The following is a 72,089-nucleotide window of genomic DNA, read 5'->3' as shown; positions in this document are numbered from 1 at the left end:
TATGGAACCAAAAAAGAGCCCACATAGCTGAAGCAAGACTAAGCAAAAAGAACAAATCTGGAGGCATTACATTATCTGACTTCAAACTATACTATAAAGCCATGGTCACCAAAACAACATTGTACTGGTATAAAAATAGGCACATAGACCAATGGAAAATAATAGAAAGCCCAGAAATGAAGCCAAATACTCACATCCAACTGATCTCTGACAAAGCAAACCAAAACATAAAGTGGGGAAGGGACATCCTATTCAACAAATGGTGCTGGGATAATTGGCAAGCCACATGTAGAAGAATGAAATGGCATCCTCATCTCTCACCTTGGAGTGTTTGGTTCACTGTTGTATCCTGCCACATGGGAGAATGCCTAGCACATTCCCCCATGTGCTAGGCAACAATAAATGGTTGCTAAATTAAGAAGTGGGCTTTTATTGTCACTCCAGAATAGTCATGTCTACCCAGGTTTCCATCCTCCAAAAAAAGTCACTGTCAGTTAAACCTTGGAAACTTGATTGTAAGCTTTTGAAGACCCACAAAAACCACCAGATTATTGCCACTGTAATGGCAATAATGCAGAAACAAAGTAATAGTAGAAAAAAATAACTACTGAGCATTGATTATAAGGCTGATATTGCACTAGAATCTAAGTTCCATAATTCAGGCTTTGCAAACATCCTTACTGATGAAGAATCTGAAGCTCTAAGAAGTTACATAACTTCCTCAAGGTCATCTATTGTTAAATGATGTGGTTTAAATTCAAAACTACTTTATTTTTCCTTATACCCTCCTCTTTGTATAGTACTGATAGTCTGAATGGCAGTGATAAGAAGAATAAGCAAGATTACACTTTATTATGGCAAAACTACTTTGAATTGCAGTCATTGGTCACCTTCCCCAACTTTGTGTGCTACAGTAACTGAAAGATCAGAAAACTACTAACGTCAAACAATGGTATACATCACATGCATAATAAAAACACAATCAACACAGCTGCCTCGATGATATTTTGACCTGAAAGAATGCATGCATGAAACTTTTTTCTGTACCATGCCCAACAGATCACTTATATTTCCAAGCTAATCAGAGGGGCAATGTGGGAAGATTCAGACCCCTGAAAAGCCTTAGCAATATCCACTGTTTTTCCATATAATGTACTAAATCCTGCCTTTCAATTTCTTGACAACTTTTTATTTGAAAATCTTTCTCATCTTCAAATACTTTACTATTTAGTTTTTTATCCATTAATTCAAAAAATATTGATTGTGATTTCTCTTACATGCCATGCACCACTGTACTAAGTGAGAAAAAAATGTTCAGATTCTCTGCATTTCAGGGGCTTGCAGTATGGTTTGGTAAAGAAATCTAAGCAAGCAAATAAACAATGATCTAATTTTAACTTGCACTAAACATCGTGAAGGCCTCAAGATGTTATGATAGAGAATAATGGGTGAGGGGTAACCCTTAAATAGGGTGGAAAATTAAAAGATGCTTTAAGTGGGAAAGGCTACATCGAGGACTGAAGGACAGGAAGAAGCCAGGCACATGAATGCCATGAAGAAACTTTCAGATAGAGGAAGCAGTAAGTGTGTAAGTCCTAACACTGGCTAGCTCAGCGATGTGAAGACCTGAATGGAAATTGAGTAGCTGACATAGGGCAGGCGAATGGAAGAGTAGAATGAGCAGAGATTTGAAAAGTCTACAAGGGTCAGACTCTACAGTATGTAAGAGCTTTGAGTTTCATTTGAAATGTGATTAGATCCTTAATGCTGACCCTAGAAGAAGTTTTAAGCAGAAGAGTAAAATAGTATGCAGTATACATTTTAAATGCTCACTGTGTCTCCCATGCAGAGAGCAGATTTGTGTGGAGCAGGAATTAGGAGGCTGTGAGTCAGTTTGGTGGCCATGGATGTGGTAGAGGAGAAATGAAGACAACAGGACTGCAAGCCTATCAGCTTAAAATTTGAGACAGATGGATTCAAGGTGTGTGATGGACTTCAACAAATTTCTTTTTCTTCCAGACTAGGTCATTCAAGCTTTCTCCTCTTAGACATGAGTTGAGTTTGGGAATAATGAGATATCATCTTGCCAAAGAGAGAAACACATTGATTTTTCTTATAGTGCTAGTCACAAAATATAAAGGAGAAATGAGTGGATTATCAAATTTGCTCAAAATGACAATAATAATAATAAAAATAATCTGAACAGTTGAGGAAAATGCAGAACTTTGCCCCACTAGATCCTGTTGCTTCTTCTTCCTGCCATTCCATTTTGCAACGTGTTCGTGCAGCAGTACAGGGCTAATGGTACTCCCAGAAAGGCAAAAGAATGTGGAATAGCAAAGCATTCCCTAAATAATTTCCACAAAGAAAATGAAGAGAAGATTTGTATGTATGAATTAATTTCTGTCTACCATAAACAGTGAAACACATTTCATATGTGTTCTCTTATGTATTTGTGGTCCCATCTTTCAAATGAAGAAATAGATCTTTCTTCCACAGTCCTCAGCCAAGAAATGGGAAATTATAGGTACAACCTTCCCTTCAAGACAACAAATAGCAAGCCTTTATTGCCTTACCACATAGTTTCTTATTTGAAAATAATAGAAGTATAAACAAAATGTTTTGGCTTTCTACGTTTTTATTACCATTGACATTGTAACCTTGAAAACTATAAAGGCTCACAGCTATATAAGATAATTTTAAAACACTGTCTCAATTCATAGCATTTACATCTCCTCCAGACCTACAACGTTAAGTCAAAGACAAATCATAGCTATGTTTTATTACCTGGAGAGGGTTACTGTAGTATTTTAACTATGAGCACCTGAATTTCCTTCTTTTTCTGCATAGATTTGGTTTGGACAGTACTGTATAGTGGAGGTTGGCCCAGGAAAGACCGAGAGAAGAGTAGGGAACCGAGATCAGGAAGAAAGAAAAACTAATACATTTTGTATTTTCAACCAAGATATCACTGTGAGCAGCTGCAGCTGAGGTGAAACTTGCTGGGGAATACTGGAGAACAGTGTAGAATCTCAAAATTATTCTATCCAAGGGGGAGAAAGCTAGAGTATTTATATAACCATTCCCATCAATTATTGGTTGTGGGTTGCCCTTGGGGTGGTAAGGAGCATTAATTCCCTGACATTTCTTACCTGCTATGCACACTGAAAGAATGGTTCCAATGTCCAGAGATGCTGACAAAGAGATGAAGGTTCTGGGAGTAGGAGGGCAAGTAGGTGCACAATCGGGCACATAAGGGCAAAAAGGCATCAAAATGTTAACAGTGTTGTTTATTAATGGTGAGATAATGGACAATTAATACATGTATTCTATTTATGTATTGATATTATATAAATATTTTATCATAAATATGTACTACATATGAAAAGAGAATAAAATGATAGCCGAGGGATATTTTTTCCTGACACTTCAGCATTATTCTCTAGGTACCATGCTATTAAGAATAGACACTTACATACTTTTTAAAAATGCCTTCTAAAGATGCCATTGCTGAAAATCTGGTGTCACATTAATTAATTGCTTTTTATTTAGTTCTTCCTTTTTAGAGGGTTCATATAAGAATTGGGTTTGCTTTCATTATTATTATCATTTTTCAGTTCACCATTTTACATCAGAGGACACACACACTGAGCCAAGACCCTAATTTATACCATCACTGTAAGACATCGCAACTGAACTTTATGTTGTAAAATGGTGGTGGTGGGAGAAGGGCTTCCTGCAGAGGAGGGAATAGGTTTCTGTCCTATCTGAAGATTTCTGCCTGTAAATGTAACAATAATCCCTTTGCGCCAAGGGAACTATTGCCCAGATTAATATTTAGGTGTAAATTGGAAACAATTTTAATCTAATAGGAGGAAATCAGAAAGTTTTCATTATTGCATATTTTATATAGTCAGATTCACAGATATATTACCCAGTGTTGGGTATGTTACTGGTTTTGACCTAATTTCAATACCAAAAAAATCATACTAATGTATGTTCTTCTTTTATTCTTTAATTATTGTCAGAATGTGACACTTAAAAGGTGAAAAGTTTTAATAGAAGAATAATCATTTATTATTTAATTACACCATGATAAATACTTTATGTTAAAACACAAAGAAATAAAGTTTGAAGTTCTTTTCCTATTTTATTCCAAATAAGAGATATTAATTAATTACTTCAACATTCTGTACCCATGATCCTTTTTGCCTCCTATTTATCTATCTATCATCTATATCTATCTGTCTGTCTGCCATAAAATGCTTAAAATTAATGACTTAAGTTTCTGCTATAAGAAGTTAGAGGAGGAGGTATTTAAAATCAAGGAAAATAATATAGCAGAAATATGAAAAAAATAGAACAGAAATCTAAGGTAAACAACATTAAAAAATCAACAAAGCCAAAAGTTGGTGCTTTGAAAATGTTAATAAAATTATGAACACGTCTCTAGTCTGAACCAGTCAGAGAGCTAGAGATGGCACAAGAGTGAGAACAGGCAAGCAGGTGACCAGCAGGAGAGAGAACGTGTAAAACACGACCAAAATTGAAGAGGAGATTCCAATGTAAACTTTAGTCATCTTCAAGGGACAGTAAGGCAATATTGGAAATTAAATTGGATAACTTAGATGAAATGTACAAATTTCCTTGAAAATCCTAACTTAGCCTAAACTGAAACACAGAAATAGTAACTTTTGTTGTTGTTGTTTTGAGATGCAGTCTCACTCTGTCACCCAGGCAGGAGTGCAGTGGCATGATCTCAGCTCACTGCAACCTCTTCCTCCTAGGTTCAAATGATTCTCCTGCCTCAGTCTCCTAAGTAGCTGGGATTACAGGTGTGTGCCACCACGTCCAGCTAACTTCTTTTTGTAAGAAATGGTAACTTTGAAGGGCTGTATAACTACTAAAGAAATTAAATTTTTAAAGTATGATTTTATTATATAAAAATAAAAATAGAACAAACTAATATATTCTTTAAGGATATATGATAAAACTATAGAATAAAGTGAAGGCATAGTCATTATGAAAGTCAAGATTAAGGTTACCTATAAAAATGAGCTGGAGCAATGGGGAGGGCTTTTAAAGTCCTGGGAATACATTATGTCTTTAATTGGCAGGAGATTTATATGGGTATTTCCTTTATGATTATTAAATACTCATACTTTAGTGTGTGTATGTGTGTGTGTGTGTGTGTGTGTTTCAAATAATCACTCCTCTTTAGGTAGATGTTCATGAGAAATAATCAGGAAAGCTGTTTTCATTGATATTTCCCAAGGTCAGCCTCATTATCTTCCCAGGGACTTCCCACCACTCCCCTGGTAAACTTACTATATCTCTTCCCAAAATATCTCTTCACCCATAAATCCATCATCATGACTGATGGGCCCATGCTCTGATAACCCAAGATCTGAAATCAAGCCATGCCAGAGTGAACATAGTATCTTTTATTCCTGATCTCACTCAGAAGCCATTCAAAGGCAAAGCCAAATCCTGGAGGACAGAAGATAGTAATGCAGTCTCATTACCCTTTTGAGATCTGTTTCCTCAATCACAGCTTCCCTCAACACGCCCAACTTATAGCATCCTTGCCTCCTTCAATTCTGCTGTGCCAAGCTCTCCCCGTGGGCACTCAATCCCCATCACTTGTCTTAAAGCAGATGCCTGAAGGCCATAAACCTTTCTCATCTATCCCTTTCTAGGACCTGAGCCTTAGTGATTTTTCAGTACTAAGAAACCTTCTTGAAACGGGCAAAATATAGCAAGATATTTTTGGCTTTTCTTTTTGATTATGTCCCAAGCCCTTAACAGTGAGCATTGTAATGGGCACTTTATAGATGTTCACTCATCAACTTTTAATTAATTAACTAACCCCTGTGAAGCATTCCACTCTAAACTTGTGGTTCTGGTAGAACATGGGATTGCTTTAGACACCCAGCTATCAAATTATGAATAATTTAAAACATTCTCATACAGAAGCACCAATTCTAAATGGCTTCACTAGCTTTCAAGTAACAGAAAATTAATGACTAATATTATACTTAAAGAAAGACAAATGGAAAACAACAACCAAAACTTTAACAACATATTTTAAAAATTGAATTTACCAAAATATAAGATAGGTAATACATTCTGACCAAGACAGATTGATTACAAGAATGTTAGAGTTGATCAATATTTTATGCAATTTACACATTGGTGAAGAAAAAAAGTCAAAATTTAGCATCTATTATTGATAAATACTCTCAGAAATCTAGACATAGAAAGGAATGTTCTCAATGTAATAATATGCATCTATAAAAAGCCTTAACTTAATAACATACCTACTGGTTGGCCCTTTGGGAAATCAGAAAAAAATAAGAATATCACCTCAAGCATTTCTCTTCAACATTATACTAATGATCCTAAACAAGGCAATAAGGAAAGAAAAATAAATGAAAGATAGAATTTAGTAATTATGAAGTAAAAAATCTTTCGACTTGCAGATGATATGATTATTTATATAATCGAAAGGATCTCAAAATAATAAACAGATATAATAAGTAAAGTTAGCAAAGAAGAGTGACATCAGCAAGATGGCAGCATTGGTGATGTAGGCCTTTTTCCTCCAATAAATAACAACAAATAACCACAAATGATGTGAACCTAGTGAGAGCTCCAGGGTCCATTTAAAAATCTGCAGCAATGCAGCAGAACAAAACAAACAAACAAACACAAAACAAAAAGCAGGAGACTAACCACACAGAAAGAATAGCTGGGGACATTGGCATAACTGAGAAGTCTGGTCATGGCTAGAAACAAAGAAGGTTGGAGGCTATCAGTATCATTAATGCAGCAGGTCCCACCATGGTCTGCAGCAGACTGCTCTGCAAAGGACATTGACATTTTTTTTGACACTGAGGTAACTAAGAGCCACCTCTGCCACAAATCCCATGGCGAGGGAGAAATGGCTGTGTCCACCTCCAAGGAGTTGCTATGGTGCCACACTAGGACTGAAGCTGCCACTCCACCCAACCCTATGTGTACCCCTGACCCCAGAGCTACAGTCACTCCATACATGCCTACACTCCAGAATCCTGCTCTGTGGCCTCAATGCATTTGTGCCTCAAACACTAGAACCACTGCTGCTGTGACCTAGCCTCTATGTGAACCTTGGAGCCCTGATCACTCTGTGCATACCTGTACTTCAGACCTTGGCTTGACAGCTGCAGCAGTTTCTATAAATCTATGCCTGTTCACCCTCCAGATACCAGGTCCCTGACTGATCAAGAAGACCATAATCTTACAAACCATTATGAATGTGATAGTAAGATATTTGTGCCTCAGACGTTGATGACACTGCTGCCCCAGATCCTGGAGCCCCAGTCACTCCACAAATACTCATGCTTTAGACCTTTGATCTGTGGCTGCTCCAAAGGTGCCTCACATCAGACACCAGTGCCACCACCATTGTAAGCATATCTGCAATCCATGTCTGGTACCAAGAGTCCTTGTACATGACTTCCTCAACAGGAGAAAAATAGATCAGGAGGATCCCAGAAGCCTTTGACACCAAAGACCTCAACATCCCTGCAGACACCCATAGCCTTGGCAAATGGACACCTTTGGAATCTTTATCAACATTGATGTCAGCTAACGGAGACATCTGGAGACTACACTGTTGTGTCCTCATGAGAGGCAGAACTGCTGTAGCCCACCAAGCTGGTGCCCTACACCCACACCCACAGGGGAAAATCTTTTCCCACTAAAACCTATCCATAAAGTCTGGAAGAGGTGACTGCTGCACCCAATGCACAGATAACAATGCAAGGCAGCAAGAAACAAGAAAATCCAAGGAAATACCACCAAAGAACACAATCATTTAAAATAACTGCAAGCCCCCATGGAAATCTACAGGTTACCTGACAACTCAAAATAATTGCTTTAAGGAAGCTCAGTAAACTTCAAGAGAGCACAAAAAGTTAATTCAACGAAGTTTGATTATTTGAAAATCAAATTCAATAGAAATAATAGATGAACAAAATGAGATGTTTAACAGAAATATTGAAATCATAAAAAGAGCCAAAAAAGTCTACACATGAAGAATACAATGAATAAAATAGAAAATTCAATAGAGAGCATCCACGGCAGCATTGATCAAGCAGAAGAGAGTCCATTAAAAACACCAAAAGCAGTGGCAACAAAAGCCAAAATTGACAAATGGGATCGAATTAAACTAAAGAGCTTCTGCACAGCAAAAGAAACTACCATCAGAGTGAACAGGCAACCTACAGAATGGGAGAAAATTTTTGCAACCTACTCATCTGACAAAGGGCTAATATCCAGAATCTACAATAAACTCAAATTTACAAGAAAAACAGAATCCCATCAAAAAGTGGGTGAAGGATATGAACAGACACTTCTCAAAAGAAGACATTTATGTAGCCAACAGACACATGAAAAAAGGCTCATCATCACTGGCCATCAGAGAAATGCAAATCAAAAGCACAATGAGATACCATCTCACACCAGTTAGAATGGCCATCATTCAAAAGTCAGGAAACAACAGGTGCTGGAGAGGATGTGGAGAAATAGGAACACTTCTACACTGTTGGTGGGACTGTAAACTAGTTCAACCATTGTGGAAGTCAGTGTGACCATTCCTCAGGGATCTAGAACTAGAAATAGCATTTGACCCAGCCATCCCATTACTGGGTATATACACAAAGGATTATAAATCATGCTGCTGTAAAGACACATGCACACGTATGTTTATTGATGCAGTATTCACAATATCAAAGACTTGGAACCAACCCAAATGTCCAACAAAGATAGACTGGATTAAGAAAATGTGGTACATATACAGCATGGAATACTATGCAGCCATAAAAAATGATGAGTTCATGTCCTTTGTAGGGACATGGATGAAACTGGAAACCATCATTCTCAGCAAACTATCGCAAGGACAAAAAACCAAACACCGCATGTTCTCACTTTTAGGTGGGAATTGAACAATGAGAACACAAGGACACAGGAAGGGGAACATCACACACTGGGGCCTGTCATGGGGTGGGGGTAGGGGGGAGGGATAGCATTAGGAGATATACCTAATGCTAAATGACAAGTTAATGAGTGCAGCACACCAACATGGCACATGTATACATATGTAACAAACCTGCACATTGTGCACATGTGCCCTAAAACTTAAAGTATAATATAATAAAATTTTTAAAAAAAAGTCCATTAAGTCAAAGACAAGATATTTAAAACTATTCAGTTAGAGGAGAAAACATAAAAAAAGAATTAAAAAACCCCTACAAGATTTCTGGAACAACATAAATAGATCTAACAGTTGCATTTTAGAATTAAAGAGGGATGAGAGAGAGAAAAAAAGCACAGAAGATTGTTTTAAAAAAAATACTGAGTGAAACCTGTCCAAATTTGGGAAAAGTTATAAACATTCAAGTACAGGAAGTTCAAAGGTCTCCTCAGATTCAACTTAAAGAAGACTACACCAAAACATATTATAATCAAACTATCAAAAATCAAAGATAGAGCAAGAATCCTGAAAGCAGCAAGAGCAAAAAAATCGTGTCTTCCCATACCAGGGAACACCCATAAAGCTATCAGTGAATCTCAGCAGAAAATTTGCAGGCCAGGAGAAAATGATAATATATTCAATTGGATGAAAGAAAAAAAACTTGCAAAATAAAGATATTTTACTTAGCAAAACTGTCCTTAAGAAAGGAAGGAAAATAACAACATTCTCAGACAAGCAAAAGCTGAGGGAGTTCATCACCACTAGATCTGCCTTACAAGAAATGCAAATATTCCGTTACAAGTTGGCCAAATGGGAACAGCTCCGGTCTGCATCTCCCAGTGTGACTGATGCAGAAGATGAGTGATTTCTGCATTTGCAACTGAGGTACCTGGTTCATCTCACTGGGACTGGTTGGACAGTGGATGCAGCCCATGGAGGGCAAGCCGAAGCAGGACAGGGCATCACCTCATCCAGGAAGCGCAAGGGGTCAGGGGATTTCCCTTTCCTAGCCAAGGGAAGCCATGACAGACTGTACCTGGAAAAATGGGACACTTACGCCCAAATATTGCACTTTTCCAGCGGTCTTAGTAAATGGCACACAATAGATTATATCCCACGCCTGGCTTGGCAGTTCCCACGCCCACGGAGCCTTGCTCACTACTAGCACAGCAGTCTGAGATAACCTGCCAGGCAGCAACCTGGCAGGGGGAGGGGCGTCCACCATTGCTGAGTCTTCAGTAGGTAAACAAAGCAGCGAGGGAGGCTCAAACTGGGTGGAGCCCACCGCAGCTCGACGAGGCCTGCTGCCTCTTTAGTCTCCACCTCTGTGGGCATGGCATAGGTGAACAAAAGGCAGCAGAAACTTCTGCAGACTTAAATGTCCCTGTCTGACAGCTCTGAAGAGAGCAGTGGTTCTCCCAGCACAGTGTTTGAGCTCTGAGAATGGACAGACTGCCTCCTCAAGTGGGTCCCTGACCCCCGTGTAGCCTAACTGAAAGACACCTCCCAGTAGGGGCCAACTGACACCCCATACAGGTGGGTGCCCCTCTGAGACGAAGCTTCCAGAGGAAGGATCAGGCAGCAATATTTGCTGTTCTGCAGCACAGCCTCCACTGGTGATACCCAGGCAGACAGGGTCTGGAGTGGACCTCCAGCAAACTCCAACAGATCTGCAACTGAGGGACCTGACTCTTAGAGGAAAACTAACAAACAGGAATAGCATCAACATCAACAAAAAGGACATCGACAACAAAATGTCATCTGTAGGTCACCAAGATCAAAGACCAAAGGTAGAAAAAAATCACAAAGATGGGGAGAAATCAGAGCAGAAAAGTTGAAAATTCTAAAAAACCAGAGAGCCTCTTCTCCTCCAAAGGATTGCAGCTCCTCGCCAGCAATGGAACAATGCTGGACGGAGAATGACTTTGAAGAGCTGACAGAAGTAGGCTTCAGAAGGTCAGTAATAACAAACTTCTCCGAGCTAAAGGAGGATGTTCAAACCCATTTCAAGGAAGCTAAAAACCTTGAAAAAAGATTAGACGAATGGCTAACTAGAATAAACAGTGTAGAGAAGACCTTAAATGACCCGATGGAGCTGAAAACCATGGCATGAGAGCTATGTGACACATGCACAAGCTTCAATAGCCATTTTGATCAAGTGGAAGAAAGGGTATCAGTGATTGAAGATCAAATTAATGAAATGGAGTGAGAAGAGAAGTTTAGAGAAAAAAGAGTAAAAAGAAAAAAACAAAGCCTCCAAGAAATATGGGACTATGTGGAAAGACCAAATCTATGTTTGATTGGTGTACCTGAAAGTGACGGGGAGAATGGAACACTCTTTAGGATATTATCCAGGAGAACTTCCCCAATCTAGCAACCTTCAAATTCAGGAAATACAGAGAACACCACAAAGATACACCTTGAGAAGAGCAACTCCAAGACACATAATTGTAAGATTCACCAAGATTGAAATGAAGGAAAAAATGTTAAGGGCGGCAAGAGAGAAAGGTCAAGTTGCCCACAAAGGGAAGCCAATCAGACTAAAAGCAGATCTCTCAGCAGAAACTCTACAAGCCAGAAGAGAGTGGGGGCCAATATTCAACATTCTTAAAGAAAAGAATTTTCAACCCAGAATTTCATGTCCAGCGAAACTAAGCTTCATAAGTGAAGGAGAAATAAAATCTGTTACAGACAAACAAATGCTGAGAGATTTTGTCACCACCAGGCCTGCCTTACAAGAGCTCCTGAAGGAAGCACTAAACATAGAAAGGAACAACTGGTACCAGCCACTGCAAAAACGTGCCAAATTGTAAGACCATCGATGCTAGGAAGAAACAGCATCAACTAAGCTCCCTAAGTGATAGTTTTTTTCTCTTACCCAATTCAAAAATTGAATATTTTTAATTAAATAATTTATAAACCTTGAATTGAATATGATTTCTGATTTTCTTAGGTTGCTTAATTTTTCCTGTATCTGACATATCTAAGGTGTTACTGGTCAACCCTTCAAAGAGTACTCAAAAAACGTTTAAGAGTTTAACCAATTCCTGATATTGGATTTCATAATCTGGGGCATGTGTGATTTTCTCTGTGTACTCCAGTGAAAGGGAGCTTATTGAATATAAACAAGTTAACCTGTAAGGGGAAAACAGTTGCGGAGTTGTTATGAATGGGTAAAGGGTTAGGTAGTCATTACTCTTGCTGTTACTACTATCGGGAAGTCAGGAAATTACCCCATTTACTGATTTATGAATTCACTCATTCAGTCAGTTATTCCTTTGGTCATTTATTTGTTCATCTGCATAATTTTTCAACAAATATTTTGTGAATGCCTAATGTACTATGTGCTAGGTGTATGTAAAACAGAAACATTACTCTAAATGTTTCTTTTATATTTTTAATAATTTTACACAAGGGAAAGGTGTACATAGATTCTTTGAGACAGCTTTAGCTGCAAAGGAGTCTACTGAAATTCCTCACGCTCACATGCTGTTTTCAGAATGTCAATGCCTAAGGTAGAAATTAAAGGCCTCTGGGAGTTCTGGAGGGTACAGCCATTGGACAGACCTTAAAACAAGGAGCCAGTATTGTCCCAAAGGTGAGAATATGACAATTGCTATGTCATGCCCATGAGTAATCACTGAGTTAATGCCTCCTTCAAAAATTCTGCCAGGGAACTTAGTTGTGTGCAGCACGTCTTGTTTGTTCTCAGGTTTGTAGTACTAACAAGGCTTCTTAACAATTAATTACACCTCTGTTTTACAAGTGTGAATGTTTTCATTTGTGAACTTTCTGGAGAACTTCAGGGAAATTTAAATTGCCCTCCAACAACTACCCAGTTCACTGCCCTGCACTATGCAAATTTGATATTAAATGATCAAGTATGAACCGAAGCCTCATGAGGTTGTGGAATTCCTTGATTTGGGACCAGGTGTATAGAGATGTTCAATTATTAAATAATTAGTTTGGAAACAATAACTAGTGTAGTTTAAGTCTCTTGCTGATTTCCTAGTGTTTGTTAATTTAAGCACCTGTGTCTTCCTGTAACAGTTTCCTACAGAATTCTTACCGGGATATGTCTAGCATGTAAATTAACAATGAATATAATTACCTTTTTGCAACTCACTCCAGGTGCCTAAGTGAGTAAAAATGAATTATGACTTTGTCAGAAAGAGTTCAATATTCTGAATCTAATGATTTACAAAATCATTTAAATGTTTGGCTAAGTAATAATGTTAGTGTTAATTAAAACACCAAAATATTATATTTTTAGGTTAACCAAAGTTTCCATTAAAAATTCAGATAAATAATTATATAGTAAAGAGAAGCAGTTATTTTAGCATACCTAATCTGTTCTCTGACTATTTCAAGGATGATTGAAGTTGTAGATGCATTTTCCAGCCTTCAGCAAAGTCCCTAATTCTTTCCTTTGACCTTCCCCATTTTTCTTGGAAGCGAAACAACATTTATCTTTGCAGAGAAATCATCCCATTGACACTTAAAATTCATGTTCAAAATTGCACTCATTATCTTCTTATAAAGTCATCTCGATAATATCATCACCATTCCTTCATGTAACTAAAAAAGAATGTGAAAATCATTTTAGATTTATCTGTCGCCCTTCAGCCCTACATCCATTAGTTAACAAGTTCTGGTCATTTTTCTTCAGACTCATCACCAAATTCCCAACAAAACTCTCATCTTATCTTGCTTACTTTATCCCGGTATTGTCTTCCTATTGAGTCATATTCTCCCATCTTTAGGACTCTTGTCTCTAGCCTGAGCTGTGACCTTCAGGCCATCTTCTGAATATAAGAGTTATTTTTCCAAAGTGCAATTAAAAATAAGAGAAGGAAGAAAATTCATGTCCCAAAGGTGCGGTTGCTAATGAATTGGAAATGGGAGGAGTTTGTTTTGAGAGATAAAAGGAACACATATTGTTATTTTGAAACTATTCTGGATGTCAGCTCTTTATGGAATCTTATTCATCAAAAATTATTCAACTAGTCATTTCACATTTACACATATTCCACATGTGTAAAATGGATATCTTTAATGGATATAAACACTAAAAATAAACAAGATAAAAAGTTTAAAAGTATAACATCTTCCTAGTATTGAAATACGCAGATAATGCCTTTAATTCTCAAATGAAATGCTCATACACAGATAGTAAAAGACATATACTCTTATGGCATAATTATAGGCAGATCATCCCTAATCATTATTTCCCAATTTCACCCTAAGTCTTAAGGTCAGGCAGTGGATTTATATGTAAGATGTTAAATTTGTAAAAGTGCCATGTTAGCACAAATTGATTTGATAAAGACTGGTAGAACTTTTCCTAGAATAGAAAGAAAATGGGTAAAATGATCTTTTAAAAAGTCTGTGACTTTCATGGCAGATCGGCAGGGGTACCCCATTATGTAGTGTAACATGTATTACTACACTCGTAACAGTGCATATTAAAATGCCAGGAAATAAACAGCAGGACTGAAGTAGGAATGAGGTTGCCTGCATAGAGCATTTCTTAGAAACATAATTACAGCATCATTGAAGCATGAAGGTAGCCACACATATTTGCAGCTGCTATAATCAGTGTTAATTGGCCTGCCATTTCCTCTGCACACCCTTCTTCGGTTAAGACTTTAGGAGTGTTTCTGCTGGAATGATATAGTTAATGCCCATTTGTTCTCTCCATGCATTAAATCGTGCTGTTCCTCTCTTCTACTCATATTGCTACTGTATCATATGGCATTGTTTGTGGAGTAGATTCAACTGTCAAATGGACTTTCAGATTTTCTATCAAAATGGAGTTTATAAAACAATTAAACATAAGACTTGTTTTCATTGTTGTTATTCTTCTTTGCATCATTTCTGGGTCCAGTTATGAATATCCACCTCATTAGCTCCTCTCTGCTTGGATACCTTGATTGTCACTGGCAGGGGAAGAAAGAGGAAAATTATTCACAAATTGCTAGAGTTAACCAGGGCAAATTCTAAGGCAGGATATCTCAAACTTACCTCCTAATGGTTATTCTACCAAAAAGGCAAATGTACTTAAACAAAATTAAATAATTTGTTTTTGCTGAAAAGATCATATGTAGTGGATTTACAAAGATTATATATAGATAGTTACCTTTAGCTTTGACAATAATCATATATTTATAGTCCAAGTAATTTTAGAACATGACCAATCTTTTCCCTAAATATTGAGAAGCAATGCTGATATCAAAAGTCATTTAAAGTTTAAGTAAGGAAAAAACATAGTAGTTAGAGAATACATTATTATTTTATATTAATTATGGTTGCAGTGGTAATTAATGGGCTCAGAACTGGGAGAAATAAGACAAATTATAAATGATTACTGATTCCTTCTGCATCTGGTCATGGTGAATTAACAGGGATTGGACTTACCCTCCTACAGTAAACACTGAACAAATGATATAAAATGACTTATTTTAGACAGTGGGAAGAAGCACATAAGATCGTGACCGCTGAGAAAAGGGAAATAAGCAGGGCGAGCCCCGTGATCATGTCGGTTTTCTTGCAGACACATTCCAATCCACAATGTTGGCAGAAAAATCCAGAGTATAGCACAGTGGTTTGATGAAATGAGGAGGTAGATATCTCACTGCAGAAAAATTGAGGCAATTATTGAAGAATGATTGAAATAATTTTACCTTAGTGTTCTAGTTCCTGTGGTATCTTTGAAACAGTGAGGAAAGTATAATGAGAATTGATCATGATACATAAGAAATAAGAAGGAAGGCAGGAAAGAAGAGAGAGAAAAGAGAGATGGAGACAGAAGGCAAGAGAAAGAGGGAGGAGAAGGTAGGGAAGGAGAAGTGGAGGGAGAGGAAGAGGGCCATGGGAAGAGGGGAGAGAGAAAAGAAAGAGGAAGAAAAGAGGGGAGAGGAGAAAAAAGGAAGAAGAAAAAAAGGAAAGGGGGAGGGAGGGACAGAGGATGAAAGGAAGGAAGGAAGGAAAGGGGGAAAGGAGAAAGGAAGGGAGAGAAAGAAAAATCACATTTGTAATATGCATGCTATTTAAGATTTCCATAGTCATCATGGATTTCCCAGCAATGAAAATATAAACATTTCATGTTTCATTTTTTCTCTTTGCTGTGTGCTTAGGATGATGAAGGTGAAGGCATAGTCAGAGGAGGGAAGCTGAAAATATGAAAGTTTATGTTCTCACTGTTTTGAAACCCTTTGTTAGTGTGGGTAATCTTAAACTGCCAATATGTAACAAGTACTGATGTTGCCAGATAATCGGATATATCATTTTTTAAGAAGCGCTGTTCCGATTTGATAAATCCATTTGCATATTTGCATTGCATTCAGTGGTATTTCAGGGGAGGAATATACTTGGGGCAGGATCTGGTTTCTTTGGATGGGCTGTTTGTTCTCCTTATAGCAAGCTCTGACGTGAATTCAGAGAGGCTGTACAGATAAATAGACCTTCAGATGAAGAATTTAAGTGTAAGAAGAAAAATAATCTTACTAAATAAAGTACCTTACTACATCTTGGCAAACATAACCATATGGCACTCTTATCTCCTAGAGGTATACAGATGTTATCTTTCAGGATATAGAATAATCCACCTTCATCTTCTTTATTTTACTGGTCTATCTTGATAGATTAAGGCCAATCTTATAAGTTCATTGGGATAGAGGTGGCAAATAAAACTGAAATTTTCCTCAATTTTTGTCTCCTTACACCAGTATGGTCTTAGTTCTGTAAAGAATTATCAATCGTAGTTTATAATGGAATCAATTGATAAAATAATTATTAACCATTATGGGTCATTAATACTTTATAAAGCATGCTCGCATATATATTGTTCCAAAATAACTTTTTTGTGAATTTATATTTCAGACTTGGTGCTCTACAAGTGAAATATGATTATGCTGAACTCATTTAGTCTTTGAAATTAATTATAGGTGATAATAACTATCCTCATTTTAGAGAGAAGACATAAGAGCTTTAGGAAGGAATCTAGCCCATGTTATACAACTGGAACTTGAGGGGCAATGTAAAGACCCAGACTTGCTCTGCTTCAAACCTCAAGCACCTAAATATCATGATGCCTCTTTAGTATCATGTTTTACATTTTATAAATGAAGAAATGAGGGGGTCAGAGAGGTGCTTCACCTAGGAACATGGAGTTACCTAAGGACATGCAGTTACCTAAAGAGGACAATTGAGATCTATATTCAGATTTTTCATAAAAAATCTTTGAGTATTTTTTCCTACTCTGTAGCAGCTTCTCAAGTTGTTGGTCATATATAAGTGTAAGAAATATTTCTCAGGTGCCTTTCCTTTGTAAAATGTACAAGTGTTCCTATGTCAGAAAGGTCTTCTTCAGGTTGCACATTCTATATAAGTTGTAACGAGATGCATGTGGGCATAAATATATTTCTGACTGTAAACTATAATTACTTAAAAAAGTAACTGTACTAATTTTTAGGGGGTCTAGGGTTGAAAAAAATATGAGAGTAACTGATGTAGATGTAATTTTAATCTAAGGCCAGGTGCTTCATCTGAGATAATTTAAGTGACAAATCCCTGGATAATTCAGGGGGAAAAGAAGCAAAAATTAACATTTTCTGAGCTTTATTAAAGTCAGCCTATATCTTTTTTTGGGAGATTTCTTTGTTCTTAAAAGGAGGGGTTGGCAGAGTGTGGATGAATCCCCAAAGCACCATTAAGAATGCCTTGGACTTGAAATAAGGATGACTGGAGGTTGAGGTTTTAAATTTGTCACTCATGTCATGTATGTTGCTTAACCTCTCCGATTTTCATTTTTCTCATCTGCAAATTTAAATCCTAAAACCCAGTCTAATGGGCTGTTTTGAAAATGGAATGTCATAATGTACATTAGAATAGAATGACTCTCTTAGTAGATGAAATTTCAATTATATGATGAATGGAAGAAAATGTGAACCAACATTTTCAGGAGCTTGGGAATGGGTGCACCAGCCCAAAAAAGTGAAGGTGAGGAAAGAGGAAACAATAGCATTTACTACATGACCCTGGGGTCTATAACATCATCATTTTCACCGAACTGTAGATAACATATAAATATTTTCTTGGGCCCTGATTCTTAACAGAACAATTTTACCAATCAGATACCTAAAAAATTAAATGAACTACATTAAACTATAATTCTACTGATCGTATATATCTTAACTCTTTCCAGCATTATATATTTTATGTAAATCAGTACAAAGGTATGCATAAAGGGAGAAAAATGAAGTAAGTTAATAATCATTACTTCTTCTCCCCAACCTCCTCCTTCTATCAAAGCAGTGAAAGTAGCTAACAGTAAGTGGTAACTATCATTCTTGTATATTAACTTAGTGAATACTCACAGCAACCCTGTGGATTAGCTACTATTATTATCCCCATTTTTCAGGGGAGAAAAACAAGACTAGAAAGATTAAATAACTAATTTATTCATATATCCGGATTTTAAAATCTAGCTTTAAATCTTCCAGCACTTGAGTCTTGGTATATTCTTTGTGTGTATTTTCCAAAGTCACACATCTGGTGTCTGAAGTAGATGGAATTTAAAACCAGAAATTCTCACTCTGGAGTTAGTGTTGTTAACCAAAGTCCTTACTGTGAGAAAGACATCATGCTACATCTTTTCATATATGTTGTCTCATTAAATTCTTACAATAATCTTATAGGAGATGAATATTAATACCTATATTTATAAATAAGGAAACAGGCACAGAAAATTTGAATTCATTTTCTAAACTGCATTGACAAAGCCTGTATTTGCCTGTTGTTGTTGTTTTTTCCTTTTTTTTGAGACACAGTTTCACTCTTGTTGCCCAGGCTGGAGTGCAATGGCACTATCTTGGCTCATTGCAACCTCTGCCTCCCGGGTTCAAGTGATTCTTCTGCCTTAGCCTCCCCAGTAGATGGGATTACAGGTGCCCACCACCACGCCTGGCTAAATTTTTTTTTTTTTGTATTTTTAGTAGAGATGGGGTTTCACCACGTTGGCCAGGGTGGTCTCGAACTCATGACCTGAGGTGATCCGCCTGCCTCAGCCTCCCAAAGTGCTGGGATTACAAGCGTAAGCCACCGCGCCTGGCGCCTGTAGTTTTTCAATATTTTGCTATCTTTGAGTCACCTGGCTATTTGATTTCTCTAGGGTGAATAGCCAAATAAGTGAAAAAAATGACAAAGTGAAATATGGGTGCTTACTGGATGGGATGAGAAAAAAATTAGAAAACACGTGAGAACCACTGGGATTGACACATAAAGGAGGAACCACAAGGCCAGGTAAAGCCAGGAGTGAATATGGCATAACCCTGAGACTATTGACAGAGGCTTCAACTGATTCAAAACTTCTGATCAGCAGTCAGGATGTGGGCTCAGGCGTGGAGTCAGGTGGAATCTGAATTTAGAGACATTAGTACTATCATCTATAAGAATATAAATATTAGCCCATTATTCTTGGCCCCCTGCTTTTGATTGTGTGTGTATCCTTTGGCTGTGAATAAATGCGTGCTTTTGCTCATCTACAAATTCAAGCTATGTCTATAGAAAATACCAGATCAATATTGAAAAGAATAGAGTCTAGAAGATAAAGTCTGCTGTGTTTGCGATGCCAGCAGTCTGGTTCAGGAATTTGACAGGCCGTGGCCTTCAGATAGCACATCCCTAGTCATCTTTCACTCAGTTCTATTTTGTACTCCACAAAAAATTCTGTCCATATCTCTCACATGGATATAATTTTTTGTGTATATTAAACTCAGTAAATGACTGTAATGTTACTCTACATCATACTTTACTGAATGCTAAAGTGTTGGAATCGCTCCCAAAGTAGTTACCAAACTCAAAGAAAATAGTTGAATATGCTGGGTGCTGTGGCTCACGCCTGTAATCCCAGCACTTTGGGAGGCCAAGGTGGGTGGCTCACTTGAGGTCTGGAGTTCGAGACCAGCCTGGCCAACATGGTGAAACCCTGTCTCTACTAAAACTTCAAAAATTAGCTGGGTGTGGTGGCGGGCGCCTGTAGTCCCAGCTACTCGGGTGGCTGAGGCAGGAAAATGGCTTGAACCCAAGAGGAAGAGGTTTCGGTGAGCCAAGATCCCAAGATCGTACCATTGCACTCCAGCCTGGGAGACAAGAGCAAAACTTTGTCTCAAAAAAATATAGTTGAATAAAACAACTTTACAGATATAGACAGTTCAAAACATTTTTTCTGTTGCTTAATTGTGTCCTCTGAGGGGTTATAAATACGTCTGAGAAGAATTACATGGTGAGATAAAATAGCAAAATTTTTTGTTCTTAGTATCTACCACAAAACACATATTATTATAACAAAATATGAACTGTGGTTCTAAAAAAAGTAGAAAGTGAAATAAAAAAAACAGGCAGTTCATCTTCATCTTCCTTTTTTTTTTTTTTTTTTTTTACCAGAATCTTAAACATGGTCAAAAAAGTCTCTGTTTGGATTTACTCATTTGATGTTTATTGAATTTAGCCAAAACAAGGTAAAGACTTCTCATCCATAGCATATTATTTTAAAGTCATGCAAAACAATTGTGCTTCAGCTAAATTATTTTGTAGATTGTGAAAGCATTTTAAGCAATGAGCAAAAATATTCTGCTCTTGATGTTTTGGAGGGAGAAATCAATAAAACCTCTTAAGTATGTGACAGAAAAAAAGGAGTATTATATAGGATACAAAAAGCTTTATACTACAGTTAGTCTAATGGTCATAACTATAAATGGTATTGGAAAATGTATATAGTAAATTAAGTCTCACAAGCTCTGAATTTGCTGCGGACAATTTAAAGAGGATTTCCTTACTTCTTCCCTAGGGGAGATGGGTGGGGGATCTCTCACAGGCCTGCCTCCTCACCATCTGACATTTCAAAGAGACATATATCGGTCTCCGAAGTGCTTTAAGGCAGCTGCAAGCAAGTGTCACTTTGAGTTAAATGCATTATTAAACTGTTGGGAAATTTCACATCATGGGTCATTTATCTATGCTAAATTGGGTCAAAAGCCTCTACACATGCCTAGATAAATGAGAGAGAAGAGCAAAATTCTCCTGTGGGAAGTAGTACTTTGACAAGCTTTATGAGTGTGGTTTATTTATTGAGTAGCCATGGGGAAGGGAGGTTTTCTTGTTTTTGTTGTGTATGTGCATGTAGTTATTTTAAGAGCTAATCAAACAAACATAGCACAGAAACAGTCTTATTTAATAAATATAGTTAGATATTTACCACCCCTACAATGCCACAAATTAGATTTTGTGGAAAGCATAAATCATTAAATATTCATTCATTTAACAACCATTTGAGTGTGTTCTGTGTGTCATACATTGTGTAAGAAGTAGGGAGTGTGAAAATAATTATTTTAGGTGTAGCTTTAAATCCTAAATTCTGAAGTTATTTCCAGCATGATGGGAAAGATCTGATTGCCTTAGATTTATATTTTTTAAAAATGGAGTGTGGATGCAGACAAGGGAGGGGTTAGTTCTTCCAGAGTTTAAAAGAGGCAGTGCAGGAGAGAGAGCAGGGCCTTCAATGATGGGTAGTGATTGCCAGATAAAGGAAGTCCAGAAGTCCAGTTCCAGGATGAAGGAACAGCCGGAGAGAAGAAAGAGGGAAGCAGAAGTGGAATTATGATGATGATGTAATTGAGGACATAATTATAGAGTACCCAAATTAGGACACTCTATAAAATGAAAGGGGGCACTATTAATAAGTAAACTGGGACAACAGATATAAACCAAATCTGTCCCAAACAAATGGAAACACACAGTTAACTGAGGTGTGTCCTTATCCTTGCAGTGGCTTACATGCTGATGTTACAGTGTTAGTAAAAGGTCATTCAAATCTAAGAATGTGAATGTACTTACTGCCACTGAACTACACATCTGAAAATGGGCAAAATGGTAAATTGTATGTTATGTATGTTTTACCACAATGGAAGAAAAGACAATCCAGAACCCTAGAAATGTGGACACAGTTTTAGTGGAACATTTACCAAGGTGGCGTGAAGAGGCAGAGAGGAGACACAGTTAAATATAAATGATTCTAACAGACTTTATTTTCTTTTTATTGTATTGAATTTTGATTTTCCAGTAAATTGAATAATATTGTGATTTTACCTCTTATTATTTCATCAAACCTTACTGTTCATCATTTAAGTTCCTGATACGCAGAGAGAGAAAGGAAAGAAGCTAGAACAGAGCCATTTTAAAAGCAGCAAGGGAAAGACAAGTCATCACTTATAAGTAAGCTCCAATAAACACAGCTTGTTCTTGATGTCTAATTTAATTCCGTGGTAGTGGGAAAATATACTTTGCATGATCTAAATTCTCTTAAATTTATTGAAGCCAGTTTAAGGCCTACCACATGTCCTGTGTTGGAAAATATTGCTTGTCAACGGAATTTTCCCAAATGATGAAACCTTTTACATTTTGCACAACAAGCATGTATTGGGCATCTAATGAATTGTTTGGCATATTGTCAATAGTTTCTGTGACAGAAAACTGAAGTTTCATTTGAGTCTTTGCTCAATCTGTTGCACAAAATGAAATTGTTATTTCTTGTGGCTTTATTAAGATATAATTCACATGTCATACAATTCACCCATTTAAAGTGTAAAATCCAGTGGTTCTTAATATAATCACAGTGTTACCAAATTCTAATTTAATAGTCTAATATTCTAATATTCTAATAATATTATCAAAGTATAATTTTAGAACATTTTCTTTACTGCAAAAGTAAGCCCATGTATACCATCATTCCTCCTTACCCCCACTGACATTCACCTCAGCCCCAGACAACCACTAATCTACTTTCTGGCTCTAAAGATTGGCCTATTCTGGACATTCTATATAAATATAATTGTGAAACATATGATCTTTGTTACTGGGTTCTTTCACTTACCATGTTTTCAAGGTCCGTCTATGTTTTGTATCAATACTTCATTCCTTCTGATGGCACAAACGTCCATTGTATGGAGGTACCACATTTTATTTATTCATTTATCTACTTAAGGACATTTGGGTTGTTTCCACTTTTTGGTTACTAGGAATAATGCTGCTGTGAAGATTCATTTACAAGTTTTGTGTAGATGTATCTTTTCATTTCTCTTAAGAAAATATCAATGAATGGAATCGCTGGGTACAATGATAATTCTATGGTTAACCTTTTGAGAAGCTGTTAGACTGCTTTCCAAAGTGACTGCACCATTTTACATTCTCACAAGCTATGTACAAGAGTTCCAATTTCATTACACATTCTTGTTACTATTATCTGTTTTTTTAATCATAACCACCTTAGTATTTATGAGGAGATATCTTACAGTGGTTTTGATATGAATTTTCCTTATGGCTAATGATATTAAGCATTTTTTCATGTTCTTATTGGCCTTTTGCACATCTTCTTCGGAGGAATGTCTATTCAATTCCTTTGCCCATTTATAATTGGGTTATTTGTCTTTTTAATTTTTGGGCTGTAAGTATTCATTGTATTCATTATGTTTTTTAGATACTAGTTTTTTGTCAGATATATGATTTGCAGATTTTTTTTTTATGTTCACTTTGTTACTGCTTTTTTTTTTGAGATGGAGTTTCACTTTTGTTGCCCAAGCTGGAGTGTGATGGCGTGATCTTGGCTCACTGCAACCTCCGTCTTACAGGTTCAAGTGATTCTCCTGCCTCAGCCTCCTGAGTAACTGGGATTACAGGTGCCTGCCACTACACCTGGCTAATTTTTGTATTTTTAATAGAAATGGGGTTTCACCATATTGGTCAGACTGGTCTTGAATTCCTGACCTCAAGTGATCCACCCTCTTTGGCTTCCCAAAGTGCTGGGATTACAGGCATGAGCCACCATGCCCAGCCTTTGTTACTGACTTCTGATTTAATTACATGATAGTGGGAAAGTATACTTGGCATAATTTAAATTCTCTTAAGTTTATTGAGGCCTGTGTAAGGCCCGCTACATGTCCTATGTTGGAAAACATTACATATTCACTTGAGAAGAATGTATTTTCTGCTGTTGTTGAGTGGAGTATTCTAGGTTCTAGGTTCTAGGTTTATTAGATCTAATTGATTTATAGTCTTGTTCAAGTCGTCTATTTTTTTTTTTTTTTGACGTACCTTGTTGTTCTATCCATTACTGAAAGTGGGATATTTTAAGTCTCCAACTATTGTAGTTGAATTCTGTGAGTTTCTGGTTTATTTATTTTGAGGCTCTGTTTTAGTTTTATGTATACATATTTATAATTTCTATATGATGCTGATGGACTGACCCTTTTAGCGGTATAAATATCTCTTGTAATCTCTAGTATTATTTTTGTTTTAAAAATCTATTTTTTCTATTTCTATTACTATAGGTACATTAGCTTTTTTTTTTTTTTTGAGACAGAGTCTCACTTTGCTGCCTAGGCTGGAGTGTAGTGACACAATCTTGGCTCACTGCAACCTCCAACCCCCAGGCTCAAGTGATTCTCTTGCCTCAGCCTCCCAACTAGCTGGGATCACAGGCACATGCCACCACACCCAGCTAATTTTTGTATTTTTAGTGTATATGAGGTTTTGCCATGTTAGCCAGGCTGGTCTCGAGCTCCTGGCCTCAAGTGATCCACCTGCGTTGGCCTCCCAAAGTGCTGGGATTACAGGTGTGAGCCTCTATGCCCCACCACTCAGCTTTCTTTTGGTTGCTATTTGAGTGACATATCTTTTCCACCCTATTACTTTCAATCTATTTGTGTCTTTGGATCTATAATGTGTATCCTATAGATAACACATCATTGAATCATAGTTGTTGTTTTTAAATCCAGTCTGAAAATCTCCGTTCTATCCACTCACATTTAATGTTGTTATTAATATGGTTGGATTTATGTATGTCACTTAACCTTTTGGTTTTGGTGTCTCCAATCTTTTTATGTTTCTCTGTTCCTTCATTTCTTTCTTTTGAATTGAGTGAGTATTTTGTAGTAGAGCATTTTAATTTGTTTAGTTCTTTTTTTCACTGTGTTTTTTGAGGTTTTTAAAAAGTGATTTCTATATGATTTCCCCACAATATACATGATCAGAATCAACTTTAGATTTACACCAACTTAAATTCAGTGAGAAGTAGAAATCATATTTCTAGATAGCCCTATACTTTCTTACCCTCATTTTGTGCTATTATTTTTAAATGCATTATATTTACATATGTTACAAGCCCAAAATAACATTATTACACTTTACTTGAGTTTATGCTATCAAAGGAGCTAAGAAAACAAAGGAGAGGAAGTATATATTTCTAGAGTTTTGTTATATTAAACTTATTTATCATTTGATCTATTTCTGTGGATTCGAGTAACCATTTGGTGTCATTTCCTTATTCAATACAGCTTTTCTTTCATTCTCCTCCTTTGTGCTGTTACTGTCAAATATAATCCCAACAAAACAATTACAAGTACATATTGGTTGTTGAATACAATCACTTTTTAAAATTTGTTAATGAAGAAATAAAAAGAAATATGAATTTATACTCTCTTTTATAATTACATAATTATCTCTAATGGCACTCTGTTTTTTCATGTGGATTTGAAATACTTTCTGGGATTACATGTTTTCAGCCAGAAGAAATTCTTTCAATATGTCTTATAAGGTAGATCCGCTAACAACAACAACAAAAAAATCTGTTTTTATTTATTTTTGAAAGTCTTTATTTTGCCTTCATTTCTGCAAGGTAGGTTTGCTGGATATAAGATTCTTAGTTGAAAGACTTTGAAGATGTCATTCTACTTCTTTCTGGACTCCATTGGTTGTGATGAGAAATCAGCCTTTGATGTTATTGGAGCTTACTCGTAAGTGATAACTTTTCTTCTTCTTGCTGCTTTTAAGACTCTCTTTGTCTTCTGACATTTTTACTAGGATGTGTCTGATATGGCTCTTATTGTGTTTATCCTACTGGGCGGTTATTGAAATTCTTGGAAGGGCAGGTTAATGTTTTTCATCAAATTTAAGAAGTTTTCAGCTATCATTTTTTTGAATATGTTTTCTACTCCTTCCTTTCTCTATTCTGCTGATACTCCCATTATTCCTGTGTTGCTGAGCTTCTGACTGGTGAGAGTTTCTCTGAGGGGCAGATCGTTTTTCTTCATTAATTTTTTTCTCTATTTTTCAGATTGCAAAATCTCTTTCTCCAAGTTCATTAGTTCTTCCCTCTGCTTGCTAAAATCTACTGCTGAATTGCTGCAGTAAATGTTTTATTAAAATTATTGTACTTTTCAGTTCCAAAATTTTTTATCTCATAATTTTTATATCTTTATTTTAATTCTTTATTTAATGAGACATTATCACACTTTACTTTTTTAAGCATAGCTTTCCTTAGTTATTTGAATATATATATAAAATATCTATTTTTATATTTTTGTTCTTATCTAGATCTAACATACCTCTGTGCCTTCTCAAAAGCAATTTCTATTGCCTGTTTTTTCTCCTGTTGACTCGGAGTTACATTTTTTTCTCTTTATTTGTGTGTTTTGTACATTTTTGTTCTAAAAACTAGACATTTTTAAAAAGTCTTGTAACTACCCGGAATACTAATTTTTCACTCTTTCTCAAATCTCTCTTTGTATCTTTTCTTGATTTCTCTGTTAAGCTGTCTGCCTTAGTTTGTATCACAGAAAGCGGTTAGCCTCCACTAATATCCACTTGTTTGTTTTATTGTTTCCAATTATTCCCTGGGGATATAAATTGCTCTAGTCCGATTCACTTAAATGCAGGCCATTTTTCAAAGGCAAATTTTGAGCCCAGTTTTTGAGATTTGTTCCTTTTTCTAGCTGTCACTTCTTGGTTCTCTCATTAAACCTATAGCTTGTTTGTAGCTTTTCTGGAGCTACCAGCATCCTCTTAATTGCTAGGCTTGACCTTTTCTACATTTATTCCAAATAAAGTCAGTTTCTTTGTAGAATTTCTCCACCCTTTAAGCAAAACCTCTGCACCACTGCTCCGGAGCTTGGGAAGAGGAGAATGATCCGCTTTTCGAGGAATGACACCCCCACTTCACATGTGGGGCAATGAGGTGGAGAAGCAGCCTCTGGTTTTCTTGGTTGCCTGTTCCGAGGTATAACATCTAACTTATGAGCAAACTGAGTGGCGGGCCCTTGGGGCCACTGTATTCTCACTCTACCACCCCTGGGCTCTTGCTTCTACCTATGAGTGGGAGCTGAATGGATGAAGAAAACCTGAGACCTCTTGGCCAGTCTTGTGTAGCATAGGGGTCCTGCAACATGTAGCTGAGAATATGAGAAACACTGGCAACCTGCGCCTCCCAGGGAGATAATGTCACCCCTAACTGAGAAGTGGAGGGAAAAGGAGTCCTGTGTTCTTGACTGCACCCACCAAAATGGAGCCCCCATCATGCTGAGTTGGGTGGCTGGGAGTGGGGGAGCTAGTCTTGGCTCAATTACCACAGGCTTGCTATTCTTATTGAGATTTAGTAGATTTTTAAAAAATAAGTGTTTCTTCACTGGCTGCATTGTCTTAAGAAAATTTCCAGAGATTTGCATTATTTTAAAATATACACTTTCACCAGTTATGGTTGTTTCCCTAGTGACAGTGTCTGTGTTACTCTTCATATCACCATCTAAAATTATCTTTTGAAAGGAATTTATCCAATCTGAAGGCAATTCCCTAATCATTTCTATGTCAAAGAAAGAGGCCTCTATGTATAAAAAGTAAATTTTAAAAAGAGCCCTAATATTCACACCAGAACAGCTCTTTCCTCTTACTATTTTGATGCTGCCAGCATGTGATATCTCTCTGGTATTAATACTGGCACCTGAGCCATTTTCCAGACACTGAACTTTGAAACTCATCAGAAGAATGATTGAAATACTAACAACTGGGATGTTTTTATTCTAAAAATGTTCAGTTCTTATTCTGAAATTATCTCAGTTCCCTCCTTACATACAGTGAAGACAAATAAAGGAGATGCTCATATCTGGATAATATTGCATTATGTGACCACAGAGGTAGTTCTGAATTTTCATGAAATGCTTTGTTATTACTATAACAATAACAATACATAGCCAGTTCTAGTCCTCTAATACTAACATCAGTGCTTAAGAGGTAGGTACCATTTTACCCCCATTTAACATGTGGGGAACTGGAAACTTAAGTTCACATAGCAAGCAAGTAGTAGAGGGGAGACTGAGAACATGAATCTCAGACAGATGGATTCCAAAGCCTCAGTCTTTAACTACCTTATAATTGTTTCACACTGCTCTAGTGTTAACCAGTGCTAGAAACATTCATTAAGTACTGCATTTTACAAAATATTGTCCAGAGATCCCTGAAAATCCTCAGTACTCATTCAGGGATCCATGAAACTATTTCATAAAAGCTACTTTCATAATATAAAGACATTATTTGCCTTTTTTATTCTTATTCTGCTTCTCTCACTGGTATACAGTGGGGTTTCCAGAGGCCACAATACTCTGATTGGGAATGCTTCATTTGTTTGTATAGCTTTGTATCCTATATCTCCCTTTCTATTGCTAATGTGTTAAAACATTGATAGATATAACCCAAACATATGAGGATCTTTGAAGCTATTTTTTAAAATTGCAATGTAATCCTAAGACCAAAAAGTTTAGTTTGAGAGCCACATATTTAATTAATGCAACTGTAAATTATTCTAAACCATGTGGAACCACTGTTCTCCTATTTCTATGTATTCAATATTTTTAGATTCCAAATACATGTGAGATCATGCAGTATTTTCTTTTTCTGTGTCTGGCTTGTGTCACTTAGTATAATGTCCTCTAAACTGTTCCACGTTATTGCAAATTGTACCATATCTTTCCATTTTCAAAGCTGAATAGCATTTCACTGTATATGTATAGCACAATATACAATTTAAAAAATATACTTGGAAGGAATTGAGTTTACATAACATACAATTTATAATTCCACGGTTTACAGAAAGAAAAGAAGTCCTTTTGCCTGTGATTTGACATCACTAAAATTTAGTATTTTTACATTTTGCTTTCTTTTCCTTTCCTATCTTTAAGTTTAGAGTTAAAAGTGTAATTGTAGTGACAATTTACCCTAGTTGTCTGATAACATATTATATTTTACTTATGTCAAAAATTGGGGGGTATCCTTTTTAGATATTTTATTGGTTCTATGTTATAATGTGCTTTGAACTTTTTAAAAATAGAAGTAACTGTAAATGTGAATTTTGTAAATTCAATACACTTATGTTAATGAAAGTGGTCTGACTTAACACTCTTCCCTTTCATCCTTTTTTTTCTTGTTTCATTCATAAAATGACATTCTGCAGATGTGAGATAATGGAGGAATCAATTTTCATAACTCTGTGTTGTGAGAATTTCACAAAAGTAAACAAAAACTTAGCTGGTCTGGCATCTTGAATAGAGTTTTTTCTGTTTACTTGCAGTAGTTTTGCTGCATTAATTGAAACTTAATCACTCAGGAAATGGGGTACAGCACATCTCAGAGTATTTCACCCAAGATCTGAGGAGTCCAGGGCATTTAAACATCAACTCCTGACAGTCATTGTTTGAGGGCCATATTAGTTTTCCAGTGCTGCCACAACAAAATACCACAGACTGGGGGACTTACACAATAGAAATTTGTTTTCTCACAGACTTGGAGGCTAAAAGTCCTAGATCAAGGTGTTGGGAGGCTTGGTTTCTTCTGAGGCCTCTCTTACTGGATAGCAGATGGCTGCCTTCCAATGTCTTCACCCAGTCTTTCCTCTTTGGCCATGCATCCCTGGTGTCTCTCTGTGTGTCCAAATTTCCTCTTCTCATAAGAACATCAGTCAGATTGGACGAGGGCCAACCCCATTGGCCTCATTTTAACTTAATTGCTTTAAAGGTCCTATCTCCAAATACTGTCACACTCCAAAGTCCTGGAGGGTAGAGTTCCAACATGAATTTTGTGCTGGCACAATTCAGCTCCTAGAGAGGGATGTGCTGGGGTAGGAAGATTTTTTTTGAACTACTTCTGATATAGGCAAAGCAGGCTCAAGCTGCCAGTATAAATCTATGACAAAGAAATGCAGCTGTTCCCAGCTAGAAGTCAAACATGCACTGCAACTGAGAGGGCAAGGGTTTATGGGTGGGGCAAAACAACATCTTCCATCTCTACAGACAAAATTACAAGTATCCTAAGGTTGACCTTATCAATTCATACATGGTGTAGTCTCTTTGTTTCAAGAGAGTAATGACCATATACATGCGCATTTGACCAAATACATCTATCTACATTCTATGTAAGTACCGAGATAGCAAAATAAATGAAACAAAGGGATCATAGTCTATCGGGGTATATGATGTGAATTCATTCATGGAAGAGATAGAGCCATGGGACATGGTGCCATGGGAGAGAGTGAGGAGATGAGGATACAGGTCATCGAATAGTGAAGGCTTTCATGCAACGGTGACTCTTGAGCTGAATCTTGGAAAATAGATAGAAATCCATAAAATTGGCAAGAAGGTTGAGACAGAGATATGGAAAGAATTTTGCATATGGAGTAAGCAGGGTGGAGGTGGAGAGATAAGGATGGTGCATTAGTGCACTTAAATGTCCTATGGCAATGAGCTAGCATCTTTCAGTAGAGATGCTGGTAGAGAAGGCAGCTCTACTCTCCGCTTCTTAGATTATAAACTATAGAAGGAACTTATTCACAGGTATTTTGTACTCAGCAATGCATTCAGAGGCTTTTCCCTTTCATTTTTTTTTCCTCATACAGTTGCAGAAGAGCAAAGTGACAAAAAGTAAACTAAGGCTTTCTCTGCAATTAGGACTAAGCAGTTAAAGTTGTTCTCTCTCTCTTTGTCTGTCTCTCTCTCATTCTTTCTCTCTCTCTGGAGGACCCAAAGCTGCTGGCAGCTGAGAAAAGCCACATGGAAGGATTTTTTATGCCAAGCTGGCTTGAATCCCAGAGTCATGCATATTCCTTTGAAAAGGGGTTTTGACTCCAGGCTAAGAAACTAGACTATGTTAGAAGGGAATATTCTCATCAAAGTCAGAGCATTTGCATTTAATTCAGCATTTTGCTCCATCCCAAGATAGGTTTTTTAGTTATTGCAAAATGTAAGACACTGTTCCCCTGAGAAAGAAAAAAGGAATCATCCACTTGCCTTTTGAGACTTCAAATGAAGTGATTCCACAATTACCATGGGGTTGGTTAGAACTGTCTCCCTAGGTAAAAAATGATCCTGTTTACTTACGGTGCATGCATGCATACATGTGCCTGTCTACTTCAAAAAGGGAAGCAAGCAATCTAAAATAGAAATCTTTAGAATTACATGGACTTTAACATTTTTAAGGTTTAATGCATGGATAACTTAAAGGCCAGCACTAATTGTCCTAAAGCATAATATCTTCGCTTGTAAAGAAAGTTAGAAGAAAAATTATAGAGAAATTGGGCAATTTATGTTAACTTCTGCCAAGGATATTACTAGACCAGGCAATATGTTACTCATCCCATATTACATGAGACATGCTTATACTAAAAATCATTTGTTGTTCATCTAAAAACCAAGTTTAACTGAACGTCCTGTATTTTTATTTACTAAATATGGCTAACCTAGGTCACTCAAATTCTAATTGCAAGTACCAGAACTCAAGCCAGGATTGCCTAAGCAAAGCTAACATTGTGAAGCATTGTGCACTATTGATAGAAATATATCGTGGCACTATATTCAGTATTTTCTTTTCTTGGCTATGGAAAATGCTTGTGTACCGGCGTGCATTTATTTGTATGATAGTTAAAAGGCCAATGTTTGAAATTCCTAACACCGAGTTTGGAATTAATGCTCCTCTGCTCGTCACTTATGCAATGTTACTCATATTTCTCTCAGAACCTCAATGTTCTTACTTGTTAAAGGTGGATTATTTTGCCTCCACTGATAGGTAGGCAAATACAAGTTGACCAATTGGCTTCTGCCTGACCCTGCATGAAAAGTTAAACTTGAATTATTTCATTAAACCTTCACATGCAAACTCTGAGGGCAGACACTTGTAATAAGAATTCTGACTCCGTTGTTGTTGTTGTCGTTTTCTTTCTTTTCTATTTTTTTTTCTTTTACTTTAAGTTCGGAGACCCATGTGCAGAATGTGCAGGTTTGTTACACAGATATACATGTGCCATGGTGGTTTGCCGCACCTATCAACCTGTCACCTAGGTTTTAAGCCCCACATGCATTAGGTATTTGTCCTGATGCTGTCCCTCCCCTTGCTCCTCACTCCCCCGACAGGCCCCGGTGTGTGTTGTTCCCCTCCCTGTGTCCATACCAGCCTTAAAGCTTCACCTCTCCTTCTTCCCTGCTGCCTCACTTCTGGGCAAGCTGATAAGAAAGCCTGAGTGCTCCCTCCTTTGGTGTTAGACGAGTGTTCAAACAATGGAAACTCTCATCACATCCCCACCCCAACTATCATAAAAGCCCCAAGCCAATCTCCTTTCCTTGATCTCTCCAACCACTTAAGGATCAGCTTGGGAAGCCTGCCCTTTTCTCCCCAGGAAGACTCATTTTGTGACTAGTAAACATTTCATACTCTCTTGGGGTGTGTGTGTGTGTGTGTGTGTGTGTGTGTGTGTGTCTTCAGTTTTAACATCTGAACCAAACTTTGGAAGGTGGTCCATCCTATTTCTTTGGAGTGGCTACAAAACAATATTTCCATAATTTAGAGATGAGAAAACTTGGGCTTAAATGAGGATTAACTTGCCCCAATCACACAAACTAATAAATTATACATCTGACTTTAGAGCCGCAGCTTATGGTGTTAGGAAGATAAAATGAGGTCATTCATAGGAAATGTTTAGTCCAGCACTCAACACATGTTTAACGCCCCATAAATACCACCCACATCTAGGTAAAATGGGGAGGTCGGCATGTGTGGACATCAAAGTAGGTTATTGATTCACTCTTGTGCCATCTGCACTGAGCTCAGAGCTTTCCTAGAAATAAAGGTTTACATGCGTAGCAAACAACCACCTGATGCTTGCAAACACTCTATGGCTCTCTTTTCAAAGCACTGAAAATGCACAGCTTCCATCAGTCCAAGACAACAAGTTTATTTTCCACTCTCACATCTTTCATCCCCCGGTTGTTTGCTGGAAGCTGCTGGCTGGCTGTCAACATGACAATCCCCATCTGTCATCAGTGTATGTGTGCCGTCTATGCACGGCCTTTCATGGAGACTTGTAGGATATGTCTTCTATTTGCCGGGAAGGTTGGACAGTCTGCCAAGACATTTATGAATCCTAGTGTTCTCTGCCTCTCTGTGTAAGGTACAGTCAAACCTCCCCTAATCTGAGAATGACATCTCCTGACACCTCTGTGATACACCAGGAAATGACTAGGGGGACAAGCATAGACCAGTAGAATGGGATGGCTGGGAAAGTAATGGATTCTCTGTCTTAGAATAATTAGAATCATTATTGCAAATACTTTTGAGCTAAAACCGCCCCTCTAACTCTCTGGTAGTTGGAGAACATGTGTTCTCTACAAAGAACCCCTCAGATTTTATTTTGCATGGCAGAAAAATATTTAATAGGTAGCAAAATTACCATTATAGCTAAAAATACTTTTCTTGAAAATAGAGTCTCATCAAGGACTAAGACATATATACTCACAGAATCCTAGAATATTAAGCTGGTCTTTCTTTTTTTTTAATTTTATGTTAAGTTCTGGGACACATGTGCAAAACGTGCAGGTTTGTTACATAGGTATACATGTGCCATGGTGGTTTGCTGCACCCATCAACCCATCATCTAGGTTTTAAGCGCTGCATGCATTAGGTTTTTGTCCTAATGCTCTCCCTCCTCTTGCCCTCCACCTACTGACAGGCCCCAGTGTGTGATGTTCCCCTCCCTGTGTCCATGTGTTCTCACTGTTCAACTCCCACTTATGAGTGAGAACCAAAAACATATTTGGTTTTCTGATCTTTCTAACAGCCAGTACTATTTCTCCTCCTCCTCATTCAACTCAACTGCTGCTACCACTGTTACTACAATTACTACTACTACTGCTATTAGTAATTATAAGTAAGCATTCCCTAATAGTAGCTAGTTTATATACTACATGCTATTCTGTGTGTGCTTTATATGCAAGATTCCATCCTCGTTATACTATTATGCAGGATTTATTACCACTTTTTTGAATGAGGAAACTGTTACATGAAGCTGTGCCCATGTAGCTACTTGCTAGCTAAGCAAGGATTTGATCACTGCTTCTTTGGCATCTAATTATCTTTAAATATCACCTTGTTTGGTATTGTAGTTCAGATGTCTGTCCACTCCAAACTGCTTGTTGAAATTTTATCTCCAATGTTAGAAGTGTGGCCCAATGGAAGGTGTTTGGGTCATTGAGGCAAATCCTTCATTAATAGGTTAATGCCCTCCCTGGAGGGAGCAGAGGTGTGAGTGAATTTTCAGTCTCTTAGTTCCCAGGAGAGCTGGTTGTTAAAAATAGCCTGGCTCTTTCCCCAGTCTCTTGTTTCCTCTCTTGCCGTTTGGTCTCTAAATCCATCATTTTCCCTCCATCTGTCACCATGAGTGGAAGCAGCCTGAGGCCCTCACCAGATCCCCAATCTTGATCCTTCCAGCCAGCAGAACCATAGCTAAATAGACTTCTTTTCTTTATAAATGGTCATCCTCATATAAAGGAATATAAAGTATTCCTTTATAGCAATACTACATGGAATAAGAAACCTGGCATCTTCTGGTAGAGAAATCTGAATCCCAGATAACATGGTAACTAGTTCAAGGTTATAGGATAGGATTTCTAGAATTCAAGTTTGCCTGGCCACAGATAAATACCGACTCTCATTTTCTTTCCTTATAGAGCAGTAAAATGTTAATTCTGTATCCTCAGTGGTGCCTTTTCTAGCTTTCGTGCTAAATAAAGGTCCTAATACTAGAAAGGACACTTTGCATACTGCACTTACAAAATGCTACTGCTCTGAGAGAGAAGGTGGGAGGTGCTCAGTGTGTGAGTTAGATATGTTTGTATCTGTAGCAATACTCTATATGTCCTTCTCTATCCTTCCCTCTCCCTCTGGATTTTTCTAATATTATATTACTTTCCCTTCTTTCAAGAAGAAACAGTTATCTATTCTTTTTGAGATAAGCCCATGACACATTGCATGCATCTCTTTTAGCATTTTTCACATGGCTCCTCAATGATTTTCACATCTATCTGTGTCTCCTAGACGGCAAGCAACCTGAGGGTGAGAAGTGCATTATGTGTTTATTGGCATCTCAGGTTTCTCAAATAGCAGGCCCTTAAAGTCTCTGTAATGATTTTGCAGATGACTGACTGAATGACACTGAAATTGCCACTAGCTGGCAAAAGTGTTTTTGCTTGCTTCATTGAGGAGGGAGAAAAGGAGGTAACAGGTGAAACACAGGGGCTTGAGGGTCAGAGTGACATTCAGAGAGATACAGAGGAGATAATGTGGATGTTATCTTGTACACTCAGCTCCATAAAGTTGTATGAAGGACAAGCTAACATTAAGGAGAAACTGTAAGGCTATTTCTAAAACGATTATTCAATTACAGACATTTCTCCTGAATATAAGAGTTTCATACTGATTCAGAGTAAAGGATACTTGGTAGCGTCAAATCTTTGATGTTTTCTGGGAAACAAAGAATGTGTTCAGCGAATGCTCTTTCATGCATAGAATACGATCAGTGCTATTCACCAAGTGACCCTTAAAGTGTCACAGAAAGACGTGAAGCTTCTGAGGGTGAAAAATTGCATCCAAAATATGCCTTTGATTTGCTTAAGGCACGTTAGAGGGAAGCATTCAGAATAGGAATGAAGTTTTAAAAGGACACTAACGAAAATAAGAAGCAACTTTAATATCTTCACTGTTGAACATCATGAGGTATTTTACTAAGTGGCTTAAACGGAAAATATTTTTTTTAAAAAGGAAAAGGATGACAGGCATTATTGAGCTGAACTGGAGAAAGAGTTTTAGGTAAATCCTCAGCGATATTGTATAAAGAAGTATTATCAACTCCTGGAATCATAGCATGGTGTCCATACATATTCAGGGCAAATTTTTCCTCAAATGTCAGCATATTACATTGCAAGTTTATATCTGATTTTCTGTCTGTTCTCATATCTAGGTCTCTTTTGGAATTGTTGATTTCAAACCATACTTTCCCCTTCCTCTGACTGGGTAACACTGAATATTTAGGGCACTAAGAAATCAAAACCCAGAAGTTGTCAGTACTGAGGCACCTGCTGTGTACATGCCCTGAATGCATGAGTGGAAGACAGAAGCCTATGTTGGTGGAATTCATGTGGCAGCGAGAAAAGATAAATGTGCACACTAGCCTCTACTCTCCATAGGGGATGAAATGATTATAAACAGGGAGTACTACTCCAGGGGTGTTTGTAATATGCAAGGAAGACTCTTCAGGCCGTTTTCGTTTTGGGGGAGTAGAAAAATAAAGCAAAGCAATAAAATGATGGCTATGTGAAAAGATGGACTAAAAAGAGGAGATGGCATAACTGAAAAAAAAGTTGCCTTGTTTGAATACATCTAAAACGCAAAGGCTGAGGGGCATCTTCCTAGTCCGTCTCCTTGTGCCATTTGTGTACCTCCCACAAAAAAAAAAAAAAAAAAAAAAAAAAAAAAAACAGGATGATTTTCAGTTGACTGCAACCCCTTATGCCCTTCCACAGATCCTGAACCACACACAAGCCTCTCTTGGTTAGTGTGATACGTTAAGCATTTGACCAATTATCACATAACAATCTTCACAACCACACACTGGAAAAAATGATCACCACTAGTTTTACAAATGACTTAAGATTTTTTTTTTAATAGATGCTCACTAACGTACTAAATCCCACACCCACCAGCACCATGACAGTTCTGGGAACATTCGTATTTGGTGTAAAAATGAGTGACATCATGGTTCCGAGAAATCTTCACTTTTTTCCAGAAATCTTTTTGAATATTCTACCCTTTGGTTAAAGAAACCTGTAAAGATAGGAACCCCAAACTTGAGTATGTCCGAACTCCCTTTTCCTGAGTGTGTATTTTAGCTCTGCTATTAATTCCCATACTTTCAGTATTTTCTGATTTGTTCTTGATTTACCTCTGGTAACAAACAGTATCTAAAAGCCTGGACACTGGCCTGGGTAAAGATCCCACTGGCACTTAGGGATCTCTCTTATCCCACTGGTGTCACTTAGACAGATGGAATTATTTCTCTGAACCCCTTTCTTATATTAAAATGAGAATAATCATACTTACATAAGGTCATTTTAAGGATTGGCTATGATATGTCAAGTATTTAGCATAAATATAGGATGAATGAAGGGCAGTGGTGATGCTGGTGGTGATGACGATGGTGTTGAAGATAATGATGCTTAATATGCCTATGCAAGAGGGAAGGGAGAAGCAAGTCTGATTTTTCCCTCTTCTTTTAGAAATGCTGCCATCAGCAAAACTCATACTAACCAAGAGAGGTTATGTGTGGTTCAGGAACTTTGGAGGAGCATCAGGGATTGCAATGAACTGAAAACCATCCTAGGTTGGTGTGGGAGGTCCACAAAAGGCATAGGAGACAGACTAGGAAGAATGTTCCTCAGACAATGAGATTTTGGTTACGCATATTCAAATCTGTGTGAATCTGGCATCAGGAGAAATAGCTCATTAGTATTTAATGCTGACAATCTGAATTCTGAATTATTTTGTGTCAATTAAACTTCATAAGACAACTGTGAGCTAAGGGTGCTTAACAAGGTATGAGGTGTTGAGGACACAGAATAGTGCAGTATGTTTGATTGTCCTGCTTGGGCCATTTGTTCCAATTAGATCTGGTAAAAGTAGCATGCTTGGAGACATATAAACATTTTAAAGAGATGGGAGATGTTTGATTGGACCTGAATAGAACTGGCATCTGTAAGAGAGATTCTGCACAAGTCCTTGGGCAAAAGGTGAGTGAAAACTATAGGAGGCAAGTTTCAGGTTAGCACAAGGGGATAGAAATGCCTAATAATAATAATAATAATAATTATAGTAATACTAATAAACGTATTTTAAGGTAGCATAGGCCACTAAATGTGGCCTGTCCTTTCCTTAAAAGCATCCAAAAGATGTCAGGTAGCCACTAAAAAAAATATTTTTAGAAGGAAAGACCTGCCATAAGTGCAATATTGAGCTATATTACTCGAAGATTACCTTCCACCCCAAGATTTAAGAACTTGGATAGAGTAAGCTATTCATTTTACATGATGTTTGTATTTTCACTGTATTAATACCTCTAATAGGTTGACTCTGCAAGTGCTGGCAAAACACAGTGAAGAAAACCAAAATATTTCACCACAAAATATACTTCTTTGACATGTTAACAGAAGTTGCCTTGCAAAGCTGTTTTAAATGGGGGGAGATTTGCGTCTGTAGAGAATCAGCACTCTACAGATTCTGCACTCTTTGAGGTCCTCCCTCATCTGGATCTAGGAAAGATTGAGTCTGACATCTTTAAATGTCCAAAAGAAACATTTACAGTTCTTATATCTGGAGGCTGCTACCTGTGAGGTTCATCTAAATAACAAGACCATCTTTGCCATTCAGGCCTCCTCTTCTCCCCTTCCCATAACCTGGCCACGTCTTTGAGTTCTTATATTTTGTATGACTCATATGCATGTTATTAGATGCATATGCCTTTTCTCCTATGTTAAAAGAAAAATGTTAGACAAATTAAATTTAACAGAATTTAATTGAGTAAAGAACAATTTGCAAATCAAGCAGCCTATACCCTGAGCCAGAATATGTTTAGAGAGACTCCTGTGCTGTCCTTTGGTTGGAGAGGATTTATGGACAGAAAAGTGCCGTAAATGAAACAGAAGTGAGGTACAGAAACAGCTGGATGGGTTACAGCTCAGTCTTTGTCTTATTTGGGCAGTTGGTGCTCTGTGATTGGCCAACACTTGATGATTAGTACAAGAGTGAGTTACAGCCCATTTATGTATAGTTTACAGGTCACTGTATATGGAGAAACCTTTAGGCCATACTTACAAGGAGACAGCTTTAGGTTAAACTTAATTTAACACCTATTAATCTGCCTTTTGCCAATTGACTTTTCAGTGAATCTTCAGAGGGCAAAGGGGAAGTTTTCCCTTGGCCCCTACAACAAAGATGGGCAAAATGGCAACTCTTACCATTATAAATTTTTAACTAAGTGTGTAAACTTAATTTTTCTTGAAATAAATAACCAAATCCCATCCTAACATGTATCTTGTGTTTTAAAAATTTCTATTTTATTCTTTCCCTGCCTTAGTCTAATTAATGGCTGCTGGGTATTATAAGCAGGTCAGGTGTATTCTTCAAGTATTTTATGCATAATAGAGGTTGAGATGATGTTTTTAATCTAAGGTAACAAAGATGATTATTATTTAATAAATGGCACTGACTTTGTATATTTGTGCAAATTTAAGAGCTAGAAAATCATGTTTGGTAATAGAGAATTTTGAATTACCTAAATTTTCCCAGTAATTTGATAACAATGATTTCTCATTCAGTAATTATTTTTTGAGGTGCTAAAAATGTAATAAAATAAAATCTTCATGATTGCCAAGAGCAGAATGAATTACAACTATAATCTCATTGTCACTCAAGAGTAGGGAATTAGAATACTTTAATGGTGTCTATGGGATGTGTGAGGTGGACACTTCCATACGATGAGAAGCATTTTGTATAAATGATTGACTGGGTCCTATCTCTGGTGTGTGACTGGAACATCCCGGATGCCACACATACCCCAAACTGGATAGCACACAAATTTACATTTGCATCCATCTGTGTCTTTTTGACTATCTCTGTTATTAGTCTTCTGGTGGTTCACCATCCATGGGAAAATGAAGCAGCTCAGAAATGAACTCATTAGCTCTCTTATGCATCTAATAAGAGTGGTGATAACTACAGATTTCAATCTGTAGTCCCCTGTAGAGTAATTCTCATTTTTCTAACCTGTCATCAGATAACATTAAGGTCTCAGTGAAAAACAATTGTCTTTCCAAATCGTCTTTCGGGTAGCTGAAAGTAAGAATTAGGCCACTTATTAGTCTGATTTTCCTAACTAGAGGTAATAAGCTTGTAAGGAAAATAAAATTTGGTAATTATACATATCAAATGTCTAGCATGTTCTCTGGAAAGGTAAATTATATGTTGTCATACAAACATACAATAGGCAGAATTTCTCAATTACTGTGTAATGAACATTCTGAGAGGAAGGCAGAAGAATATGAAAGTGTAATTACAACATCTTAATACATGAGATTCTGGTGTCTTTTTTTGCATTTTCTTTTTTTCTTTTTGTTGTTATTATTATTATTATTATTGAGACAGGGTCTCGCTCTGTCATCCAGACTGGAATGCAGTGGCACAATCTTGGCTTCCCACAACCTTGGCCTCCTGGGCTTAAGTGATCCTCCTACCTCAGCCTCCATTCTGGTGTCTTTAATTGAACCCCTGAAACAAACTTAAAATTCTCTACTATTCCCACCCCCACAAATATTGTGTGACAAGTATTTTACAATCACTTCTATTTCAGAGGAATTCTAGATATTCCTGCACTGGAATGTTATAGCAATGTCTTAGATTAATTACTCAAAACATTTCAGCAGTCACAAGATTTGATTTATAATCACCAATAAACCATATATAATTAATATTGATGACATATGAAATGTAGCTTCTATTGTGCACATTTATCCAATAATGGCATGAGATGGTCACCATCCTGATTGTAAGTTTTACTGAAGGTCATGTGGTAAGTCAGGAGTGTTCTTCACAAACAGAAATATCTCAGATAATGAATTGAATTTTAAGCCTTTGAATGATGACACATACATACACAACCTGAATTTCTTAAGCCTTTCAGCAAGTATAAATCAAAGCACATTAAATGTTTAGGCTTGGAAATTCGGCTCAGCTTCAAGTTGGGCTTTGTGGTTGATTATCCTTTTCCAAACTGTTCAAAGACATCATCAATCAGATTTGAGAATCCTGGAATGAGTATTAAACTCAGCACATGAGTAGATTAGAGTCCAGCAATAAGAAGAAATGTATATTTTGATTTATTTCATTAGGGTTGCTTTCTGAAGACATTACAGATTGCAAAACTGTTCTCCCGCATTACCATGATGAGATCATTCTGCAGAAGTGGTGCTAATGTCTGTATTTAACAGAGAACGTTTGCAATGATAGATAGAAACCAAAACATAAAATCTGCAAATCAATATGTTTCTGGTTATTTCTAAGTGTTGCCCACATTTGCTGGAGACTGAATCTACTTTCAACCAAGGAAAATATATTAGCAAGAACATCCTGAGAATTAAATTATAAATGTCTGTTATAGATTTTCAATGTTTCACAATCATGATCTTGTGAATAGTTATTTCCTGTGGCTTTGGCCCATTGCAGTTTACATTTTTTTCTTTCCCAATAGCTAACTCTGAAATGGATTTTATTAACTATGATCATTTTTTTTCTTTTTTATCCTTTGCTTTCTACATTGCTCTTGAAGTCTTAATAGAAACATATCTTATTATGGTAACATCACTGTCAGTCATTTTATAAACTGCTGATACTAGAATCATGTCTAAAAGGTAGCTCACACCTGTAATCCCAGCACTTTGGGAGGCTGAGGCAGGCGGATCATGAGGTCAAGAGTTCGAGACCAACCTGGCCAACATGGTGAAACCCCATCTCTACTAAAAATACAAAAATTAGCCGGGTGCGGTGGTCATGCGCCTTTAATCCCAGCTACTCAGGAGGCTGAGGCAGGAGAATCGCTTGAACCCGGGAGGTGGAGGTTGCAGTGAGCTGAGATCACGTTGTTTAATCTTACGAAGTTTATCAGCCTTTTGGAAGGTCTTGGTCTGGTCCCTAAGGTTATGATAGATCCTTGACATCTACTAAATTCTATCAAATGATGCACCCTGAAGGATGCAGGAAGCATTGACATTAGAGTAAAGGAATAACTGACATTAGAGTAAACAAATAATTGTCTAAAATTTAGGCCAATGCTAGTAATTATAATAATAAACAACTGATGGTATATGAACTTTTACTATATTATATGCCAGACTGAAATACTTATTTAACATGGATAATCTTAATTCTCATGATTTGCTCAACCTTATGAGGTAGGTACTGTTATTAACCTGATTTAGAAGTTGGAAAACTAAGGCTAAGGGAAGCAACATCTCCCCCAAAGTAGTATGACTGCTAAGAGTCAATATTAGGATTTGGTTGTAAGCATCTACCTTCAGGAATTGCACTTGTAACACCGCTGTGCGAAGACCAGCTGTCTGAGTGTCTGTGTAGAGGCATGTGAAAATGCCACATGATGTTTTACCAAACATGTTCTGGTCTCACCCAAAGCACCTGGGACCAGTCTGGCAGCATGGTGCCCTGGTTGGATGGGTAAGGATGCAATAGAAGAAAAGAAAGAGATAAAATTATTTTTTCTTATCCATATTAATTAGACTACTAAGGACCCTGACTTGTAGTACAGTTAAATGGTATTCAAACTAGAAATGCTTAAAATTTTTTGGCAATCATTTAAAAATTGTGAAGAATATTTTTTCACTTCCCTCTAAGGGCCATTTGTTCTCACATTCTAGTATGTTAATTCAATAGAGTTGTTGGCATAAACAAAGGCGATTTATGTTATAGGCTAGTTTTAACACGATCTCATTCATAAGAATATTAAATTATTTTAGGCAAAGTGACTGTGTCAAACTGAATAGAAATAAAAGGAAAGTGGTAATTAGACTATGTTAAAATATCACCTCCGAGGATATTAAGTATGCAAGAGCTCATCCGTGAAAAATTAGACTGCAAGAGGTTATACCACATATTAGGTTATTTTGTAAGATATCAAATTACTTCTCATGAATAAATATGGCTAATAATGGTAACTCTATAATTTACTGCTATAATATTAAAAATACTTTTTGACTAAAAAAACCAAACTAATTATATGTTTGATCCTTTTTATTATCAAATACTAAGTTAATATGAGTTAAATGAATAATTTCTGCTAACTTTACCAAACTTTGAGAGATTCTACATTTTAAACCTTATTTACAACATATTTTAATAAATACTACTTAATGAATACTGAGATTTAAATTTCAAATGGAAATAATACACAAATTATTTTACCTTGTGGTAAGTATGTCAAGTAGCTTGACAGAGTAAAATGAGGGTCTTTCTTACATGTCCGGTATTTTGCTAAGTCCTGAGGTTATATGACAAAATAAGAAAAGATAAAACAATTACAAAGAATTAGTCATATTTTAAAAACTTACAATTATATATATATACACACACACACATATATATATATACACACACACATATGTATGGCTGCACTCCAGCCCAGGTGACAGTGCGAGACTCCGTTGCAAAAAAAAACACACACACACACATATGTATATATATGTGTATATATGTGTATATTTATACTTATGTGTATGTATATGTGTGTGTATATTTTTAATATACACACACATATGTATCTACATGTATATATATACATATGTGTGTGTATGTGTGTATATGTGTGTGTGTGTATATATATATATATATATTTTTGCAACGGAGTCTCGCACTGTCACCTGGGCTGGAGTGCAGTGGTGTGATCTTGGTTCACTACCTCTGCCTCCCGGGTTCAAGAGATTCTCCTGCCTCAGCCTTCTGAATAGCTGAGATTACAGGTGCCCGCCACCAAGCCCAGCTAACTTTCTGTATTTTTAGTAGAGACAGGGTTTCACCATGTTGGCCAGGCTGGTCTCTAACTACTGATCTCGTGATTTGTCTGCCTCAGCCTCCCCAACTGCTGGGATTACAGGTGTAAGCCACCGTGCCCGGCCCCTTTTAATATTTTTAGCTGTGAAAAGAATGCATCAAATATAATGACATCCCTGTCTCATTGATGTGTAGAACCCCCACGGGGAAATAGGCTAAGGAAAAGGAATAATCTATGAGGGGGCGGAAGTGTACATAAGAGAAGGTGCTGTCCATTAGATTCTGGGTATCTGATAGCCTGGGTGCTGGTTTGCTTTGAATTTCTCTCTTTCCAGGTCTTACTCAACCTCTTCCCCATCTTGCTTTTGTCTCATGCTCATCTGCTTTTTCATTTCACTTGCTTACAATACTGTCAGAGGCATTTGAACCAGAGCGACTCCATCTTGAATAGGGGCTGGATAAAATAAGGCTGAGACCTACTGGGCTGCATTCCCAGGCTGTTAGGCATTCTAAGTCACAGGATGAGACAGGAGGTTGGCACAAGGTAGATACAGGTCATAAAGACCTTGCTGACAAAGCAGGTCTCAGTAAAGAAGCCATCCAAAACACACCATAACCAAGATGGTGACCAGAGTGACCTCTGGTCGTCCTCAACGCTACACACCCACTAGTGCCATGACAATTTATAAATGCCATGGTAATGTCTGGAAGTTACCCTATATGGTCTACAAAGGGGAGGCATGAATAATCCACCCCTTGTTTAGCATATCATCAAGAAATAACCATAAAAATAACCCTCGGGGCTGTTCTGTCTATGGAATAGCCATTCTTTTATTCCTTTATTTTCATGATAAACTTGCTGTCACTTTGCGAACTCACCCTTAATTCTTTCTTGCATGAGATCCAAGAACGCTTTCTTGGGATCTGGATCAGAACCCCTTTCCAGTAACAATACCGTTTGCAGAAAATTCTTAGTAGTGAGGGCACTAAGAGAATACTTCCCCCTTTGCTGTCTGTTGACTGAAAATCATTGACAAGAGGCAGATCCATAGAAGAAAAGGCATACAAATTTACCTGGTCATGGTTTTATGTGACATGGGAGTCTTTAGAATGAAGACCCAAAGATACAGGGGAAACTGTTCATTTTTATGCATGGGTTCAACAACATATGGACAGCCATGTAGAAATATTTTGGTACAAAAATGAAACTACCCTGACAGAGTTGACAAGAATTGCATGTCAGTTTCTTGACAGAAATATAGTTATAATTAAGCCTGAATCAGGCTGCATTTTGGCCTGTTTCCTTGTTGCTGAAAGTCAGGTAACACCAGATACCGACCCTTTCCATCCCCATTGTTCCTATAGATAAGAGTTCTGACATTAGAGTCACAAGAATGATTAAGAATTGATTTGCATCCCCATTGTTCCTACAGACAGGATTCTGACATTAGAATCATAAGGCTCCTCTTTAAGGATTCTTGGAGACGTTTTTTAGACACCGAATTCCCAAACCCAGTTCGAGGACTCCCGCAGAGGAACAGGATCAGCATGTGGATACAGCTTCTTCCTCTCCCTGTTCCATGGCTTCACCCTGCACTCTTCAACAGTCAGTGATCTCTGATCACCACACTTCAGCCCACTTCAAAATCCTTAAAAACTTAACCCCAAGTTCCTCAGGGAGATGGATTTGAGGTTTCCTCCTGTCTCCTCATTCGATGGCCCTACTATTAAACCTCTTTCTCTGCTGCGGGCTGGTGTCTTGGTGTATTGACTTGCCATGGGTATCAGGCAACGAACCTATTAAGGTCAAAAAAAGGTTGTAACCTAATGCTAACAGACTTAGTGGCGATATCTAGCAAGACCTGTCTATCTATATTCATCTTGGCCTCTCTGCACATTCATTCCTCTTCTCTGAGCATGGAACATGACCCTCTCTAGAATAGGGGCCTTATGACTATAATGAAACAAGGTAGGTCAGATAATTTCGGTAAGGCCAGGTTTTACACAGGAAGGTAGGGAGGGAAATTGGAGAAATATTTTTAGGGTTTGTGGCTGGCTTGGGAGAAAAGGGGTTCTAGTTTTTATGACTAGCCTCAGGGGAGAATGAGGGGCCAGAGACAGGAGGTCAGGGGAAGGTCAGAGAGAGTTGCTTCTGAGGACGTCATTATGTGGTATCATTTTCTCAGACCCTACATTAGCTAAATAGAAACCTTTGAATAAGTTTCCTAGTAAAAATCTCCATCCCATGCACTTCTCGGGCCCAAGAATGAACAGATAAAACTACTGGCACTCTGCCTTTCCTTAACTATGTTTAAGCCTATTGGGAAAATACACATAACAGCAAATAATCCAAATGCAGCAAGGCATCTGTCCCACTGTTTATAGAGTGAAGTAAGAACTGAGAAGGAAAATAAACTCAAATCAGTCCGGGGAAGCTCAGAAATTTTTCACAGAAAGCCAAGCATTTAAACTGATGATTAGAAGTTTCATAGGTACTTACTAGAAAGTCTAGCATAAATCAGGCAGCCTAAGTGAAGAGAAATAGTGGGAAAAGTGAATGGGGGTAGTGGAAAGCATAAAATATTTGGGAAATTCAAAGTTTAGCATTCCTGGAGTATGAAGCTGCATGGGTATTGGATTTAGCAGAGGAAGGAGTTTAGTCTATGGGGATACACAGAATTATTCCTATGGAGAGTGCTGTAAAATCCAGCTTCAGGCTTCTTACCGTTGTTCAAACTTCAGTGCTGTGTTTATAATTTGCCAAAGGGCACATTTGCCTGGATTTTCAAATATCACACATCTACAGAATCATGTCATAATTTCTCCTAAATCTACTTCTCTTGTGCTAGGAGCATTTCTTTAAAACCACACTACAGGCCTGGGCCCGGTGGCTCACGCCTGTAACCCCAGCACTTTGGGAGGCCGAGGGGGTGGATCACTTGAGATCAAGAGTTTGAGACCAGCCTGGCCAACACAGTGAAACCCTGTCTCTACTAAAAATACAAAAATTAGCTGGGTGTGGTGGTGGGCACCTGTAATCCCAGCTACTTGGGAGACTGAGACATGAGAATCATTTGAACTCGGGAGACAGAGGTTGCAGTGAGCTGAGTTCACACCACGGCACTCCAGCCTGCGTGGCAGAGCAAGACTCTGTCTCAAAAAACAAAAAAATCTCCTCACTACACACAACTTTGAGTCACTCATGTTTGAAGTGTGTTGTCCAATATACCACCAGGAAGGATAAATTATAGAAGAGTTTTATTGGCAATATTAGTTTGCAAGCCAGAAAGAGACAGTCTCCAGCGTGGCCCAAGGAACTCTCTTTGAAGAGGGAAAGGGCAGTTTGGGTTTTATGGCATTATAGCACCTGTGTCACAAAATAGATTCATACATATTCAGCACTTTTGGGGAAAAGATACACACATTTATGAGAGGAGTCAAGAACATGTGCAATGGGTAAACATATATGTAACAAACATCCCATATTCATTGCATGGCAGGGTTTTAACATTAAAATGAGGTAGAATTTGGTTCTTCACATCAAAAGGTGACCTGTAGGACACAAAGTTTGTGTGCCGGCTCTTTAAGCTGGCTGAAACTGGCTCAAGGTCTGTAGTTGCTTTTCAGAAAAAGAAAAAAAAGAGTTTGTAAGGCTGGTCCTTTGTCCAGTCAGAGTTGTAATGGTTTAGGTTGTATATCTGAGTTAGGATGGGCCTGATAATTTGCCTGATAGGTCCTATTAGGGAGTTTAGCAATAGTGTGGTTTTTCTTATAGCCATAGGAACTTAGGAAGGTGCCATGCCAGCTGAGTCCTGAACACAAGTAGGTAACTTTTGTTTTCTTAACCTTAGGGTCCATCTTAGTCCATATAGGGGTATCTACTTTGGTCTCTCAGATCACAAGTCTCAGAGTCATATTGATAGGCTTTACCTCCCCAAGCCTGCCTATATCACTAGTAGCCTGTGATATTGTGAAATACAGCCATCCCTTGGTGTCCCAGGAGGCTTAGTTCCAGGACCTCCTGCAGATACCAGAATCCATGGATGCTCAAATCTCATATACATTGCTATAGTATTTGCATAGAAGCTATGCACATCCTCCTGTATATTTTAAATCATCTCTAGATCACTTACAATAACTAACATGGTGTAAATACTGTGTAAATACTTGTTATACTGTATTGTTTAGGAATTAATGACCAAAAAAAGTCCATACATGTAGTACATGTTCAGTACAGATGCAACCATCCTTTTTTTTTCCTCAAATACTTTCGATCCAAAATCGATTGAATCCACAGATATGGAACCCATAGATACTGAGGGCTGACTGCAAATATTTTGGATTTGATTCGCAGTTCCTGACTCAGAGGTCCTAAATCCTCTGTAACTCTTAAGTGACTAGACCAATAGGAGTATCCTTTGTTAGAATATTTGGCCTTTTGTCCTGGATTGTAGAACAGCTCTGGAGTGATAAAGGAAAGAGGAGTGTCTTTTGTTATCCCTGACAAAACCAATGATGTGGTTGAAAGACTGGAACTTTCAACCCTACCTCCACCTCCAGGGAGAAAAGAAGGACTGACGGGTGAGTTGATCACCAGTAGCCAATGATTTAATCAATCATGCCTGTGAAATGAAGCCTCCAAAAACCCAGAGGACTGTGTGTAGTGAGCTTCCAGGCCAGTGAATAAGGTCGTATCCACTATGGGACAGAAGTTCTCGTACTCATGATTCATCCAGACCTCACCCTATGTATGTACTGATCTCACTGTTCATTTGTAGCCTTTAAAATAGCCTTCTGGACCAATTAGTAATTGGTGAATAAATTATCTGTTTTACCCTTGAAAACCAAGCTGCGTCATGACTTCAGATATTTGGTAATATATGGGTAGACCTAAGTAAAGTATTTCCCCGAACTCTAGTAAACATAGTTAGGGAAGCCTTCTTACTAGAGTTTACCAAATTTAAATATATAGACAATGGGAGATTTTATTACGTATTACACATAGACGTAATTTTTTTTCTTTTCATTTAAAATTATGCAACCTAATTTCAGACCAAGAATTAGAAGATCTGGAAATCATAATATAACAAATAAATCTTAAGAATTAATTTAGCTGTCCATTTCTGGTAGCATTAAAAGAGTTTGAGAAATTTAGAAGCAATATCATCTGGATATTGAGAAATAGAGCGATATCACATGTGATATCTAATAAAGTGTTTACAAAAGTTTTTTGAGCCACTCTAGTAAATTAATTGAATTCCAGGAGGGGTGGTGGGATCTCTGATTTATAGCCAGTTGGTCAGAAGCACAGGTCGTAATCTGAGGGTAGTGATTGGCATCTGAAGTGGGGAGAAGTCTTGTGGGACTGAGCCCTCAACTTGTGAAATCTGATGCTATCTTCAGGTAGATACTGTCAGAATTGAATTAAATTATAGGACACCCCACTGGTGTATGCTGCCAGAGAATTGCTTGGTGTGCTGGAAACACACACGCGCGCGCACACACACACACACACACGGTCATAGAAGCATTCTGTGCTGTGTGGTATGTGTGAGTAGAGAGAGAACAATTTGCTTTTTCCTGTATTTGAATGGGCCATACACAAAGACCTACATTGATTTATATTCTAGGACTTTCTGACCAAAACTACTGCAAAGATAAATAGGATTGGACCAAGTCAAGGATTCCTCCATCATGCTCTTTGTAGTTCTTCTGCAGTTCTTTATGTCTGGAACATTCTCATTGCCCATCACATTCCCTAATCTAATGCTGAATTCACAGATCTCATGAAACTTTTTTACAGGTTTTTAAAATGTGATATTCTTCTCTGAACACCCATAGTACTTTAATATCTTCATTTTTTTTAGGAGAGCGGAATTTATATTTATTTTATTTTATTAATTTTTAAAAAAATTATTATTATTATTTTGGAGACACAGTTTCGCTCTTGCTGACCAGGCCGGAGTGCAATGGTGCAATCTTGGCTCACTGCAACCTCCACCTCCCGGGCTCAAGCGATTCTCCTGCCTCAGCCTCCCGAGTAGCTGGGATTACATGCCCACCATGCCCAGCTAATATTTTTGTATTTTTTAGTAAAGACAGGGTTTCACTATATTGGCCAGGCTGGTCTCGAACACCTGACCTCAGGTGCTCCACCCGCCTCGGCCTCCCAAAGTGCTGGGATTACAGGCGTGAGCCACTGCACCCGGCAGAGAGTGGAATTTATTTTAAAAAATCTCCCAGTTAAAAAAGAAGGGGTCCTGCCAACAGGCTCCCACCTCACAGATTAAATACCAGGCCACCACACACAGGAGCTGAAAAGGCCAGGCTCCTCCCTCCTGCATAAGACGCAAATCCCCAGTGGCTCCACCCCATTCTCCTAGTGTGCAGGCGGGCCCCCCGTCCATGGTGAGCATGTCCACAGAAAGCCCTGAGCAAGTTCCCTCATTCACAAAAGCATCTGATGTAAACACTTGTATGGTGGGTCAGAAATTCTCCCGGGGCCCTCCCTTACCTGCCTTCTGCATCTATCAATATCATTTGCAGTAACATGGATGCTCCTGGAAGCCATTATGCTAAGTGAATTCATGCAGGAATAGAAAACCAAATGCTGCATGTTCTCATGTATAAGTGGAAGCTAAACATTGGGTACACATGGACATAAAGATGGGAGTGACACACACTGGGGACTAATAGAGGGAGGAAGGGTGGAGGGGGCAAGGGTTGAAAAACTACCTATTGGGTACGATGCTCACTACCTGAGTGAAAAGATCATTTATAGCCCAATCCTCAGCATCACACAATATCCCAACAAAGCTGCACACATAACCTGAGTCTAAAAAAACAGTTGAAATTAAAAAAAAAAAAAAGTATGCACCTCTGAAATTAAAAAAAAGAAAAGAGTATGCACCTCTAATCCTAGCTTTATGAGAGGCTGAGGGGGGAGGATCACTTGAGGCCAGGGGTTTGAGACCAGCCTGGGCGACGTAGTGAGACTCTATCTCTACAAAATATTTAAAAATAGGTGGCTGTGGTGGTGCGTGCCTGTGGTCCCAGGAACTCGGGAGGCTGAGGCGGGAGTGAGCCAGGAGTTCAAGGCTGAAGTGAGCCATAATTGCACCACTGCACTCCAGCCTGGGTGACAGGGCAAGACCCTGTCTCAAAAATATATATGTAAATAAGATAAATAAATAAAATTTAATATTTTTTTTGCGACAGTCTCACTCTTTTGCCAGGCTGGAGTGCAGTGGCACAATCTGAGCTCACTGCAGCCTCCACCTCCCTGTTCAAGCGATTATCACGCCTCAGCCTCCTGAGTAGCAGGGACAACAGGTGCGCACCACCATGCCCAGCTAATAATTTATATATATAAAATACTTTAAGTTCTAGGGTACATGTGCACAACGTGCAGTTTTGCTACATATGTATACATGTGCCATGTTGGTGTGCTGCACTCATTAACTCGTCATTTACATTAGGTATATCTCCTAATGCTATCCCTGCCACCTCCCCCTACCCCACAACAGGCCCTGGTGTGTGATGTTCCCCTTTCTGTGTCCATGTGTTCTCATTGTTCAATTTCCACCTATGAGTGAGAACATGAGGTGTTTGGTTTTTTGTCCTTGCGATAGTTTGCTGAGAATGATGGTTTCCAGTGTCACCCATGTTCCTACAAAGGACATGAACTCATCATTTTTTATGGCTGCATAGTATTCCATGGTGTGTATATGCCACATTTTCTTAATCCAGTCTATCATTGATGGACATTTGGGTTGGTTCCAAGTCTTTGCTATTGTGAATAGTGCCGCTATAAACATACATGTGCATGTGTCTTTATAGTAGCATGATTTATAATCCTTTGGGTATATACCCAGTAATGGGATGGCTGGGTCAAATGGTATTTCTAGTTCTAGATCCCTGAGGAATTGCCACACTGACTTCCACAATGGTTGAACTAGTTTACAGTCCCACCAACAGTGTAAAAGTGTTCCTATTTCTCCACATCCTCTCCAGCACCTGTTGTTCCCTGACTTTTTAATGATCGCCATTCTAACTGGTGTGAGATGGTATCTCATTGTGGTTTTGATTTGCATTTCTCTGATGGCCAGTGATGATGAGCCTTTTTTCATGTGTCTGTTGGCTGCATAAATGTCTTCTTTTGAGAAGTGTCTGTTCATATCTTTTGCCCACTTGTTGATGGGGTTGTTTGTTTTTTTCTTGTAAATTTGTTTGAGTTCTTTGTAGATTCTGGATATTAGTCCTTTGTCAGATGAGTAGATTGCAAAAATTTTCTCCCATTCTGTAGGTTGCCTGTTCACTCTGATGGTAGTTTCTTTTGCTGTGCAGAAGCTCTTTAGTTTATTAGATCCCATTTGTCAATTTTGGCTTTTGTTGCCATTGCTTTTGGTGTTTTAGACATGAAGTCCTTGCCCATGCCTATGTCCTGAATGGTATTGCCTAGGTTTTCTTCTAGGGATTTTAATGGTTTTAGGTCTAACATTTAAGTCTTTAATCCATCTTGAGTTAATTTTTGCATAAGGTGTAAGGAAGGGATCCAGTTTCAGCTTTCTACATATGGCCAGCCAGTTTTTTAGGGGCTTCCAGTGTTCTGCTAGTGTTATATTTCAAAAAGAGAAACCTGTACAACTATAATTATAAGGTTTTAAAGAGAGATACTGAGACTCACCCATTTACTTTGTTATTTCCAACAGTTTTTATCTTTGGTTGAATTAAAAATAAAAAGGCACATGAACACAAACTACCAAATGTTAACTTTTAAAATTCATATATTTGTTTGGAAGATCAAGGCAAGTTCTCTGCAAGGAACACTGGGATGCTGAAAAGTTACATTGATCTATTATAATGATCCTAGCTACTTGGATTGGCACGGCAGATTAAAGTTTCTTTGTAAATTGAGAGATCTGGGCTGGGCGTGGTGGCTCACGCCTGTAACCCCAGCACTTTGGGAGGCCGAGGCGGGCAGATCACTTGAGGTCAGGAGTTCGAGACCAGCCTGGCCAACATGGTGAAACCCCATCTCTACTAAAAATACAAAACTTAGCTGGTCATGGTGGCAGGTGCCTGTAATCTCAGCTACTCCGGAGGCTAAGGCAGGAGAATCACTTGAACCTGTGAGGCAGAGGTTGCAGTGAGCTGAGATCGCACCACTACACTCCAGCCAGGGCAACAGAGCAAGACTCTGTCTCAATTAAAAAAATAAAAATAAAAATAAATAAATAAATTAAGAGATCTGGAACAATGGGAACAGTACCACATCCTATGTTACTTTCTTTTCCTCGGAAAATCTGCTACACATTGTGTATCTACTATGCATTTTCCCTTGGAAAATTGAATTTTCCTCTCTCCAATTCAACTCAATACAAATTTCCATGACTCAATCTAATTTATTACCCACCTCCTTTGGGTGAGCAAGAAAACTTTGGGAAAATTGTCTTTGCAATAAATTATGAATATTAGCAAGATACCAACTACAGAATTAGATATAACCTGAATCACATCTGATATGTATTTCTTAATATCTAGATAATATTGCTTCTAAATTTCTCAAATTTTTTAAATGCTATCATGAATGGACAGCTAAATTAATGCTTAAGATTTATTTATTATATTTGGATCTCCTGAATTTTTTTTTTTTTTAAACGGAGTCTCGCTTTTTCACCCAGGCTGGTGTGCAGTGGCACGATCTCGGATCTCAGCTCACTACAACCTCCACCTCCCGGGTTCCAGCGATTCTCTTGCCTCAGCCCCCTGAGTAGTTGGGATGCTACCACGCCCATCTAATTTTTGCATTTTTAGTAGATCCTGGGTTTCACCATGTTGGCCAGGCTGGTCTCGAACTCCTGACCTCAAATGATCCATCCATCTTCGCCACCCAAAGTGCTGGGATTAGAGGCATGAGCCACTATGCCTGGCCTCCCAATTCTTGGTCTAAAATTACGTTTTATAATTTAAAATGAAAAGAAAAAATATTTTGTGTCAAAATCCCCAATTGTCTATTTAAATTTTGTAAACCCTGGTAAGAAGGCTTCCCTTACTACGTTTTCTACCTGGCTTCAGAGATCAGAATGTAGGCTCCAAGAGCATGGTCTAGCAGGGCATATACAACGAGTTCTATATATTTTTTGTGGACCAATTAGTAATTGGTGAATAAATTATTTTACCCTTAAAAATCAAGCTGCATCATGACTTCATATATTTGGGTACTTTTGGTACTTGAGACGGATTATAGGGAAGAAGGTTCTTTACTATGCCAAATTCACAACTTCAATAGTAGCATTTCCTTCCTCCCAGGAGCCAGAAACTCTGCAACTCTGTCACACACACAATGTTACTTCATCTCAAATCTTCCTGGGTTATTGATCAGTTTCTGCATGAGAAATGGAGTTCCCGTAAGGAAAAATAACTCGCCCAAAGTTACTCAGAAAGTTAACTGCAAGCATGATATTGAAACTGAAAGCTCTATCCACCTTAGCACACTACCTCCATTCCAAGCTACAACAAGCTGTGTCCTAGCCTATCTTACTCTCTAGAGTTATTCCTAATAATTCCCTTCCTCATGGCCACATAGTGTAGTATCTCTCAGTCAATACTACTGTGCTAGGATCTCCTTATACTTTATTCCATCAATATATTTTTTATTAGACACCTTCCTAAAGAGCTCTCAAATTCATCCACTCATCTTTGCTTTAATTATAGCTGTCATCTTATTCCAAGCTACCATTAATTTTATCCAGAAGAATGCAATGACTTTTTTTTTTTTCCCCAAGATGGAGGAATCTTGCTCTGCCACCTAGGCTGGAGTGCAGTGGCGCGATCTTGGCTGACAGCAGCCTCTGCCTCCTGGGTTCAAGTGATTCTCCTGCCTCAGCCTTTCAAGTAGCTGTGACCTCTTTATTGGTTTTATCAAAGACCTCTGGACCATCTCCAATATTTTCACATCACCCTGCCTACCCTCTTCCTCATCAGCATTAACCTGTCAGTGGATTCCCATTGCTCTGAAAAGAAAAAATATATATATTTACGAGACCTACAAGGCCACTGCAAGCTTGGTCCTGTCTAACCCTCAAATCTAACCTCACATCAGTTTATACTTTGCTATTTGGCTTAATTTTTTAAAGTATTTATTTCTCAATAATTCATATTACATAACATATTTGGGGGTTATGTACCATTGACTTTATATTCAACATGACTCCAGTGCTCAGGCCCTGGAATTAGTCTTGAGTATAAATCCTACTTTGGCTTACCTGGTATGGGGGTTTGTCATCTTTAATTCCTTCTTTTTCTTCAATTTTATTATTATAAAGTAGGTGCTAATCATAGTAACTATCTCATAAGGTATTTGTGAGAACTAAATGAAATAATATAGAAAAAATGATTAATGCACTCAAGCACTGTATATTTTATGTTTATTTAATTAATGTTCACCCCCTTCATGGAGTTGAGATTTTTAAGGTAAATGACAGCACATATTATGTCTGGTGTTCATTACCATGTATCACAAGTGCTTAGGATAGAGCTGACATAGTATCTTGATAAATGCTTATTAAATGAGAGAATAAATGACTGGATTTAAGTTTTACAACAAAACTGGTAAGATTGTCTGAGCTGAGCCCCTTCATCTGCCAAGTAAATGCCTCGCATTTTTTGAAGACCCAGCATGTAGCTTATTGCCTCTTTGAAATCCTTCTGTGTTCTCTGGGGTATTGAAGAACTCCTACTGAGATAACTCCACCTACCGTATGCAAAATTCTATAATTACCTTTGTAACACTTCGTATGTTAAATATTTTAATAGATATTTCTCTTGAGATCAGAATATTCAGGTCAAATGATGAATTAGAGAAAGTTTCTTCTCTCTAAAGATTTACAAAGTAGTCGAAGAAGACAACTGTTTATTAATTCATTCATCCAGTGAAGTAGTGGGGATACTATGGTGTTTATTGTACTGGAGGAAAAAAGAACAGAAAAATTAATAAGTAAGTATAATGATGGAGATAAATGAGGGATAAATGACTTGTATAAAGAATAACAGAAAAGGATTTTCTTTAGGTTAGAATAACTTTAATGAAGCAATGATATTTAGCTGGAACTCACTGACAGGAATAAGGAACCAGAGAGAGAAGTAAAGATATGATTGTGGTCTCAAAGCATAGCAAGAGACTGGCCCACTGAGGACACCTGATGCTTGCCATCAGAATGAAAGAAGTTAGATATGGTGGGGACAGGGGGTAAGGGATAAAGAAAAGCAGCAAAGCATTTTTAGCATGATTTTAACTTTTCTCAATTTTTCCCAAAATCTAAAAGGTAACTGTTACTTAGTACTGAATTCAAATTTTTATCCTTCCATCAACATATTTTGAAACTCATCATTGTCTGCCTGAACATCTGCATTACTTATTGGTAACACAATAACTTTGCAACTCTGGAACAAGAGATTCAGTATGAATCAAAAATGTGTTTGTTGTAGTTAACCTCTTAGTTTTGTGATTTCTTGTTAAAGTATTGCAACTGTCCAGGCACGGTGGCTCATGCCACAGATTACAATCCCAGCACTTCGGGAGGCTGAGGGGGGCAGATCACTTGAGATCAGGAGTTCGAGACCAGTCTGGGCAACATGGCGAAACTCCATCTCTACTAAAAATACAAAAAACTAGCTGAGTGTGGTGATGTGCGCCTGTAATTCCAGCTACTCAGGAGGCTGAGGCACGAGAGTCGCTTGAACCCAGGAGGCAGAGGCTGCAGTGAGCTGAGATGGCAGCACTGCACTCCAGACTACAGCCTGGGCAACAGAGGGAGACTCCTTCTCAAAACAAACAAACAAAAAACCCACCAAAAACAAAAATGTATTGAAACTGTTGAAAGAGTTGATCCCATTTAAGTATTCTCTGTTTGTAAGTTCATATTATAAAAAGAGTTAACTAGACCAAGCCCCTGTCAACTTATTACTGCATGGCTCTCAGCTGCCTTTTATCACCACATTTTCCCTTCACCATGCTTGATCAATTTGAAGATTGACACAGAATGTGTTTCAGTGATCTGCTTTAGCATCTTTACTCTATTTTGGTGTCAATCAATCCACCAACTGTTGGATCTCAAAAATGACTGTTTAGTTTATTGAAATTATAATTTTTAATTTCTTATCATAGTCAGAGATTCCTCAAGACTTTTGGATTTTTTTCCTCTTTTCCAAAGACTAGTGCCACTGTTTTAAATCCTGGCTTTTTCTTTTTTCTAGATAGCTAGGAATGAAACCGCAAGACGTTTTTTATTTTAATAATGAAAAGTTACATTTGGATCAGTAGTCTAAATACTACAAAGATGCCAATTCTCTGAAAATTTATCTACGGATCCTACCAGAATTTTCTTCATAGGTATCAATAAGCTCATCATAAAATTCATACAGGAAGGCAAAGAAACTCAAAGGGCCAAAACAAACTTGAAAAGAATATTGAAGCAGGAAAGGTCAAATAACTGATTTTAAGGCTTACTATAAAGTTACAGAAATTAAGCAGTATAGGATTGGCCAAATTATAAGTATATATAGACCCATAGAATAGAATAAAGATCTGTAGAGATTAACATGTACAAATCTAGTCAATTGAATTTTGACAATAAAGAATCACATATTGCATGTTTTTTAATATTAAGTACCAGAACAGGCAAATTTAATCTATGGAGGAAAAATCAAAATAATGGTTTCTTCTGTAGCCATGGGAGTGATGATTGACTTGGAAGGAACATGAGAAACACTCTTAGACAATGTTAAGGTTCCATTTTTTGATAAGAGGTTGGGCTACACAGGTGGATGCATGTCAAAATTCAGTAAATGTGTAATAAGAACTGTAAATTTCATTGTATTTAAATTTTACAACAAATAAAAATAACTGTAAACAAAAAGAGCAATATATTTTAAATAACTGTCAAAATTGTCTAAGATGAAAATTTGCAAGAACAAAGTATTGCTAAACACACAGGCAAAATTCACAATGATTTCTGGAAATAGAGACCTCCTTACTTAGATGTTATTGATATCTCTAATAGATTTATTTTTTTTCAGTTAGAAATTTCATATAGAGAATGGGATGTGGAGAAAATATTGAAGCAGGCCTCTAGAATATCAACAAAGAGATAAAAGGGATAGGAAATAGTCCTAGTGAAGAAAGATAAAAGGATCTTGGGTCATTTTGTGTAATTTTCAGAACAGAAGTTGAGAAATTGCTTATTGGCCATCTTCCCCATTTATAAAGGTAATGTATTGTGTTCATAGAGACCCATGGAACTACTGGGAATTTCGAGTTCATTTAATCCACCCTCCTTTATTACAAGTGACCACACTGATGTCCAGGGAGCAGATGTGATTTGCTGAAAATCTTGCAGCTCATTAATGGTTGAGCTTGGTTACAGACTTTAGCATGATTGAGATTCCAGGTATCAAACTAAAAGTGAGTACCGTGTCTGCAAATGTGAGAACTCAGGGATGAAGTCTTAGAAAATGCTATTCTATTAATACAGACATATGCAGTCTACTGGAAGAATATTGTCCTCACAATGCTTCATTCATATATCTGTATTTCCAAAGTCCTTAATTGCTTCCTAACTGTCCTAAATAGATAATTCAAAGTTACCACAAACCCACCTCCAGTTCTAGAGACAAGGGCTCTGATTGAAATAAGTGGGTTAATCATATCTTACTTGCCACAGTTTTTAGATCAGTTAATCCAAGCCTAAGCCAACTGCTACCATGGCTTCCTCTAGATATATTAGCTGATTTGAGTTGTGGTTCAATTACAAAGTAAGTCAACATTTTGCCTTAGAATCTTAAACATATTGATCTCATTTTGGACATCATGGGACACAAACAGGAAATATAGGATTTCTACGGCCACTTTTCTTGAAGTGAAGGTTCTTTGAACACTCAGTTGAAAACACTGAAGTAAACTGAGCCAAGAAAATTACAATAAAAAAAAGTAAGGATAAATAAATCATAACCTTGACCAAATTATACCTAAACTCACTCTGCATATTTAAATTACATAATCCACTAAATTCTACGTAATTTTTAATTGTCTTCCATGGGTTGTTTTTTTTTTTCTATATTTACAACGAAGATATTCTGACTAATATCAGCCAGAAGAAATATTTCTTTTAAAGAATAGATTACTAAGAGTTATTTATTTTTAACAACTTAATTACTAAAGTAGATAAAGGAATATTTATTGTAAAATGCTAAGCACTTTGCATACATTATTGTGTTTAATTCTGACAACAACCTCTTGAAGTAAGCAATACTGTTATCTTCATTTTACAAATAGGAGAAATGTGGCAGGTAAAAAAGAATGCTTCTTAAGGATTGTGCTTATGTTCACACAGCCAAAATGTGGCAGTGTTGGCATTTGGCCCAGATTAGTTTGATTCTAGGACCATGACTAAGCACCACTGTGTAACACATGCATTGACTTGAGGCGTGTAGGATACAAAGCAGGTATTTACTGACTTACTGATATTTATAAGAGGCAGAAGACAGGGTCAACCCTTAAAGTCCTATGGAAGTCTTGGAGTCTACAAGTTTCTGGGACACCATCATTTCACAGAAGAAGAGGAGAGGAGGAAGGAGAAAGAAGCAAAGAAAACAAAACAACACTCTGTTTTTCCTATCTCCTTTGCTGGAAAGAAAGAAAGTATTCCAGGCTTTAAAAGTACCGAGGACATGGTGGAGACGTATATGTCCACTTACGCTTGTGTTGTTCCTCATGTCAGGCTGCCCCGCGTTTACTCCAACTTCATCTGTTGGCAACTGAGCACCAGGGGATGCACTCTCGCATTGAGAAGCGCGGAGAGCTTCCGCTCCAGACACAGCCGTTTGGAGAATAAAATGCCTGCTCTTCCCATAATGCCTTGCCAACAGATGGGACCTCATGAGGAATTCATGATGAAATCCAAAGATGTGACACCAAGGAAACATCTACCCATAGATGATTCACAGTAACAGAATGCCAGTAAATCAGTGCAACTTTCTTCCTGCAACTTCAACCATCTGAGACTTCTGTAGCTTCAAGGCTAAGTCTTTAATGGCTGAGTATGGTCGAGCACAGGTGTTTCAGGAGTTTAATAACCATAACAAAAAAAATAACAAAGTTAACTGTTAACCACTATTTTAATTGAAAAAAATATGTAAGGGTTACTTAAAATAAGGTAGAATTAGCACTATTTTAATATTGGATTTTAATTTCCAACATTCTTCTTTAAATGTACTTCAATAAGGATCCCATTCCTTTCTTTCATTTCTTTTTCTTCAGGCAAAGTACTGAAAGTATTTTTTTTTTTTTTTTTTTTTTTTTTGAGACGGAGTCTCGCTCTGTCACCCAGGCTGGAGTGCAGTGGCGCGATCTCGGCTCACTGCAAGCTCTGCCTCCCGGGTTCACGCCATTCTCCTGCCTCAGCCTCTCCGAGTAGCTGGGACTACAGGTGTCCGCCACCACGCCCGGCTAATATTTTGTATTTTTTTAGTAGAGACGGGGTTTCACTGTGTTAGCCAGTATGGTCTTGATCTCCTGACCTCGTGATCCGCCCGCCTTGGCCTCCCAAAGTGCTGGGATTACAGGCATGAGCCACCGCGCCCGGCCAGTCCTGAAAGTTTTTATAGACTCTATACACTTGAGTACTTGTATACTGGACACTTTTAAGAACTCACCTATTTAAATAGACTCTCAGTTGCTGCATTAAAGTTTGCCCATGCTATACATATATCTGTAAGGAATAATGGTTTTGTCTCCTCTTTTTCAAATTTTGTTCTTTTTATTTTGGTTTGCTTTTGTTTCTGCTAAGTATATTGAATGCAACCTCCAGAACAATGTTTAATAATAGTAGCATTAAATTTTAGTCATGCTTCTGATTTTAATTAGACTACCTTTACTATTACACTATAAAGATAATATTGGTTGTTGTTTTGAGATTATTTCTTTTTTAAGAAACTATATCCCTATGATTATTTTACTAGATCATTATTATTTTAATGAAGCTACACGTTGATGTTTATACATTTTAGATATATTTTTTAAAACATAGTAGGAAGAGAATTGTCAAGTTATCTGTTTGGTACAGGCCCAAGACTTGAGTGAGGGGATGGAGAGTTGAGGTAGAAAGTCCTGTATCTTTCTACATTTTAATATCTGAGCATTCTTTGTTGCATAAACCATAATGCCCCTTCTCCATATTCTATCAATAGGTGCCTTTTAAAAATTCATTCTGGAATGTAGTTATATATTTGTCAATCTTAGTTTACTGTTGTGATGTGATTTTTATTATTTTTCCATGTCTTCATAGACATTTTTTTAAGGGATACTGTAAAAGGCTACACCAAAACCTGATGGAGACATGAAATCTCAGGCCTCAAACATGGTCACTGCTCAGCCCGTCATTACTTTCTCAATACTCAATTCCTTTTAGAGGAAAAGCGTCTATATGGTTTTAGAGATTAAGTTTCTGGCCTGGAATGCCTGCTAGTTTCCTACTTTCTATGCTAAACGTCCAAAATGCTTGTTCGTTCATGCATTTAAGTGAAAAAAACTGCTCAGTAGCTTTGGGGTGGTGTTCTAGTCTCTCTTGTTTTCTGAAAGACAACAATAAGTTACAGAGATATCTTATAAACCACCCTTTGCTTGCCTTGAGGTGTTTATTCAGTCAGTGAATATTTTTCCGTGCCATCTGAGCACCAGGCATTTTGCTGGGCACCAAGGATACAAGACTGAGTAAAGAGGACATAGCCTCTGCCCTAATACAGACTAAAGGGTAAACAACTCAGCTAGTAAATAAATACGTTTCTCTGCTCTTATCTGTACTAACCAACAATGGTAAGTACTCTAAAAGGAAAGAGCTGTGCTCAGAATTATAGAAAGACAAGGATATGTATCCATTAGTCAAGTTCTCATGGGAAGCAAATGGCACACTCAATTGGAATCAATAAAAGGGAATGTAAAAGGGAATGAAAAGACCATTTCCAAAGATGTGGGCAGAGTGGAGGAAACTACAGAGGACCATGCAGAATCCTGAAATCAGGAACAACTGCAGGCCTGGAAGGGTGAGGGAAGGAATGGTTTTCAAGACCCAGTGACAGAGAAGCCCGGATGAAAGGGCCACCTGAAAGAACACAGCTACCCTCCAGCACATGGGAAAGCCCAGACCATAAAATCCATGCCTTCCCTTGCGTCTTCCTCTCTGCTCTTCTTCTGGTGCTCATCATGGACTGGATTCATTAGGAAGCACAGGGCCAGAGTGTCTTTGCCTATCACACACTCTTGTCAGCTCCCTTTGGAATGGAGCAGGGTGTGAAAGGGTGGGGAGTGGATCTGGAAGAATTATGGAAAGATCCAAAACATAAGGAAGTGACCTAATCTGAGGACTAAGAGAAGTTTGTAAAGTCAGAAAGTGCTTGATGAGAATGCAGAACTGATGGTGACACTGATACTCGATGACAGCATTGCTTTGAGGAAGTCACTTATTCTTCCCCTAACCCAATGCCATATCAGAAAGTTAATAATGATAATACGTACTGTTTGGGCTTACTATGAGGATGAAAAGAAAAAAATGATGTAAAACCCTTTGAGTTGTACCTGGGCCATATAAAAAGCTACATGCTAAATGTTATTGTGAATATTAGTTTGTTTTCTGCTGTAATTGTTCATAGTAGTCAGAAATGTCTCTGCATTTTCCTGGACAGAAGAGTAGTAAGGCAAACTGGCACACTTGAAATTAATTGGATGAAAGAAGTGGATGCTGCTGCTAAAAGAGAAGTAAACCATATTGCATTTTTGTAAATTAGTAGTTCTGCCAATGCCTGGCCAGGAGAATTGTGAAGTTCTAAAGAGATAATTCATTATTTAAAACAGAGCAAATATAGCTACAACCTAAAAGCAGTTGCACGTTGACCTAGAAGGAAGGATTTCTGGAAGACAGCTGAAATATTTGGGGTTTTCACTATATCCGGGCTCTTATGATGCATACTTTAATTCTCACAACACACAAGAATCATGCAAGATGTATATTTATGTGTGCATGTATCTGTATATATGCATAAAAACACACATAATATACAAGGCACAATCAACTTTTCTTGCCACTATCCTACCCCCTCAATCTTCCAGAGACTTAGGAGACCAAAAAGGGGAGGTTCTCTAGGCGGAGAAGAGTGTTAACACTTAGCTACGCATTTGGTATGGCTTGATGCTTTTTAAACTCTAAATTGTAGATGATTGAAGTTTCCTCTAAAATCACTTTTGGCTTCAAAGATGATTACTTGTATAAATTATTTTTTAATGGAGGAGGGTGGGAAGAGTGGATGGGGATAACTAATGCAGGCTTCTTTTCATACCAATTTTCTATCTCAAAGTAAAATTTAATTTAAGTTCTTCAGGCCTTCAGTGTTAATGAGTATTTATTCCTCTTTTTCTTATAAAAAAAAGATGAGCATTTTTAGCATGATTAAAGTTGATGACAATCTCATTTCCATAATTACAATGTATAGCTTTATAAAAATGTAACCAAAATAATGTTCTTTGTGTGTGTGGAGTGTGTGCATTTTCTTTTTCAGGAGAAAAGTGGAGAAAAGAAATGGAGATTTGTTTGAAAGGGAGAGGTTTTCATTTCCCGATATTTTCTCATTGGAGATCAGGTGTTGGTAGATGGTTCACGTGAGTGACATTCTGTCTTCTAACCCTCAGCATCCTCATCTCCTGTGCAGAGATGATCATACCTAGGTGGCAAGGTTGTTATAAGGACCCAATAAGATAATGAAAGGAAAGAGGAATTTGAACACGAACAGAATCAGAGTAATATTTAGAATGATATTTATAATTCTCAAAAAATGATGCAGTGGTTGAGTTCAGGCACGGAGACAGACAGGGCTTAGGTTTGAATCTGAACTCTGGCTCCATTAGCTCATTAGTTTGAGAGCAAGGTGCACGACCTCTGTAACCATTTATTCCTTAATCTGTAAAATGGGGTAACAGTGGATCCTACCTCAGGATATTGCAGTGGGTCGATGTAGTAAAATGCTTCAATCACAGTGCCTGACACATCATAAGGACCCAATAAATGTGTCTATTGTTATTGATAATATTGTAGTTGCTGTTATTATTGAATAAGGCAGTTTAAGAGAGAAATATTTGAATCTATGTTATTTTTGTTGTTCTTTCAGTCTCAATTTTCTGGAACACTAAGTTTCCACTGAGTACAGCACCTAAGTGAAGTGAAAAAGGCAGCTAGGTTAGATCTTGCCATATTATTCTTTCCAGTAGCTTCAATGACTGGGTTTAAAATTGTGACGTAAATGTAACAAAAGAAGTTACTAAGCATGACATCCAATATAAAATGTAGCCCATTAGAATAAGCATATGGATAAAATATTTCCTGTGGGTAATCTGGTTTTTACCACCAGCTTTGCCAATGTGTGCCACATAGTTCCTCACTAAAATAAGTCTGAATGAAACATTTGGGTCCCTCTGGCAAAGCTGTAGCTTTTATATCTTAAATATTAGATAATCAAATTCAAAATTATCTCTAGCATCCTATTTCAATTCCACGAACATGGTGAAATATACAGTGTAGCATCAAGTGACACAGACCGCATCTCAGCCCACACCTCTCTGATTCAAATAACTTCACATTTTCACTTGAAAATTCAGGTCTCCTGACTTCCAAGGCTGCAGAGAGTAATGGATATAAGCATGAGCTTTCCAGTCATATAAATGTGGGCTTGAGTCTCTTCTTTCTCATCTACTGGCTGTGTGACCTTGAATTAGTTATTTAACTTGATTGTCTTCATCTGTAAGACTAGGATAATGGCTCCAATATCACAGGCTGTTGCAAGGATTAAATTCAATCATGAGTGTCAAGTCCTTTCCACATAATAAGTATCAATAAATGGTGTTTTTTATCTTTTCTAAGCCTTGGCTGTGCTAGGTTCAAATATGGTGTGGTGGTGAGTGATTAAATTTCACTCAGAATTTTCCATCACTGACATTCTAAAAGTCAATTTATAATATATATATATATATATATATATATATGTGCTGAAAGCATGTTCTATGCCAGCTTTATTATTATTATTTACCCACGTGTGAGTCAGCTTTTGAATCAAGTGGTTAATAATTTGAATGGAGTTAGTGGAATCCTGATATTGATTACTCAATGTTACATTTTTATCATTTCTGACAAATGGGAATTTTTAAGATAACCTTGGTAATTTATCTTTAAAAATTTGACATACAGTCCCTTGAGACAAATTCATTCCATTTACACAAGCCTATTGGAAGAGCTAAGCATTTGCTGTCATTTTTCTTAATGAAAAATCGAACTGCAAACCATCAAAGTTACCAGGAAAACATGATTTTATAAATGAAGGATTTTTAATTCCCTAATATCCTGAAGGTATTTTTTGTAATGGCTGCATTGTTCTGGAAATCTTTGTTTTCTTGCGTGTTGTATTTAATTTTTCCAATCAAAATTACCACCTCTGATCATATGAGTATGTATGAAGGGCCTATGGCTGTTGATATGACATAAAAACTTTAGTTCATTTCGTTATATAAAGTCATCGTCATTAAACACATATTTCACATATGGAAGTCATTCTGTTGCCACAACTCTCTAAGTTAAAATTTTAGCATAAACTCATGGAATATTGCATTTTCAAAAGCGTATTATATAGCATCTTTAGTAACTTGCAAAGTTTTTTTTCCCACATACATTCACTGCCTTAGTCTATTTGGGCTGCTGTAATAAAATACCATAAATTGATTAGCTTATACATGATAGAGATTTATTTCTTATAGTTCTGGAAGTGAGAAACTCCAAGATCAAGAAACTAGCAGATTCAGTATGTGGTGAGGGGTGTTTCCTGCCTCATAGATGGTGTCTTCTAGCTGTGTCCTCATGTGGTGCAAATGACAAGGCAATTTTCTAAGATGTCTATTATAACGACAGTAATGCCATTCATGACCCACCCTTATGATCAAATCACCTGCCTAAGGCTTCACCTTCTAAGGCGATTACACTGGGGATTAGGTTTTGAACATATAAATTTTGGGGAGACAGCCATTCAGACCACAGCATTTACCATATTTTTTCTCCCAAAATTTCTACAGGAAAGATAAGGCAGTTATTTTCATTTAATCAGTGGGAAAAATTGTAACTGATGCAAAGCCACATGGTTAATAAAGAGTAGAGCACAGTCTATAGCCCAAGTTTTTTGGTGTATTTTGTTCAGTGTCATTTCCACCTAAATTACAAATAACTCCTTCTGAGTTCATTCCTTTATCTTTGCATATTTGTTCAGATGTAACAGTGGATCCAATGCAAAATGAATTAACCATATAAGAAAAAAATATGATCATATCTTATAACAACAAGTCCTAACATAAGTAAGATAGTTAGAGGTTTGATAACCTAGTTAGAGGTTTGATGTTGACATGAAGAATCTGTCTCCATCTTCTGCCCCGCTGTGCTCTAGCAATGAATGTGTTCCTCAGGCTAGTCCCCCTAATGGTCAAAAGATGGCTAGCAGAGATGTAAGGAAAAACTTGCTTCATTGAAAAGAATGGCTGAATTTGAAAGCAAATTACACAGAGAGATTATTGTAAATAGCATCAATACAATTCAGTCAACACTGAAAGCATAAATTCAGCCATTACTGGGATGATTTAATTAAGTAAACTTCCTTGTGCAGGCAGATTTTAAAATGACATAACCTGATTTCTGAAACCCATAAAAATCTAAGAAGCCAAAGACAATTATTTTTTCATTTATTCATATCGTAAAAACAGATGCAATAAATGGTTGGGGCCATCTGAAGATATTTTACAAGCTGTTCCATCTGCTTACTGGCATTCTACCCAAGCAGTGTGGGTGGTTCTGAGCTCTGAGTCATCTCTGTCAAACAGTTGCATAACTTGGCAGGAGATGGAACCATTTTCTTTCCTTTCTTTCTTCCCTTATTTTTTATGTCCTGGAGTGGATAGAAGCAGGTCATTTATTTTGTTTTGTTCCACTTCTAAGACAAGGGGGAAAAAAAGTTCTTTTTTTATGTACTTGTTCAATGTTTCAGAGTGCCTTGGCTGGTAATTTCCTAGAAGGGTGGTTTTAGGTGTCCCTTGAGGGTGAGATAGAAGCTGTCATCTATTGCTTGCTTGCCAGCATAAATCTTTTCACTGGCTATGCCCATCTACTTATATACATCTTCCACTTGCTCTGCCCCTGGTGTATTAGAAGTAAAATATGTGCTGAAATTCACCAACATAAAAAAATACATAAGTTCTTATCTGATATTTACATTCTTCCCATTCAAAAAAAAACTTCATACATCAAATTTCACCCAGATAGTGGCTCACGACACTGTATAGTATGAGGACATGAGAAACAGGCATGAATTCAGGCTTAGGCAAAAGTAAGAGCTTATGTGAATCCTTTTTTAGGTGGTCTTATACAATAATTTTTAATTGCTTCATTCATTTCATTTTCCTCTCATCAAGACGTGAAGGAGTAAGTTAGAGAAGATTTTACACTTTCTACACGGCAAGTAGATATGCGGATGCCTAGAACGTTAAGTGATTTGTCCAAGATAATAAAATTTGAATTGCAAATGGATTCTGATTTTGAATGTATCTATAAAACACTCAGTATTGGTCAGAGAAAGTATGAATGAAGAATCTCACTGGAGAGTCTAGTCTAGAATCTCACATTGTTGTGATGTGTGTGCAGATCCTTTTTCCAGGCTGAAACACACATTCTCCCAACTACCTGGAGTGTTGTCAGCTGATAGGTGAAATTTTCTCTGAGAATTGTCCTCAGATCACAAAAAAAAAAAAAAAAAGGCCCCCTCTTCCATAGTCATGCCCTTTCCTTTGGGACGTTTCTCATCCACTGATTGTTCAATATGGGGGTGAAAATGCCTAGTTTCTTAACCTCAAGTCATGACGACTTTAATGAAAGTTTATCCCAACCCGAAGCTCCCCATGGAATCAGCTGATAGCTTTGTCGTCGATGCACTGAAATTAAATTGCTCCAGACCTCTGTCTGATCATACTTCTGTCACTTTCTAATAATCTTTCTACATGCAAATCTTTTTAGAATTTGTCTCCTGGGGGATCTAGCCTAAGGCGGATAGTGTCAAGAAGAATGAAGATCTGACAAAGGATTTTGGTGTTAGACTAAATGGAGTATGCCCTATTGGCATACTATGGTTGTGCAATTTTACAATTTTTCAGTTGTGGTAAAATGAATAAGGTATTGGTGAAAGAAAATGTGCTGGCAAGGGTAATGTCTCTGGTATAGGAGAAATTCTAGAGGAGGTAGTAAATTATAGGACAATGGAATTAGATAAATAACAGCTAAGTGTAAAGTCAGCAGGCACTGTTAATGTCATATGGAGAAACTCTAATCTCATGCAATCAAAAAGCAGAAAATAATTCAGTTCTGGCCTAGGACTTAATGAATGGCAGAATATTAGAACAGGTTGAATTCTCCATCTTAGAAAATAGACTTTTCCAAAATCAGACTCTTGATTTGGAAAGACTAGGATCTTCTGAAAATATGAAATGGAAATATCTTGGTGGATGTATCCAAATGTCTCGAATCTCCAAATGCCTTACTATGCTCTGGGCTTACAGAATTGGGCCACTGTGACCTGTTAAGGAAAGTATTCCAGTCTTCCTTGACAAAAATATAGAGAACTTTGCCTGCAGGACCATAAAAAGAATACATCTTGGAATGTACCTCCAATTCCGTTTTGACCACCAGACCAATGAGTCAGGTCAAGTCATAATACAATTTGGCAAGGGAAGTGCTGGGCATGAAAGGAGAAAAATGAACATACCCAAAGATGGGTGCAGGACCTAGCCAAAATGTACTCGAGGAAAAACAGATTTTGTATGGAAGGATCTTGATGATGCTGTGGTTGAGGATGTCATAAAGTTGTGTAAGAGAAGGTTTAGTATCCCATGATACATACTTTAACATCCAGGCAAGGACTCTGAGGGCCAGTGATAGTATACCTTTAGGGTGGTTCTTGGAAACTTGGATAAAAGACTGACTCATGCTAAATGACATAAAAATGCCAGGATTTCCATGTTAGACAATGGAAGAAGGAACCAAACGGCTCAGTGAGGGGGGCATGATAGAGTTGACATACTAGGTAAGCTAGTGGTGTCCATAAGAAGTCTGTGTGCCCTAGGAGCTTAGCAGTAAGGGATGTAATAGTGAGAGAGCATTGGCATTGTTGTGAAAGTCAAAGATGGTTGTGTTTTATAGGCCAAAACCAATGGTAGGAAATGTTTTCAGGGAATTGGGCTAATTGATAGCAATGCAGTGATAGGATCCTAAAATAACAGTGACAAGGTCATAGTGTCTGTCAGATAAATGGCAAGGTCAAAGTGGCAGTCAGGAGGAGTTACTTGAGGAGATCAGTGGGGTTGGTTAATAGAAAATAATATTCTTAAGGGCAAGATAGATGGGCAGCTAACAAGGCTATACCTTGAACAATATAATGGAAAGAAATTATTTAAAAAGGATTGATTAAGAGACCAAGTGCAACTACACAAATTGAAAAAGCATTATCCCTTTACCAGTTTCTGATCCCGAGCCAGTGCTTAGGCCTAGAACCCACTGATCAAAAAAAGAGGTTGAATGTACAGGACTATGGAAATTGTATTCAGTAATAATCTTTATCCTTCCACAACAAAACCTAAAGCCCTTTTCTAGAATTATTATAAATTTGGTAAAAGAAAATGCCCAAACATTTCAAGAACTGATGGATACAGGGCCTAAAATGTTCTCTATCATGACTACAGTGGGAGACGCATGATTCTGTACTTGTCAAAAACCATAGAATTATGTCTCACAAAAAAATGAATTTTACTGTATGCAAACAAAAACAAATCAACAAGGATATGGGTGGAAGGGTATTTCAGCTGGATACTGTAAGGCTAAAGACAAACTGTATGTAAACACTGCCCTGTAGTTAGTAAAGTTATTCCTCTCAAGGGTATGGGCTAGCAAGTTTAACAACTTTATGTATATTTAAATGTTGAACAAATAATTAAATACATTATTTATAATGAGAACCAAGTTTCTCATGTTGATAAAGAAGTTACAAATAAAGAAAAAAAATGGCTGAAATAAAGCATGTTGGATTGAAATTGAAAGTATCAGTATGAACTTATGGTTTCAGAAATATATAGAGAATAGGAGGATGATTACCAGAGTCTGGGAAGAGTAGCGGTTGGGGGAGTGCTGTGGGGGAAGGTGGAGATGATTAATGAGTGCAAATATAGTTAGAAAAAATAAGACCTAGTATTTTATAGCACAACAGGGGGATTATATTCAATAATAATTTAATTGTACATTTAAAAATAACTAAAAGAGTATAATCAGCTTGTTTGTAACACAAAGAATACATGCTGGAGGGGATGGATGCCTAATTTTCCATGATATGATTATTACACATTGCATGCCTGTACCAAAATATCTCAAGTACTCCATAAATACATACACCACAATGTACCCACAAAAATAAAAAGTAAAATAATTAGAGAAATACCTACAGATAAAAATGTTGACTGTTGCATTTGCTGTGCAGAAACTATTCAATTTGGTGTAGTCCTTCTTGTTTATTTTTGCTTTTGTTGTCATTGCTTTTGGTGTCATATCCAAAAAATCATTGCAAAGACCAGTGTTAAGGAACAAAAGCTCCCTATGTTTTCTTCTATGAGTTTTAAAGTTCCAAGTCTTAGATTTAAATCTTTAGTTCATTTCTAGTTAATGTTTGTCCATAGGTATAAGGTAGGCTTCAATTTCATTCATTTGCATATATAGATATAGGTATATCTATATATATATATATCCACTTTTGCCAACACCATTTATTGGAGAGAACTTTCTTTATCCATTGTGTATTATTTGTGCCCTTACTGAAAATTAGCTGACTGTATATGCATGGATTTATTTCTGGGCTCTCTATTCTGCTTCATTCATCTATGTGTCTAATTTTATGCCAATAACATACCGTTTAGATTGCCATAGCTTTGAAATATATTTGAAATCAGGAAGTGGGATGCCCCCAACTTTGTCCTTCTTTCTCAAGATTACTTTGATTATTTGGGGTTATTTCTAGTTCTATATGAATTTCAGTACCTTTTTTTATTTCTGTAAAAATGCCATTGGAATACTTATAAGGATTATGTTGAATCTTTAGATCACTTTGGATAGTGTGGTGGTTAATATTGACAGTCAACTTGATTGGATTGAAGGATGCAAAGTATTGTTCCCGAGTGTGTCTGTGAGGGTGTTGCCAAAGGAAATTGATATTTGAATCAGTGGACTGGGAGGGGCAGATGCACCCACAATCTGGGTGGAAACCATCTAATCAGCTGCCAGTGCAGCTAGAATAAAGCAGGCAGAAGAAGGTGGAAAAGAGCAGACTTGCTGGATCTTCTGGCCTTCATCTTTCTCCTGAGCTGGATGCTTCCAGCCTTCAAACATTTTCAACCCTTAGACTCTTGAACTTACCCCAGTGGTTTGCCAGGGGCTCTCGGGCCTTTGGCCACAGACTGATGCTGCTCTGTCGGCTTCTCTATATTTGAGGTTTTGGGACTCAGGCTGGCTTCCTTGCTTCTCAGTGTAGATGACCTGTTCTGGGACTTCACCTTGTGATCATGCGAGTCCATACTCCTTAATAAAGTCCCCTTCATATATACATCTATCCTATTAGTTCCATCCCTCTAGAGAACTCTGACTAATACAGATAGTTTGGACATTTAAAACATTAATTTTTTCAATCCATGACACATGATATTTTTCCATTTATTTGTGTCTTCTTCCATTTCTTTATAGTTTTTGCTTTATAGTTTTAGTGTACAGATCTTTTACCTCCTTTGTTAAATTTCTAATTATTTTATCCTTTTTGATTATTTTTAAGTGGAATTGACTTTTTATTTCTTTTTCAAGTATTTCATTGTTGATATGAAGAGGAATTACTGATATTTGTGTATTGGTTTTGCACTCTGGAACTTTGCTGAATTTATTTTTTAATTTGAATCAATTTTTATGAAGTCTTAGTGGTTTCTACATGTAGAAATATGTAATCTGCAACTGGAGGTAATTTTAATTCTTTCCTTCTGGTTTACATATCTTTTATTTTTCTTTCTTGTCTAATTGCTCCGGCTAGGATGAGTACACTGTTTAATAAAAGTGGCAAGAAC

General features: G+C 37.5%; 1 long non-coding RNA gene across 2 annotated transcripts; it reads right to left on the bottom strand.

The window, feature by feature from the left end:
• Positions 1 to 14,217: 14,217 nt before the first annotated feature.
• LOC134731781 (uncharacterized) lies at positions 14,218 to 59,741 on the bottom strand. 2 transcript variants are annotated; one of them, XR_010114370.1, is made up of 7 exons: positions 59,576 to 59,741; positions 55,602 to 55,786; positions 55,087 to 55,190; positions 43,235 to 43,310; positions 42,331 to 42,478; positions 15,434 to 15,650; positions 14,218 to 14,955 (listed from the first exon to the last, which is right to left on the bottom strand). It is a non-coding gene; the product is annotated as an uncharacterized lncRNA (long non-coding RNA). The 2 variants fall into 2 exon arrangements; XR_010114369.1 differs by lacking the exon at positions 15,434 to 15,650.
• Between the last annotated feature and the right edge of the window lie 12,348 nt (positions 59,742 to 72,089).

This window comes from Symphalangus syndactylus, chromosome 11 (genome assembly GCF_028878055.3).
Source record: "Symphalangus syndactylus isolate Jambi chromosome 11, NHGRI_mSymSyn1-v2.1_pri, whole genome shotgun sequence".
Lineage (NCBI taxonomy): Eukaryota > Metazoa > Chordata > Mammalia > Primates > Hylobatidae > Symphalangus > Symphalangus syndactylus.
This window is presented reverse-complemented; position numbering and strand designations above follow the sequence as displayed.